The sequence below is a fragment of the Bos grunniens genome, chromosome 21 (genome assembly GCF_055505025.1).
Source record: "Bos grunniens cultivar Pamir isolate PY7600 chromosome 21, Bosgru_T2T1.0, whole genome shotgun sequence".
In the NCBI taxonomy this organism is placed as follows: domain Eukaryota; kingdom Metazoa; phylum Chordata; class Mammalia; order Artiodactyla; family Bovidae; genus Bos; species Bos grunniens.
In genome coordinates, this window is record NC_141185.1 from 44674102 (window position 1) to 44746190 (window position 72089).

The window sequence follows — 72089 nt, forward strand, 5'->3', positions numbered from 1 at the left end:
AAGACAGCTCACAGAATATGGCTTGGAATATTTTCTATAGCCTTTGAAGAGGAGCTAAAAGTCCTTGACTTTGCTTAACAACTAAACTATTATTTAGACTCTTTTCCTTTGCTTCTGAGTTTTCTCACTACTCTGATTAAATTTATCCTTTGGCTAAAGTTTTTCCAGAGACAAAAGGCAGGCGGAGGACATGTGGGGCAAGGACCATAGGGTCCTGCTCCATCTCATTACCAATTCAGTTTGCTGTTATTTTTGCATCAGTGTTCATGAGAGATATTGGACTGCAGTTTTTCTTCCTTGTGATGTCTTTGTCTAGTTTTGGTATTAGGTTAATGCAGGCTTCACAGAGTAAGGATGTGTTTTCTCCTCCTCTGGTTTCTGGACGTGATAGTTGAGAAATGATAACTTTTCTTCCTTAAACGTTCAGCAGTATTCATCAGAGATGCCATCTGGGCTGGTGCTTTCTATTTTGGAAATTTAATTATCGATTCAACTTTAAAAATAGACCCAGACCTGTTCACATATTCTATTTTTCCTTGTGTGTGCTTTGGCAGTTTGTGTATTTCAAGGAATTGTTGCATTTCATCTGTAGTATTCAAATTGTTCAGAAAGGTTGTGCTCGGTCATGTCCGACTCTTTTCAACCCTATGGAGTGAAGCCCACCACCACACTCTTCTGTCTGTGGGATTTCCCAGGCAAGAATACTGGAGTGAGTTATCCTTTCTTTCTCCAGGGATCTTGCAGGGATCAAACCCATGTGTCCTGTGTCTCCTGCATTGGCAGAGAAGGTTAGTATTCCCTCAGTATCCTTTCAGTGTCCCTGGAATCGGTAGTGATGGACCCCTCTTTCATTTCTGATATTGTTAATAATTTGTGTCTTCTTTCTTTTCAGCATGACTAGAGAAATGGCACCCCACTCCAGTACTCTTGCCTGGAAAATCCTCCATGGATGGCGGAGCCTGGTGGGCTGCAGTCCATGGGGTCGCTAAAAGTCGGCACGACTGAGCAACTTCACTTTCACTTTTCTCTTTCATGCATTGGAGAAGGAAATGGCAACCCACTCCAGTGTTCTTGCCTGGAGAATCCCAGGGATGGCGGAGTCTGGTGGGCTGCGGTCTATGAGGTCGCACAGAGTCGGACACGACTGAAGTGACTTAGCATAGCATAGCATAGCATAGAGATTTATCAATTTTACTGATCTTTCAAAGAGCCAGATTTTGATTTTATTATTTTTCTCTATTGATTTCCAGTTTTTAATTCCATGGATTCCTGCTCTAATTTTTGATGCTTATTTCCTTCTGCTTGCTTGATATTCAATTCCTCTTCTTTCTAGAGTCTTAGGATAAAAACTCAGATGACTGATTTTAGATCTTTGTTTGGTCTTTTCTAGTGTATGCATTCAGTATGATAAACTTCCCCTGCCCCAAGTACTGCTTTTACTGTATCATGCAAATTTTTATAAGTTGCCTTTTCACTTAGGTCAAAATATGTTTCAATTTCTCTTGAAACTTCTTGTTTGATTCATGTGTTATTTAAAAGTGGATTATTTAGTCTCTAAAACTGTGATGGTTGCAGGTTACTGGTTTTCAAGGGCACTTTGAACTGAAGTGGAGGAATAGGGAGGTGTGAGTTAAATGGGCAAGTTAAATGTCACAAAATTTGCTGTTCTTATTGAAATCCAGCTCTTTCTAAAAAATAAATTAAAGAAATAAATATTCTTTAGATTGTTGCAAACTTCTAGTTAAAATTAGAGTTTTTTAAAAGTTGACTTAGGCAAGTTTTGCCTGTGTTCTTGTTACCTTAATGGAGAAATGGAGGAGAGAATTTTCAAAGTCCTTAGTTTTTCTATTATTTTCACTGATGTTCTTAATTCCTTTTGATATGCATATTTATTCCCTGTATATCTTTTTTGGCAAAGTGCCTATTTAAGTCTTTTGCCAATTTTTAAATTTAGTTGTGTATTTCCTTTTTGATGAGTTTTCTTAAACTTTATTTTGGAAAAAAAACTTAGATTTACAAAAAAGTTGCAGAAATAGCGCAGAAAGTTGCCTTATAAATCTCACCCAGTTTCTCCTTTTGTTAACATATTTCATAACCTTGATATATTTCTCAGAACATAAGAAATCAGCATTCATACATTATGACTAACCAATCTGCAGACTTTAGATTTCTTAGTGTTGAGTTTTGAGAGTTCTTTGTATATTTTGGATGGAAATCTTTTGTCAAATTGTAATTTACAAATGTTTTCTCCCAGTTTATAGCTTGTCTTTCCATCCTTTTAAACATATTACTTTTATTTTTAAAATGTCAGCAAGAAAAATGTATTTGAGTGGTACCATTTTTTATTCGTGGCATTTCTCTTTGATGAACACAAATGTTTTAAATAAAATAACCAAAAACTATTATCCCAAAATGTCATACTCAGTTTAACTTGAATCAAATGCCTTATGACAAAGTTTTGTTTTTGTTTTTCTGTTGTTTTTGACATAAATATTCCAAGTGTGTTTATCTCCTTTTCAATGTAAGGGCATAAGCCATAAAATTCATGCTGTAATTGTGCCAAGAAAATATGAAAACCCCCTTCATTCACTTACATAAATCCATGAAATACATAAACTCTGTTTCTCAACATTTTAAAATTTTATGTTTTTCTTTTATCCATGATCCATATTTTTATTTTACTTCTTCCACAGATTAAAAAAATTTTTTTGTGGTTAAAGTCACATAATATAAAACATAATATTTTAACCATATTTACCTGTGCAGTTCAGTGGCACTAAGTACACCCAATTCCTCTGCAACTCTCACCAGCATCCATTTCCTGAATTTTTCTCCTTCTTAAACTGAAACTCTGTCCCTATTAAACACTAACACCCCATCTCTCCTCCCTATCCCCATTCCCCCTGGCATCTACTAATGTACTTTTTTTTGTTTACTAATGATAATTAAATATAAGCAATTTTTATTGGAAATGTACTTATTAATGAGAAGAATTAGGTTTTCCCAATTATTGCTTATATCTCTGTGTGAATGTGATTTTTTTTAGGCAGTGAAATGGAGTCAGGCATCTATTTTGTTTCTACTCTTTTTTTTTTTTTTAATAGATGGAAACACTGAGAAAACGTCTTCATATAAAAAATTACACAGAAATAGAACTTTGTTACGTCACTGTTGCTTAATACTTAGAATGCCTTTTGACTTATTTCCCAAAATTCACAATGATTTATCAAGATGACTTTCAATTTTATTAAAAATAAAGTATTAGGAACCTCCTGGCTTGGAAATGGAATTCTTATCCACTTAGAATAATTCACTTTTTCAGTTACTGGAAAGTATACAGAAAAGACATTTATAATATTATAAATTATTAAGAATCCATGTTGTTTAATCAGAAATAGTTTAAAAATTGTTGGGAATAACAACATACTGTTTGTTAATGGCCTTCCACTTTTGCTAAAACAATCTTTTCTGATATAGTGCTTTTTTATTATCATGTGTTTGAATATAGTTTCATCAAACCTTGGAACTAGAAGTTTGTTTTATTAAATATATATAAAATGTCTGCCATATCAACTACTTAGCAAAGCTAATCCTCATTGTAAAACCAATCAGTCAGGTAGTTCTTACTGTCTGTTAAGATAACATCTGATTTTTTTTTCAGTTCAATCAAACATGCTAATAAGAATTTCAAGGACTATTAAAATACCAGCAGGGAAAAAATTATAGAACCCATCTTGCAGGACAGATAATAAAAGCAGTCAAATCAGGATTGAAATGATGCAGAACTAATGTAATTAATTTATCCATTTTATAATATTATAAAAACAAGATCATAAATCAAAATGCAGTTTCTCTTTACTGAATTTGTGATATGGCAGTGTTATATGTATGGAAAAGGACATTTATAAAATAAATCTGGCAAATGTGTATGCGTATCAAACATTGGTTTTCCACTTTGAAAAATAATTGAGTCAAATATAAAGATGAGAAATAGCTCCACCGATTTTACGAGACAGCGTGACCACACTTCTTCCTTATGTGTTAGAAGAGAGAGAAAGTTACACACCACTAAAAGCTAATTAACAACCCAATATATGTGCTGTACTGTGCTAAGTCATTTCAGTCATGTCTGATGCTTTGCGACCTTATGGACTGTAGCCTGCCAGGCTCCTCTGTCCATGGGATTTTTCAGGCAAGAATACTGGAGTGAGTAGCCATGCCCTCCTCCAGGGGATCTTCCTGACCCAGGGATTGAATCCATGTCTTATGTCTCCCGCATTCGAAAGTGGGTTCTTTACCACTAGTGCCACCTGGGAAGCCCAACCCAATATATACTACACTAAAATTAAGCGTTTCTCTTCCACAGAAGACACCATTAAGAGAGGGATATGACGGGTCACAAGGAAAAAAAAGTTTGCAACAGATTTCCAGTCTGCTCTGGTGATTCCAATGTACATTCAGGTCTGAGAGGAGGCCTGGAACAGGCAGAGCTATTGAAGGGGCTGGGTAAGGAAGGAGCTAAGGGCCTTCCTTCCGAGGCTTCACAGAGGAACTGAACTTTCCATCCAGTGGCATTTTGATGAAGGAAGAGCATCAGCAGGATGCAGGATCACGTGATAAGATGCACAAGGACATGAATGTCTGGGGTGTTCAGTAAACTGGGCATGTGAAGGAAGGAGTGATAAGAGCTGAAACTGGGCCGGGGAGAAGCAGTTGCCTGAGAAGGTTATTCAGTAAAGGGCTGAATATGGTTGGCTTTGGTTCTGTAGGAAAGGCAGGGATGGGATCACTCTCTGACTTCAGGAGCAAGTGGTGGAGCAAGTGACTTCAAGACCCTGGTGGCCAAGGGTCTAGAGTAGAGGGACTAGAGGTACCCAAACTGTCTTTATCATCTATTTCTATATAACAGATTACCCCAAACCTCCTGGATGAACCCACGTCCCTTCATTCCCTCCTGTTGCTGAGAGTCGGGGATCCAGGCAGGGCTGGGCTGGAAAGATCCGCTCCACTGGCACTGTTTACACTTCAGCTGGTGGTTGAACTTGTCTACAAGGGATCTGGCCCTTCAGCACTCCTCTGTGTGGCCCTTCTCTCTCCAGTGGGGAGGTGCTAGTTCAGAATTCTGCAGAAGACAGTGATTTCAGAAGAATGCCATCCCGAGGGAGCATTCCAAGTAGCAAAGGGCAGAAATGTGGATCCCTGAAGCCCAGTGAGGGGAGTGACTTTTGCTGCATCCATCGATTGAGACAAGTCACGATGCCAGCTCAGATTTAGGGGGCAGAGAGGCTCCTCTTGTACCCGCCCTCATGCAGAAGAGTCAAGACTGTGTTGCTTGCATGCATGAGAGGATATGGGGTGGAAGACCTTGATGCAGCTACCCTGGTAAACATCACCTACTGCAGAGACTAGTTGGGCTGTTGCAGTCTTTCAGACAAGAGATCTGGATGCTCAAGCTTAGGAGGAACAGTAGTGATGGATAAGGATGTCCCTGAGAGATCTTTCAGAGGTAGAGTCACTTTGATCTCTTACTTGAGTGGATTGAATAAAGAGGAAGGAGATTCCCCAGTTCCTGGGCTACATTAGTGCTCACAACCACTGAAAAAAGGTGAGATCCTTGGAGACATTTGGTGACTGTGAGTCTGGCGCAAGCTGAGCTTGATCCATGTCATGCTGACTCTGAGACCCTCCAGATGAAGAAGTTGAGTCAGCATTTGGAGCTCAGGAAACAGATATGGCTTAGTGATGCAAGAAGTCACTGGAGTTGAAACCATTAGTCTGTTATTGTTGTTCAGTCACTAGGTCCAACTCTTTGCGACCTCATGGACTATAGCCCTCCAGGCTCCTCTGTCCTCGACTAACTCCCGGAGTTTGCTCAAATTCATGTCCATTGAATTGGTGATGCCATCCAACCATCTTATCCTCTGCCGCTGTCTTCTCCTCCTGCCCTGTCTTTTTCAGCATGAGGGTCTTTTCCAATGAGTTGACTCTTTGCATCAGGTGGCCAAAGTACTGGAGTTTCAGTTTCAGCATGAGTCCTTCCAAGTGAATATTCAGGGTTGATGTCCTTTAGGGTTGAATGGTTTGATCTCCTTACTGTCCAAGGGACTCTCAAGAGTCTTCTCCAGCACCACAATTCAAAAGTATCAATTCTTTGGTGCTCAACCTTCTTTATGGTCTACCTCTCACATCCATACATGACTACTGGAAAAACCATAGCTTTGACTATACAAACTTTGTTGGCAAAGTGGTGCCTGATATATCTACATTTCTCTTTTTAAAATTTCCATCAGTTTTATTAATGTCAAGGGCAGCTTCATCCCTTTGAATATGTCCTTTTCTAAACACAAAATAAGTATGAAAACACATCCTGGTTGGGGGTGAAAATTACAAACCAAAGGCACAAGCCAGAGAAGAAGGTGGAGCAAATCTCCCCTTCGGCGTGAATCAGAGGCATCTGCTTCCCCTCCCTGCTCCCCAGTCTGCCCACTGTGGCTTCTTAGAAGTGGCTCTTCTGCAATTAGCCATCATTTCTACTCCCCCTTCTCCCATCCAATGAGCAGAATCAGAAGTGTGAATCAGGTCTCAACTTAGCAATTGGAAAAAACACTGTAAAAGTTATTTTTAAAAAACATTTAAAAATATCTCCTCCGAGCAGTCTTCTAGAGGAAGAAACTCGTTTAAAACATAAATACTAGAAGCATTTCCTTTTGTTTGTTGTTGTTGTTTATTCATTTTACTCATAACAAAATTAGTTTCTAAGGTCTGATTTTAAAAGATCGATTTTTATTCTCAGATGGTAGGGAGAACATATCCAGAAATGAAAGTACCTTGACCAAAAACATCTTTACAAATAGGCCACCTTTGAGAAAATAGAAGGGACTTCCCAGGTGTCTCAGTGCCAAAGAATCTGCCTGCCAATACAGGAGATGCAAGAGATGCAGGTTCGATCCCTGGGTCAGGAAGATCCCCCAGAGGAGGAAATGGCAGTCCACTCCAGTATTGTTGCCTGGAGAATCCCATGGATAGAGGAGACTGACGGACTGCTGGCCATCGTGTTGCAGAGTCATGCTCAGCTGAGCAACAATTCAGACCCTGAAGCGGAACCACACCACTACTGATGGTGGATTCAGCTGCTTTATTTTTATATCTAACAGAGGTTGAGCTGAAGAAATTCATGTGTGAGAATCATTCTGTAATTTAGCAAGATGCTAGAATTCTTCTTTTGAAATACGACCTAAAACACTGAGACTGCAGTGACATATTAAACCACAAAGACAGTGGTACGTTCTGTGTTCATAGAAACTTCTAAGACAACCCTGTTTCAGTGTCTAATTATGATCTACACAGGTCTGAGCCTCTTGGGTATCTGTGGAAAGGGAAAGGAGCCCCTGGGTGCACCCCTGGGTCCCTTCCTTCCTGTCGCCATGTTTCCTCTCACACTCAGGGCTGTTGGCCATGAAACTTTTCTCTGAAGGCACTCCAGCTGAGCTGTCAACCTCCTGGGCTTTAATGCATAGTGATTGCTGCTATTTTTGTTATTTTCTGTCTCTTTGATGTTGTTCCATTGTCCCTCCTGCCGATTGCCCTTTTCTATTCTTTAGTGTTTTAATTAATGTTGTTTAATTATACTCAGCCCCCTGAGGTTTTCAAAGGGGTGAATTCAATGGCACGGACTCAATGAGTGAATTCTTCAGTCTTCTGCTCTCTTGTGACCAAGAGCTTCCCTCCTCAGACGGGGCACACCCAATCATTTTCCAGACATTAATAATTCCAAATGAGAGGACTTCTAGGAAGAAGTCCTGACAAAAAGACTTTTATTCTGTGGTTCCAGCCTCAGGATGAGCTCATTATGTGATTACTAAAGGTAATTCAGTGAAACCTCATCAGTGACGTCCATACTGTTTGCGACCCCATGGACTGTAGCCCGCCAGGCTTCTCTGTCCATGGGATTTCACAGGCAAGAATACTGGAGTGAGTTGCCATTTTCTTCTCCAGGTGATCTTCCCACCCCAGGGATTGAATCTGTGGCTCCTGCATCTCCTGCATTGCCGACCAATTCTTTACCACTGAGCTACCTGGGAAGTCCCAGTAGAACACAGGTTAACCAAACACAGCCTAGTAGCAATGATGCCTTCCAGGGGGAGTCACATGCAGCCATATCCATTGGTGGCCCTGTGTCTCATCTTTTTCTCTTTAAAGAACACACATGTGATAGTGTCACACACTACACCTGTTCCCCTCTCTCCTCATGGTGACAAGGATATTCTTTCAGCATCCTGTGCTTCAGCTTTCCTCTCCAGAACCTGCTCCCTGACCTCCAGGAGTTACAGCCATCTCCTCGGAGACTCTAGCTTTAACAGGGCTTCACATTGAAGGTGAATCTGGCCTTTGTACCTGGACACTGAATTAAATCTTGAAGACAGAATTTTGGGTGAAGGTGGTGCTAATGGTAAAGAATCTGCCTGCCAATGCAAGAGACAGGGATTCAATCACTGGATCACTCCATCCCCTGGAGGAGGAAATGGCAACCCACTCCAATGTTCTTGCCTGGAGAACCCCATGAACAGAGGAGCCTGGCAGGTTATAGTCCATAGGGTCGCAGAGAGTAGGACATGACCGAACATCTGAACACAAAAAAAGAATACCTTTATTGCTTTGCCAGGTAAATGGGGCCACAGCGGATTCATGTCCTCAAAACCATGTGTCCCATCTTGGAGAGGACAGTGAGAAGTTTTATTGTAAAAGTTCAAAGAGGGCATGGTCTGCTCGTGGACATTTTTCTGATGGGTGGGTGGTGAGGTGAGAAGGAGTCAGCATCATCAACTTTCAGGTTCAACTGGTCTGGGGTCTACATGCTTGTGGGCAGCTTACTATGGATAAACCTTAACTTCTCCCACCTGGAGGGGGTTTCAGTATCAAGAAAACAGCTCAAAGATACTGTTGCATTTATCTCTTGATGGGGAACCAGGACCTTGCCCAAGCCTGCACTGTTGTTCCTCTTGACTGTTTTTCCCTGGTTTCCCATTCCCTCCCTTCATTAATTAGCAACTGCTTGAGTCTTGAACCAGTGGAACTCAGGGAAGGTTGTGGAGACTGAATGAAGGCTTTTTCCTGTAATCAGAGAAATGGGGGACACAGAAAGGCTTTGTGCCCCAGAGCCACACAGGTCCCTGCTTGGTATCGACTTCTCAGGGTCCCCTTGGATTTCTCCCCCATTCGTAGCCTGGTGGCCTCTACTTCTGCTTTGATTCCCACCTCAAATGTGTCATCTCTTTTCTTTAGACTGTACCCAAATCCATGCTCTGTCAACTACAGATTGGCACTTACCATCTGTCTCTACAAGGATTAAATCATATGCTGTTTTGGGTGTTGACCTGAAACACCCCCTGAAAGGAATTCTGGGTGGAGTGCAGGAATGAGGCATCTGTAATCAGGGAAATAGTGGCAGGACAGGTCTTCAGATAGTTTGATATTTTCAGGAGCCGTTTTGATAAGCCCACTTCTTGTATCTCCTCATATCTAGGAAAGCACTAAATTCCTTCATGGTGACATCTGCTCCCCATGACTAGCAGAAACTTTCTGCAAAAAAAAAAAAAAAATGTTCTTGATTGCACGTACTCCCCCTTCACCAAAATCATGTCTGTCCTGAACTTCCTCCCACCCCTGTCTTTTTGGAGCAGTTTCTCAGAGCTCTCTGAGGTGCTGTCTCCTGGGCTATAGTCCTCATTTTGCTCCAAATAAAACTTAACTCACAACTCTCATGTGGTACATTTTTTAAAAACCGACAGTTCCTCTGTCTCCTCACAGCTGTCCCTTCAATTCAGGCTTGAGTACCCCACTGCTAAACTGTTACAATCAGTGGTTCCCTTCTCAAGCCCTCTTTTTAAATATCCCCTCACTCCAAATTGTGCACCTTTCCTATAATCCAGAAGAGCAATGCTTGCTGAACAAATGAACACTACCATGAGAACTACTACTATGGAAAATCACTGATTCTGTGGAAATAACACAGACTCCCTGAGTGGGACTTCTGAACTTGCTGCAGTAAGGGAGCCAGTCACGTCCCTGGTATTAGGAAGAGATTCAAAAGCAGGAAAAGGAGTGGATATCTATACAGTGGGCAAAAGGGAAGGCTTCTGGTGTGCCTGAGTGAAGGTTGTTGCCATGGGGATGCTGGAGGCAGGCTAACCAGAGTGTGGCATCTTCTGTGATCAGTCACAGGTTTCCTGATTGGTACTAAGTTGGGAGCAGGGACAAGAATCAGGGAAGCTGTCAGTTACTGCTCAAACCTTGAGTGTCTGGGGCTGACAGACACAGTGACAGACTGTGGTGCAATTTTCTGGATTGGTTGCAACAAGTGGTAAGTTATGGTTATTTTGTTATATAGTCCGGCCATCATTTATACACTCAGTCTCTCCATTCTGAAAGGCATATTTTCCTCCTATATTTTAACATATCTGAAATTAGGTTTACAACATGGCATAATTAAATTGACATAGTATTTTTCTTTTCTTTCTGGTTCATAAAATAATGGTGCATTTAAAAGTGACAACGACTTCCTTGGTGGTCCAGAGATCAGGACTTTGCCTTCCAATGTGGGGTTGCAGAATCGATCCCTGGTCGAGCAGCTAAGATCCCATGTGCCTCACAGTGAAAAAAAAAACAAATAACAAAATATAAAACAGAAGCAATATTGAAACAAATTCAATATAGACTTTTTTTACTCATTTATTTTCTTGTAAATGACATCTTCAGTTCAGTTCAGTTCAGTTCAGTCTCTCAGTCGTGTCCGACTCTTTGTGACCCCATGAATTGCAGCACACCAGGCCTCCCTGTCCATCACCAACTCCCGGAGTTCACTCAAACTCACATCCATCGAGTCGATGATGCCATCCAGCCATCTCATCCTCTGTCGTCCCCTTTTCCTCCTGCCCCCAATCCCTCCCAGCATCAGAGTCTTTTCCAATGAGTCAACTCTTCGAATGAGGTGGCCAAAGTACTGGAGTTTTAGCTTTAGCATCATTCCTTCCAAAGAACACCCAGGACTGATCTCCTTTAGAATGGACTGGTTGGATCTCCTAGCAGTGCATATTTGCCCAAATACAATATTGTTGCGGGAAAACTCTGATAGATTTCACCCTCTCAAGAGTTTATAATATAGTAAAGAAGAAAAGATATTCAGAAAAAAAGAGATATTTCAACATGCATTCTAGGCAACCTTGTGTAGTTCACTGGGCTTCCCTGGTGGCTCAACTGGTAAAGAATCCACCTGCAATGAGAGAGACCTGAGTTTGATTCCTGGGTTGGGAAGATCCTCTGTAGAAGGAAAAGGCTACCCACTCCTGTATTCTGGCCTGGAGAATTCCATGGACTGTATAGTCCATGGGGTTGCGAAGAGTCGGACACCACTGAACGACTTTCACTTTCACCTTATGTGGTTCATTATTAAAGCATTGACTCAGATAATTGAAACTGTGAAGGTACAAGAGAATTAGGATCTGAGTCTTAAGGACCAGAAATGGCAGAATCAGGAAGAGCAGTGACTTACAGAGTGCCTACTATGAGCCAGACATTATTCTAGGTGAAATACATTAATTATCTTTGATACAATGAAATGAATTTGCACATACAGAGAAAAGGTAAGAAAGAGGAGGAAATTTTTTTTCAGGAAAAAACAGCAGAAGAGTAACAGTACCAGACATCATAAAGGTTTTTAATTCTTTCCTGTAAAGAGGAGTCCAAAGAGAGGCGGTTCAAGGATGGTGCAGGGCTCCACGATTTTATGAAGCAATACCTTGCCTCTGTTCCTGCTCTCTGATTGCTCTGCTGCCTTTAATACAAAAGCTGTTTCCTGTATGGCTACCAGATGACTACTGTAGCTGGAGAAGACTCGTGAGAATCCCTTGGACAGCAAGGAGATCAAACTAGTCAATCCTAAAGGAAATCAACCCTGAGTATTCATTGGAAGGACTGATGCTGAGGTGGCTCAGATGGTAAAGAATTCGCCTGCAATGCAGGAGGCCCAGGTGTGATCCCTGGGTTGGGAAAAATCCCCTGGAGAAGGAAATGGCAACCCACTCCAGTACTCTTGCCTGGGAAATCCCACAGACAGATGAACCTGGCAGGCTACAGTCCATAGGGTCACAAAGAGTCAGACATGACTGAGCGACAGAGCATGCACAATTCTGAAGGTGAAGCTCCAATACTTTGGCCACCTGATGCAAAGAGCTGACTCATTGGAAAAGACCCTGATGATGGGAAAGATTGAAGGCAAAAGGAGAAGGGGGAGGCAAAGGATAAGATGGTTAGATAGCATCACCAGCTCAATAGATATGAATCTGAACAAACACCAGGAGATAGTAGAGGACAGAGCAGGCTGGCATGCTGCAGTCCATGGGGTCACAAAGAGTCAGACACGACTTAGCGACTGAACAACAAAAACCCCAGACCCCAGGCTTCATGGCTATGTTCAAGATGGGAAGCTACGTGGAGGAATAAGACTATCTGCATCATCTACCCTGTTAATCAGGAAAACCAAATCTTTCTTGAGCACTTCTGGCAGATTCCAAAGTTGCATTGTCCGGAGCTAAGAGACACAGAAGCTTCCTCCCTTTAAGCATCCTAGGAAGTTGTGTGTTTGACAAATGGAGTGGGAGTAAAACCATAGGATTAGGTCCCGTCACCGTTTATCACAAGGGCTGGGAAACTATTGTTCCAAACAAAATTGGGAAGATACAGAGAGTGTCTGTTGTGCAGAGAACTAAGAGTGGCTTCCACTGTGTGCCAGGCAATGACCCACTGTGTCTTCTCTATGCATCTGTTGATGGGCAAATTGGCTATGGCAATGAACATCAGGTTGTCTCTCCTATCTCTTCCCTAACATTCAAACACCCAGGACCCTGAGCAAACTCTTTTGTAAATAATGTCATTTCTTGGGACTCTCTTATCACAGCAGTTTCCTTTCTGCTTCCTGTTTTTTCAGCACCATTCCTACTTCTCTGCCAGTTCAACTGTGAGCTGATTCATGAAACTAGAAAGAAGAGTGGCTGCTTGAAGATGGTAGAGCAGGAATCTCTACCAAACTACTGTTGTTGTTTAGTTGTTAAGTTGTGTCCAACTCTTTGCAACCCCATGGGCTGGAGCCCACCAGGCTTCTCTGTTCATAGGATTTCTTGGGCAAAAATACTGGATTGGGTTGCTATTTCCTCCTCCAGGGTATCTTCCCAACCCAGGGATCGAACCCATGTCTCCTGCATTGGCAGGTGGATTCTCTACCTCTGTGCCAACAGGGAAGCCCCTATCAAACTAGTCAGGGCCAAATTCAGCCCTCTGCCTGTTTTTGTAAATAAAGCTTAATTGACACACGGTTACACCCATTTGTTTACACAGTGTCTTTGGCAGTTTTGGCAGATGTAACAATATAATTTTTCTTTAAACTTTTTATTTTGATTAACTGATTAACAATGTTGTGACAGTTTCAGGTGAACAGGAAGGGACTCAACCATTCATATACAAGTACCCATTCTCCCCCAAGCTTCCCCTCCCATCCAGGCTGCCACATAACATTGGAAAGAGTTCCCTATGCTATACAATAGGTCATTGTTGGTTATCCATTTTAAATATAGCAGAGTGTACATGTCCATCCCAAACTTCCTAAATATCCTGTCCCTGCCTTCCCCGCCTACCTTAAGTTCATTCTCCAAGGCTGTGAGTCTCTTTCTAAACAGACATAGCTCTAGTCACAGTCACAGAAATAACCAGAGAAGATCAAATTAAGGAACTGGAGCAACCCTAAAGGCTGAACAGAAAGGGAGACAAGGCAGTGCTTACCATTTACATGGGCTTCCCAGGTGGCACTAGTGGTGAAGAATCCACCTAGCAATGCAAGAGGATTGTAACAAACAGACAGGATGACATGTTTGTTACAAAAAAGAGACCCATGACCTCAAAGCCTAAAAAATATGTACTGTCTGGTCTTTTATAGGAAAAGTTTGCTGAGCCATTGAAGGTGGAGCCAACACATCCAGCTTCAACTCCTGGCTTTGGAACTTACCAGTTGGGGTGTTGAGAGAACCACTGCAGACCTGGGTTTCTTCACCTCTGGATCCGGGATAATAAGCCCTCCACACATCGCCTGTGAGCATCATGGTGGATAATGTGCATGGAAGCCCTTTGTAAATAGCAGACTGTTGTGGAAATGGTGCATGCAGCTCAGTTGCTTAATCATGTCTGACTCTTGAACCCCATGGACTGTAGCCCGCCAGGCTCCTCTGTCCATGGGATTCTCCAGGCAAGAATATTGAAGTGGGTTGCCATTTCCTCCTTCAGGGGATCTTCTTGACACAGGGATCGAACCTGGTCTCTTATGCCTTCTGAACTGGCAGGCTGATTCTTCACCACTAGCACCGCCTGGGAAGCCCATGTAAATGGTAAGCACTGCCATGTCTCTCAGAGAAGGAAATGGCAACCCACTCCAGTGTTCTTGCCTAAAGAATCCCAGGGACGGTGGAGCCTGGTGGGCTGCCATCTATGGGGTCGCACAGAGTCGGACACGACTGAAGAGACTTAGCAGCAGCAGCAGCCATGTCTCCCTTTCTGTTCGTCCTTTAGGGTTGCTCCAGTTCCTTAATATGATCTTCTCTGGTTATTTCTGAGGCTGTGACTAGAGCTATTAAAACCTGCAATTTGCAGGCAGTGCTAATGCTATTAATAATTTTCTACTCAACCTACCTTTCTGTAGGCTGTCAGGTGACAAGGATATTTTTAAATAAGCATGAATTATGTAAAAGAATTGGTTCATGAATGAAGTCCACAATCATATATTCTATGCCAAGAGTTTAGAAATTTCCAGATGCTATATTCTCTATTCAATGGAGAAATTGCATGTGTCTGATAACTATATTTAGATTCTCCATGCCACCTTCTTTGGCCAGATATTCTCCTTGGTGATAGCAGTGGTATTATGCATGCCTTTGAGAAGAGGGGCCCTGAGGACTCTGAGGAGAGTGTGGTGACCTGGGTCATTACCCAGACCCCAGCTGTGAGGCTGCTTAGCAGCTGAGCTGGTGAGTACAAGAAACAAGGAATCTGAGATGGCAGTGGGCAGCCCCCAGGCTTCCCTGGGGTTGGCAGGGGACAAATAGTCCAGATTATGGTGTACAGAGACTGCCGTGTATGTAGCCATAGTTTGGGGCACAGCTTGTTTGCTCAGGACTGAGTAATAAAGGCAATGCCAAAGAATGCTCAAACTACCACACAATTGCACTCATCTCACATGCTAGTAAAGTAATGCTCAAAATTCTCCAAGCCAGGCTTCAGCAATATGTGAACCGTGAAATTCCAGATGTTCAAGCAGGTTTTACGAAAGGCAGAGGAACCAGAGATCAAATTGCCAACATCTGCTGGATCATCAAAAAAGCAAGAGAGTTCCAGAAAAACATCTATTTCTGCTTTATTGACTATGCCAAAGCCTTTGACTGTGTGGATCACAATAAACTGTGGAAAATTCTGAAAGAGATGGGAATACCAGACCACCTGATCTGCCTCTTGAGAAATTTGTATGCAGGTCAGGAAGCAACAGTTAGAACTGGACATGGAACAACAGACTGGTTTCAAATAGGAAAAGGAGTACGTCAAGGCTGTATATTGTCACCCTGCTTATTTAACTTATATGCAGAGTACATCATGAGAAATGCTGGGCTGGAAGAAGCACAAGCTGGAATCAAGATTGCTGGGAGAAATATCAATAACCTCAGATATGCAGATGACACCACCCTTATGGCAGAAAGTGAAGAGGAACTAAAAAGCTTCTTGATGAAAGTGAACAAGGAGAGAGATAAAGTTGGCTTAAAGCTTAACATTCAGAAAACGAAGATCATGGCATCTGGTCCCATCACTTCCAGGGAATAGACGGGGAAACAGTGGAAACAGTGGAAACAGTGTCAGACTTTATTTTTTTGGGCTCCAAAGTCACTGCAGATGGTGATTGCAGCCATGAAATTAAAAGATGCTTAATCCTTGAAAGGAAAGTTATGACCAACCTAGATAGCATATTCAAAAGCAGAGACATTACTTTGCCAACAAAGGTTCGTCTAGTCAAGGCTATGGTTTTTCCAGTGGTCATGTATGGATGTGAGAGTTGGACAGTGAAGAAAGCTGAGCACCAAAGAATTGATGCTTTTGAACTGTGGTGTTGGAGAAGACTCTTTCGAGTCCCTTGGACTGCAAGGAGATCCAACCAGTCCATCCTAAAGGAGACCAGTCCTGGGTATTCATTGGAAGGACTAATGTTGAGGCTGAAACTCCAATACTTTGGCCATCTCATGAGAAGAGTTGACTCATTGGAAAAGAGCCTGATGCTGGGAGGGATTAGGGGCAGGAGGAGAAGGGGACGACAGAGGATGAGATGGCTGGATGGCATCACCACCTCAATGCACATGAGTTTGGGTGGACTCTGGGAGTTGGTGATGGACAGGGAGGCCTGGCGTGCTGTGATTAATGGGGTTGCAAGGAGTCAGACACAAGTGAGCGACTGAACTGAACTGAGTAATTTACAGCACATATTGGTGTAGGTTGCACACTGATGGCCCTCAGGGCTGAATAAAAACTGCAGATTCACTTGGTTTGACTTTGTGAAGCACACATATTTTTTAAAATCTTTTAATTTTGTACCGGAGCATAGCTGATTAACAACGTTGTGGTAGTTTCAGGTGCACAGCAGAGCGACTCAGCCATACATATACATGCATCCATTCTCCCCCAAACTCCCCGCCCATCCAGGCTGCCACAAAACCTTGAGCAGAGTTCCCAGTACTACACAATAGGTCCTTACTGGTTATCCATTTTAAATATAGCAGTATGGACATGTCCATCCCAAACTCTCTAACTATCCCTTTCCCCCGGCAACCATAAGTTTATTCTCTTAGTTTTTGTGTCTCTTTCTGTTTTGTATGTAAGTTCATTTGTATCATTTCATTTTAGATTCCACCTATAAGGGATGTCATACAATATTTCTCCTTCTCTGACTTGAGTGCATGTATTTTCATATATTACTTAAATGCCTTCAGGTGAAGATGTTTGTTCCACCTCTCCTGTCTTCATAACTCCCTAAATATATTGTTTATAGCTGCTTGATACTCTGAAAACCTGAGGTTTACAACACTTCACTAAGCAATGGTCATCTTCATTGGTAGGTTGATTTCAACATCATGACCTCTGGTTCCAGTGAGCCCCTGGTAGCCCAGGACAGACCCCAACCCCTTCTCTTCCCATTTTTGGGGGATAGGGTTTGTTGAAGCCAGATAAGGATTCAGGGTTCCAGACAGAAGGACAGAAGTTCAAGGTCAGGCTGCCATGTCTGCCAGGGCACCAGAGCGTGTTCAGGAGTCCAAGGGAGCAAGCAGAGCCAGAGGAGAAGTAGAAGAGGAGTGGATGCTGGTACCTCTTTGCGGGGTCCTCAGCTAGATCCCGACATGCACTGGGCACTGGGTGGGGGTAGCAGCCTTGTTCCCAGATCCCACCTGCAGCTCCTGCTAGGCCTGGTTGGGATTCTCTTGGAGCATCTTGCAGCCCTCCGTTGAGGAATCTGCCAGTGTTGGGGCAGAAGGATTGCTTCCTTCTGGGGATGAATTCTCCCCTTCCTTTAAAAAAAATTTTTTTATTTATCTATTTTGGCTGTGCTGGGTCTTCGTTGCTGCATGGGCGTTTCCCTAGTTGTGGCGAGTGGGGGCTACTCTCTAGTTGTGGTGTGTGGGCTTCTCATTGTGGTGGCTTCTCTTGTTGAGGAGCACGGGCTCTAGGGTATGCGAACCTCAGCACTCAGTAGTTGCAGCTCCCAGGCTCTAGTTGCTGCCCAGCATGTGGAATCTTCCCAGATCAGGGATCGAACCATGTCCCCTGTATTGGCAGGAAGATTCTTCACCCTGAGCCAATAGGGAAGCTCCATCCCTTTCTCAGTCTTCATCTCCCTGCCCTAGTTTTTCATTTTGCAAGAAATAACAATTGAGTATCTGTGTGTGTGTGTGTACAGGGGACGATCAGATGATGCTGGGCTTGATTATTATTTGCAAATTTGCCAGATTACTGGCCTGAGAATCCTTTGCACCCCTGGAGATGGTGGACATTGGTGTTTTGTTGCTAATTTTATTAGGAAGTGACAAATGCAGGACTTTCATAACTCTTCTTTTGTGTATTGAACCTGTCTGGCAGTCAAGTGAAGTTTATGAACACCCTTCTCTGAATCAAGAGTTTAAATGCATAAAATCAAATGCATAGGATTGCAAAGGAAACTAATGAAGTAGTTATTGAAATATTATTACTGCACTAAATATAAGATATAGTGGCAGGCTTAATAAATACCGTGATTTCAAAGCAATGAGAGGCATAAATACTATTTTGATGTTCCTGCAACCACTGTACTATGACATGAAAATACCTATGATTTCTGTTAGTGACCAAGCCATAGGTAATTCTAATACCACTGTGGTTTATTACCTACATTCATAATTGAAGGAAAAACTAAATTTCTGTTGGTTAGTGAAAGTAAAAGTGTTATGATTTTACCCAACTAATACATAGATTAACAAATATGATTAAGAATTCTTGCTAGTAATTTCTGTGTAAGTGAGATAGCAGTTTTAGGTTGAGCTCTGTATATCATTTTCAGGAAATATCCCTCAGTTTTTATTTTATTGAGAGTTTTTAAGCTGGGTATTAAATTTTCTTTTCAGAATCTATACTGATGATCTTTTAATTCATTCTATTAATAGGATGATTGTGTAAATGGCTTTCTTATATTGAATTCTCCTTTCTGAGGTCTATCTCTCTAGATCCCTCCCCTGGTAATATCTGAACCTTCCTTCTCCTTCAGCCTTCAGCATTCCTGTCCCGACCCACTTGTGTTTCACTCCTAGCAGAATGTCCTTGGTGCCGGGCTGTCTCCTTTCCTTGAGATTTCTGCCTGACCAATCGCTCTAGAACTTCTGTCACCATCTTTGGACAACTCACACATTAGACCCTGAAAACGGCCACTCCTGTTGATCGTTGTCCTCATATTGGCTAGCTGAGTCCTCATCTGAGGGTTCCTTCCATTTAGAAGTGAGCACAGGTAGGGCATTTCTAGATTTCTCATTTCTTAATCCATTCATGTGCCCCTGGGCTGCATACACGGCCGTAAGACTCTTGTTGACTGCCCCCACCTGCCCTTATTCTGAAGTTCTTGGAAATGTTATCAGCTAGTTTTTTGTTTTGTTTTCTTTTTTCTGGCTGTACTGAGGCTTGTGGGATCTTAGTTCTACAACCAGGGATTGAATCCAGGCCCACAGCAGTGAAAATGCAGAGTCCTAACCACTGGACCTCATGGGGATTCCTGTTATCAGCTAGTTTTTATAAGATGTTGTCTATGGGTTTTTCTTTTGTTTTTATAGAGGGACTGGGGGGAATCTACATTTAAGCTGAATCTTGTTAACAGGAGAGATCTCCAATGACCATTTAAAATCTCTTAACAGTTCACTAGTCTACTGGCATGCAGGCTTAGCTGTCCCGAGGCATGTGGAATCTTCCTGGACCAGGGGTCGAACCTGTGTCCCCTTCATTGGCAGGAGGATTCTTAACCACTGGACCATCAGGGAAGTCCATTGTGTTAGATTGTAAATGTCTGTTTTCATCAGTACAAAATTGAAGTAAAAAGTCCAATTGATAGTATCTGATTTAAATATATGGGTCCAATGAGTTTACATTTTCTCTGTTTTGGGGGTGACATATATTTAATTCTTCTATCTCATTTTCTATAGTGTGGTATATTTATTAGTTTCTCCTTTCCTGTCTTCTCTTGGATTGGTAAAGTTTTCTTTGTTCTCCATCTCTCTCTTTCTTTCTCTCACTTCTGCTAACGTGTAAATTATACCTTGAGTTTCTTTTTCTTTAAAATTTTAACTTATATCCAAAATTGATCTTTATCTCAATGTTTAAAATATGCAACTATAACTTCTATTGTTTTTTTTTGATAATATTAACCACACATTCCTTACTGGCTTTTTTTTTTTTTTTTAAGGAAATTGCTTTATTATCTTAAATTTCTCTGAACTGAATGATCTCCGAGGTGTGTTCAGTGTCTGTCTTTTATGGCATCAGTTGTCCTCATATGACTCACAACTGTAGTGTATGGTTCATGAGGAGGAGCCATTCTTGGCCTTTTTTGTTCTTTCTCTCCTACTCGCCTTCTTTATGTCTAGAAGTTTTATACTGAACTAGGCTTCACAACTCAACACTAGGACTTATGATAGAAGTTTGGGGCTTCTGTCTCACAGGGATGCTTTAGAGTCAGTTCTGGAGCCGATGGGTAGTGTGGCCAAGTTCTGCCTGCGTAAATGTCTGATTCCTTCTGCTACCTTGCCATGCCATACCACGCTTTGTCACTTAGTTGTGTCTGACTCTTTGAGACCCCGTAGACTTTAGCCTGCCAGGCTCCTCTGTCCATGGGGTTCTACAGGCAAGAATACTGGAGCAAGTTGCCAGTTTTCCTCCAGGAGATCTTCCTGACCCAGGGATCGAACCTGCATCTCCTGCATTGCTGACGAATTCTTTACCAATGCTGCTACCTTGGGCAGCAGCTTAATGTTGAATACAGCCAGGAAGCTGGGCCAGCTTCTTTCAATATTTGTTCTTGAGTGAGGGAGCCCCACCTCATTCTATTCCAGCTCCTGATTTCACAGGCCTCACATCAGCCCACTATTGAAGCTGAATATGGGCTACTTGTATTAATGTCCTTGGAGCCCAGAAGGGCCACAGCTCTAGCCCTGCCTACGGTTATGTATTAATCTCTCATTTTCTTCCATCAAGATTCTTATCACTTTTTAAAAAGCTTTAAAAAAATTATTTATTTATTTGGCTACACCAAGTCTTATCTGCTATGTATAGGACCTTTTAGTTGTGGCATGTGGGCTCTCGTTCCCCGACCGGGCATGGAACCTGGGACCTCTGCATTGGGATCTTGGAGTTTTAGCCACCGAATCATGAGGAAAGTCCCTTATCACTTTTTTTTTTTTTTTTTAAATACACCAAGGTTTAATGGAGCTTTAGTTTGGAGCAGAGGATTGTGTTTTGTGTCTTACAATGCAAACTCACAACATCATCTGCTACAGCTGAAACTTGGAAATTTTTATACTCTTTGGTTCAGCAATTAAAAATCTAGGAATTTATCCTAAGGACACAATTGGATAATACATGTACAATGATGTTTGCTACAGTTTTTTACAATCATAGCAAAGAGCTGGAACCAACCTAAATGTCCATCAGTAAGGGATTCAATAATTTGTAGTATTTCTAAATACTATTAAGAAATATAAATATTATTTCTAAATATTATCACTAAATTATGAGATTGTAATTCCAGAGAATAATCCTCTAATTTGAGACTCTAGTTAGGTAGGTTTGAAAAGCTTTGGCCCTTATAATTTTTTATTTTAAATAAAAGAACCATAGGTGATTCTGATTTGCCTATAGGATTACGAACCACTGATAGTAGGAGAACATCTAATATCCTGGGAAGTAGATTAGTTTTTAAAATCGGAGTATACTTGCTTAACAGTGTTGAATTAGTTTCTGCTGTACAGCAAAGTGAATCAGCTATATGTATACAAATACATACATCCCCTCCCTCTTGACTCTTTCTCCCACCCCTCCATCCTACCCCTGTAGGTCATCAGAGGGGTGGGACTAAGTCAGGGTTTGCCAAACTATGGCCCAAAGTCTAAATCCATCCTGCTGCCTGCTTTTGTTGGCCTATGAGCTAGACTGTACTTTACATTTTGAAACAGTTAAAAAAACTGTGGCTCCGTGGTAAAAGCCACCTGCCAATGCAGGAGACAGGGGTTCAATCTCTGGGTTGGGAAGATCCCAACCCAGAGGGCATGACAACCCACTTCTGTATTCTTACCTGGAAAATCCTGTGGACTGAGGAGCCTGGTGGGCTACAGTCCACAGGGTCACAAAAGAATCAGACATGACTTAGAGACTAAACAGCAAAAAAGGAAAGGGAGAATAATATTTTATGATATGTGAAAATTATATGAAATTCAAATATTGAAACCCAGCTGCTGCTGCTGCTGCTGCTGCTAAGTTGCTTCAATCGTGTCCAACTCTGTGCGACCCCATAGACAGCAGCCCACCAGGCTCCCCCGTCCCAGGGATTCTCCAGGCAAGAACACTGGAGTGGGTGAAACCCAGCTGCTGCTGCTGCTGCTGCTAAGTCGCTTCAGTCGTGTACGACTCTGTGCGACCCCATAGACAGCAGCCCACCAGGTTCCCCCGTCCCAGGGATTCTCCAGGCAAGAACACTGGAGTGGGTTGCCATTTCCTTCTCCAATGCATGAAAGTGAAAAGTGAAGTAGCTCAGTCGTGTCCGACTCTTAGCGACCCCATGGACTGCAGCCTACCAGGCTCCTCCATCCATGGGATTTTCCGGGCAACAGTACTGGAGTGGGGTGCCATTGCCTTCTCCCGAAACCCAGCTACGCTCATTCAATTATAGTTTATCTACGGTTGCTTTCTTGCAGCTGTGGGATTGAGTAATTGTGATCAAGACCATGTGTCTGTGGCCTCAACTACTTACTCTCTGACCTTTACAGAAGGTTTGTGACCCTGTTCTAGACTACTTCTCTCTCTTGCCACTGACTTGACAGTAGGTGCTTAGCCATCAGTGTAGGGGTGTATGAAGGGAGAAGATCATTCTTCCTTAGTTTGTAGGTGAAAATAATCCACCCTGCTGTGAAGTCTGAATATGTTTCTCTTTATTCCACAAAATACAAAAACAGATGCACCCAAAGAAGGTTCAGAAAATGGTTACCAGGGCTCTTAGAAGAAGCGGAGCAGCATTCTGCCTTTGTTGTTTTGATTAAACCATGCAAGGAGGATTAGACAGAAAAATTATGTTTCAAACCATAGGCAGTGTTGCCTATGGGTGGGCCATCCAGCTTTCCGTACCTGGGGAAAGAGCTTTTGAAGCCATATGTAATCAGATCTGCAGGTTCCTTCAAGTTCCACTTGCAGAAACTGTCCGTGGCACTGCATAAAAGGATAACTCTGGAACAACTTGCCTCAAGTAACTCGTTCATCTCTTTTGTGTTGAAACTTTGTTCTTGTATTGGACGTTGGGCACGGTCTTTATATGAACCACCTTGGTGTCCTCCTTCACCACCATTTAAGCTCTCACTAGCTTTTCTCCCCCAGGCCACGTGGTTTCAGCCCCCTGCCTGTTTCACTTCCACCCTGGCCCTGCTTCAGCATTGCTACCCTCCCAGTATTAGGGTCCCGTAAGTCTTCCCATGTGTCCTTGAGGGGGAAACTGCAAATTAAGGATTTGCTAGAAAGTAAGATACAGGATGTTAGAGGTAAAAGCCCCACAGTGTCTCTCAGAAAGAGGGTTGCAAGACAGAAAAGACCTGATGTGCAGATCAAGATCAAGGCTTTTAAAAGGCAGAAAATAACCAGCAGTAGAATTGTAGATTTAAATGCATCTTGAAGCATGCACTAATGGGATGTCTGCGGGACCCATGGGCACCATGGTGATGAGTACTGTTATTGAAAGCCTGAAATGCAGAGTCTGGGGGCCGGGAGAGGGAAGCTGAGAGAGAGAAGGGGAGGAACAGAGATGTAAATGGATGCAGAAGGAAAAAGAAATCTTTAGGGGAGGGAGTACCTTTGGTAAGAAATAGTCAGGAGTGGAGAAGGAGAAGTTTGGAGTCTGATTCAGGCACCAACAGAGGGCTTCCTCACCTCTGATTTGTTATTTGTCATGAGGGGAAGTGACACCCAGGGATGCTGTGAGGATCACAGAAAGAAAGGCAACTAGTGGGACTTTCCTGGTGGTCCAATGGTTAAGAATCTACCTGCCAATGCAGGAGACATGGGTTCAATCCCTGGTCCAGGAAAATTCCCTGTGCTGTGGAGCAACTATGCCCATGTGCCACAACTATTGAGTCTGTACTATAGGTCCTGGGAGCTGCAACTACTGAGCCCACCTACTGAAGCCCATGTGCTCTAGAGCCTGTACTCTGCAACAATAGAAGCCATTACAATGAGAAGCCCATGCACCACAACTGGAGTAGCTCCTGCTCGCCACAACTAGAGAAAGTCCATGTGCAGCAATGAAGATTCCGCACAGCCATAAAAAGATAAGTTTTAAAAAAGAAAGGCACCTAGCGCAGCCCTAGGCATACAGCAGACCTCCTCACCCTCCCGCCCCCCGCCGCCCCCACAATGTCAACTTCATCTACCTCCCACATCACAGTTTGTGACGTATCACCTCCAGGCTGCTCACAGAGCCTGTTCAGTCTCAGGCTGAGTCCATTGACTCTGATGTCAGTCCTATGCCAGTGTGCCTTCCTGGAAGGTACCAGAAATGATATTACTTGGTGTCAATGATCTCTTCCATGTGATGGGTCAAAAGAGAGGCATTTTTTATCTCATTTGCTTCTTCTATAGGGGACTCAGATGTGCCTGCGTCCTACTAAGGTGCGATGAAGGATTACCCAAGGAGCATGCGCAAACTACATGATTATTAGTGAAAATGAGAACATTAGGGCCAATCACAGGGACCACATCTCTATTGGTGTACACACAGCCTTCTACCGCTACTCATCCATGCTTCCCAGGTTCAGAGATGCAAATGAAGTCCCCTCTCTATCTGTGGTATGCAAAGGCCATTGTTGCCTAAAGAGTATCATTGCTAGTGTTTACCACCAAGGCTTTGGATGTGGAAAATGTCCTAGATAGCATCACTCTTTCAATGGGGGACCCTCTTCTTAAAAAAAAAAAAAAGAAAGATTATCTTTACTTATTTATTTGACCACGCCAGGTCTTAGTTGCAGTATGTGAACTCTCAGCTGTAGCATGTGGGACCTAGTTCCCTGACCAGGGATGGAACTCAGACCCCCTGCACTGGGAGCATGGAGTCTTAGCCACTGGACTGCTGGAGAAGTCGTAACAGGGTCCCTTTGTGGAAGCTTCTTGTGCATGGGGTAGCCAAGCCACTTTCCTTGCACCCCACCATGTCTGGCCTTTCTCTAGGGACTGTTGTTTGTATTGTCAGAGATGAGCATCCAGGAGCCTCCAGAGACTTTTTTTGGCCCTGCAATGCATCATGCAGGCTCTTAGTTCCCCGACCAAGGATCGAACCTGGGTTCCTTGTATTGGGAGCACAGAGTCTTAGGCACTGGACCACTAGGGAAGTCCCAGGGGCTCCTCTTCTTGTGAACCATTGCCCGTATCTTCTCAGGAGGGCACCTCCCACTCCACTGTGGCCAGCTCGGGTTCACTTCCTGCCAGGAGCCTTGCCTGACATCTCAGAGCCAGCACATCCCTCCTCTGGACATTCAGAACCTGCTTAGCTTGATTCCCTCATGGCAGTTAGCACTGCGGATTGCAAGTCCCCAGTTTCATGTTCCTCTCTTCCTCTAGTGTCTGAACTCATTGAGGACATGGACCGGGTCTCATCTGTCATCTTATCCTCTAGAGCAATGAAGTGGAGCCACCTGAGTCTGAGTCAGCAGGGCTGGGGTAGGGCTGAGATGCTGTGTTTCTAGACAGCTTTCAGGTGATGCCGAAACTGCATCACTCTGCCCAGGGTGGCAGAGTCTTGATGCCTAACACAAGCCCTGGCTAACACAGAATCTCATTCAGTATTTGTCAAAAGCATACATATTCTGGGATCAAGGAAAATGTCACAAAGATTTTGAGACTGTGAGCATATTAGGAGCAGATGTGGCTGTGTGTCTATACATACATACATACATATATATATATATATATATACATATTTTAAATAAATAGACATGTTACCATGCTTTTAGCTACTTGCTAGAATGTGTGTGTGTTAGTCACTCAGTCATGTCCAACTCTTTGCAGCCCCATGGACTATAGCTCACCAGGTTCCTCTGTCCATGGGATTCTCCAGGCAAGAATACTGGAGTGGGTAGCCATTCCCTTCTCCAGGGGATCTTCCCAACCCCAGGACTGAACCCAGGTCTCCCATATTACAGACAGATTCTTTACCATGTGAGCAACCAGGGAAAGCCCTAGCTAGAATAGGAAGCTGAAAAGTAAAATTTATGTAAATAAATATATTAAATATGCACATGACTAAGCGACTGAAAAACAACAACACTATATATAAAATCATTAACCAACAAGGACCTACTGTATAGCCCAGGGAACTCTACTAAATATCTTGTTAATAACCTAAAATGGAAGAGAATGTAAAGAAGGAAGAACTATATATATATATATATATACACACATACATATATAACTGAGTCACTTTGCTGTACACCTGAAACTAACACAACATTATAAGTCAACTATATTTCAATAAAAATTTTTTAAAAAGGAAAAGAAAAGTAAAGTCTACAGACTAGTTATCTATATAAATTAAAACAAAAAAACAACAAAATCTGGCTGACATTTTTTTTCTTATTTCATTAACTGGTTGAATTGACTTTATATTATGGCCCTGGAGTTTGGAATTCATCTGGACAAAGTCTATGTATTGTATGTATGAAGGCTGATATTTTATACCTGTTCAATTTTTAAAACACAGTCCTCTCTAAAATCTATGCAGAATTTCTGCATTTCAAGAACTAAAGGAAGCAGAGATGAGCCCTGTAAAGTGACTGGAACATGAGGAGTTGCCATTTAAATCCCCTGCTCCTGTCCAGGTGAATTTAAAATGAGCAGATGGGTCCTGATTTGCAGCTGGGGTTACTGCAGTGTAGTTCACAGGGCAGGAGAATCTGAACAGAAAAGATAACCAACTGCTTCTTCCTTGGGCCCCACCTCCCTCTGAGAATAGGACATATTCAAGATCTCTGAGGCTGACCAGAAGCCCCACCTGAGGCTGCCAGCCCTACCACTGATCCTCCAGTGGGAAGTTGGCATTTCTTTCTTGGCAGATGCTTTCAGGATGGGTTAGTACCTTGGTTGGTGGATATGAACACATTGTCCTGGATGGTAAAAACCTATTGACCAAATTCAGCCCCACCCTTCTTGAAGGAGGAGGGCCTGTTTGAACACCAGCAGGGTTCAACACACTCCAATACTTTGGCCATCTGGTGCGAATAGCTGATTCATTGGAAAAGACCCTGATGCTGGGAAAGATCGAGGACAGGAGGAGAAGGGGGACAACAGAGGATGAGATGGTTGGATGGCATCATTGACTCAATGGACTCAATGAGTTTAAGCAAACTCCAGGAGATGGTGAAGGACAGGGAAGTCTGGCATGCTGTAGTCCATGGGGTCGAAAAGAGTGAGACACAACTTAGCAACTGAACAACAACAAGTCTTCAACACGCAGCATCTCAGTGTGACTTTGATACCGTAAATGTTGGGGTCAGATTCCTGGATTCATATTCTGGTTCTGTCACTATCTTTGAAGGAGTTTTTTAAACAGTCTCTTCCTCAGTTTCCACATCTGTAAATGAATCTTCCCCGTAAGTAACCATCTGATAGGACGGCTATGAGGAATGATAGAAATAATCCATATAAACCATTTGGCAGAGAGCCTGGCATAGTGCATGCAGTCTGTGTTAACTGCTTTTATTAGTTTGGATTTCGGCTGCTTGAATGGACAGCTCAGATATGTCCAGCTGCTGCCTGCCAGGAGCTGAATTAATCAGGATGCTCTCGGCAAGAAGCAGAACACTTGACCCACAGCCGCTTATGCAATAAAGACATCTATCATCTCATGTCTTGAGAAGCTGAACTTAGCACAGGCTCTGGGGTTGGCTGATTCAGGGTCCCGGGATGGTCATCAAGGACACACTGTCTCTGTCTCTCCTTTGCCCACCCTAGTGAGTGGGTGGCTGGATCTTCGGCTGCTTCCCCCTGTGGGTAGTGTCCGTATGTCTATTCTCTCTGTCTGCATCTCTACTGCTGCCCTGCAAATAGTTTCATCTGTACCATCTTCCTAGATTCCACATATATGCGTTAATACACGATATTTGTTTTTCTCTTCCTGACTTACTCTGTGTAATAGGCTCTAGGTTCATCCACCTCATTAGAATTGATTCAAATGTGTTCCTTCTTATAACTAATATTCCATTCTATATATGTATATACCACATCTTCTTTATCCATTCCTCTGTCAATCGACATCTTGGTTGCTTCCATGTCCTAGCTATTGTAAATACTGTGGCAGTGAACATTGGGGTACATGTGTCTTTTTCTATTACGATTTCCTTAGGGTATATGGTGGAGTGGGAAATGGCAACCCACTCCAGTATTCTTGCCTGGAGAATCCTATGGATGGAGGAGCCTGGTGGGCTACAGTCCATGGGGTTGCAAGGAGTTGGACATGACTGGGCGACTTCACTTTCACTTTAGCGTATATGGAGGGCAGAGTTCTTATGTCACAGAGGCAAAGGCAGGAAGGCCGAGTCCTGTCCTTGACCTTGGGGAGAGGACTCAAGTCCCAACTCCATGACTAGGGGACGGTGCTGGGGATGTGCAAGCTGATGGGAATGGAAATGCTGTGCAGGCTGTGAGCAGCTGTGCACACCTGATGGATGGCTGTTATGAATACACAGCAGCATCCTTCTGTTGTTCTCTGTTTATAGTCTGACTCTTATGTGGGAGCTGACAGATATAGAGAAGACAGCCTGAATGTGTAGTAAAGACATTTCTCATTCACCTCTGTCTGAAAGTATCCTCCCCAAGACAGACACCCAGCTCCACTGATTAAGCAACAAGAGTAACAATAATTATGACACTTATGGCCCCTGAATATTTTATGTCTTCAAAGTGCTCTATGATTTCATTTGATGTCTGGAAGCAGGTGATGGTCTGAAGCTCAGAATCCTTCTGTGTAGACTGTCTGACACCTCCTTGTGATGTATTTGCCCCCTGTTGCTGGGCAAGGGGTGGAGGGGCTGAGCTGGTCTCTTCCTTTCCCCGGCTTCCTCATACACAGCTTCCCATTTCCCTTTTATGGCTGCTGTTTTGTTTGAAAATAACTTCTTCAAGCTCTCAGCCCAGACGATCTGTCTCTGACATTGTCTCCTCAACTGATTTCCCTAATGTCAATAACATGTCAAATTCTTCCAGGGCTAGAAAGATAAGAATCAGGGCTATATTTAATGTGAGAAGGGACGCTGAGTATAAAACTCCTGCTTTTGCTAAAAATCAGAGTTTAGCAAAAGATGTTTGACAAGAGGGGAAGGGAGAAATGTAGCATCAAGTCCTTCAAAAATTCTCCTTTCCTAGAAAGCACTTGGAGCTGCTCTCTTTAGAGCTTCAAGTCTCCTGGGAGACAACTTAATGACTGCTCCATCGGTGTGCCCCTCTGCCGCCCCACCCTGTGTAATACCTTACCAAACATGCTGCTTCCTTTCTCCAACCCACCTGCCTTCATTTCACTGCAAAATCCAGGGCATAGACTCTGGTGGCTTCTGACAGGCGTCTTCCTTCCACACCTGTTGATACCAAAATGCCAAATGGATCAGCATGTCGGGTGATGGAGTAGGTCTAAGTGCTGCTGTCTCAGGAAGCTGGGGTATTTTGAAGAGCAGACGTCTGACATTGAAACCCCAGTCTTTTACTAGTGGGCTGTATGACTCTGGGTAACTTATACAACCTCTCTGAGCCTCTGTGTAAAATTCTGATTATTATTCACTCTCTCTTCTGGGTCATCAATTCCTGGATGCTTGGAAGGGTCAGGAGAGCAGTCATCAACAAGCTGTGCAGACTGGCCTAGACCAGAGCCCTCATAGAGGGCATGGGGGAAGCCAAGCCCAGCTGCTTTCTGCCTCCAGGCTTCTTCTGTTTATGAACCTGCTTAGTGATCTGGGAGGCACTATGGCAGTGAGTCCCCCTGTTTATTACCCACAATGAACCTGCTGGGCCCCAGGTTTCTAGATGAGTCTCACTGGGCTGGCACTTGTTCATAAGAATACAACTTATTCTTTCCTTGGTTCTCTAGTTCCTCCCTAGTGCCCTTGCTGAGAATCCCACAGGGCTGCCAACTCAGGTTTGTGGAATCCACACCCCAGTTTCCTATCTCTGTAATGGGGCAGGGTTCCTATAGAGGGTAGGGGTAGGGGGGAGATAGGGTTGGGGATTGTGTTCCAAACAATGTCATTCAGGGCCTTCCCTGTTTTTCATGAGTGGTGACTACTACCATGTTCCATTTTGAACAGAATGCCAGGTGTTTACATCTTTTTAGCTCTTGAAGAAGCCAAGTAAAGTTCAGAGTGGGTCTGGGACTTCCCCTGGTGGCCCAGTGGCTGAAACTCTGTACTTCTACTCCAGGGTTCCATCCCTGATCGGGGAACTAAGATCCCGCTTGTAGGGGCCAGACAACCAGAGATGCTGTAGGGCTGTGACAGTGCTGGCTCGTTGGGCAGCCGGGAGCACTGCCTTGAAAACACCAATGTAAAGTGAATTCTGAACATGAAAGAGTTTGATGACACAGAGCACTGAATTTCTTTGTTTGGAGTACAAGTTATCACCCTTTCTGGAGCATGCTTCAATTCATTTCAGTTCAGTTGTGTCTGACTCTTTGCGACCCCTGGACTGCGGCATGCCAGGCTTCCCTGTCCATCACCAACTCCAGAAGCTTGCTTGTAAACCGAGCACGTTTACAAGTTCTGTATGCAAACGATCTGATGGTGAAGAGCAGACAGTGCTGGGATGTGAAAACCGGTCCTCCACACACTGCTCCAAATAAACAGCTGCCTTCTCTTCCCCACAAAATGCTCTGCCCATAATTAAACCTACATCTCCTGCCCCAGCAACACAAATGGCATCCATGCTTCTTATGGACCTTTCTACTTGGAATACTTCCTTCTTGTGGATTTTACCTTGAGTATGAAGCAGAAGTCACCAGGTGTCTATGTGCTGCCTTCCTATCAATCTGCGGTTTGGAGTCATGTTTGTAGGGCATGGACTCTATCAAGGTGGTGTATTTAAGTTTACATCCCTGATAACTACCCAGATGGTGACTGTCCACATTTGGTGTTTGATATTCCCATCTTTCACCTGCTAGTTGATCTCATCTCATGTAAACTGGGGGCTTCCCAGGTGACTCAGTGGTAAAGAACCTGCCTATCAATGCAGGAGACGTGGGTTCGATCCCTGGGTTGGGAAGATCCCCTGGAGAAGGAAATGGCTACCCATTCCAGTATTCTTGGCTGAAGAATCCCATGGACAGAGGAGCCTAGAGGGCTACAGTCCATGGGGTTGCAAAGAGCTGGACATGAATGAGTGACTGAGCACACACTGAGAACACAAAAAGGTGAACTGGATGTGAAGAAAGTATTTGCAAAGAGGCTGCTGCTGCTGCTAAGTCGCTTCAGTGGTGTCCAACTCTGTGTGACACCATAGATGGCAGCCCACCAGGCTCCTCCGTCCCTGTGATTCTCCAGGCAAGAACACTGGAGTGGGTTGCCATTTCCTTCTCCATTGCAAAGTGGAGGCGGAATAATAATTGTATTTGGCAAGTATTGATGTGTGCAAGGTGAGTTTTCTACAAGATTGATCCAACAAGTCCCCTAAACCCAGAGACTGCAATACTGGGTGTAAAATCTATTTAGCTTTTGAAAAGTAAAGTGGTTGGCAGTGTTAAGGTGTGCATTGCTCATTTGTTTGGCCAACCTAAAATAGAAGACCCCTACATAATTAGCTTTTCTCTATGGAATCCTTCTGTACATGCTGAAGCTAGAGAGAAGATGCTGACTCAGACAAAGCCTGAAGAACAGCATAATAAAAGTGTCCATCTTGGCCTGTAATGGGTAAATCCTAGCTAAGGACAGCCTTTCAGTAAAGAAGAGAAAACAGTAACAGCTTAAGCTGGTGACTCTGGTGCACCATGAACTTTCCTGCTGGACTCAGGCTAGTAGAGTTGACTGATGGACTGTTGGCAGAGCAAACCGTTGTGAAGAGTGGCTGATGTCAGTGTGGTCCGTGTGTGCCTAGGTTCTAACAGCAAGTTCTGGAAATCCTCTTTTTATGCACTGCATTACCTCTGGTAAAAGAATCTTTCCGGTGGTTATCTAGTTTAGTATTTTTGATTACTGGGGACTTGAAACTTATGTATTTTTTCTGAATATAATGCTAAAGGTAAGTTGCATTCATTTAAACTAGTGAAGTAGGTAGAACTCAGTGCTATCTATGAATTTTAAGGCTTCCCTGTGGCTCATATGGTAAAGAATCTGCCTGCAATGGGGAAGACCCGGATTCTATCCCTGGGTCTGGAAATTCCCCTGGAGAAGTGAATGGCAACCCTTTTCAGTCATCTACATCGAACCTGGACTGGCGATTCATTTCTTATATGATATTATACATGTTTCAATGCCATTCTCCCAAATCATCCCTGCCCCGCAACAGAGTCCAAAAGACTGTGTCTCTTTTGCTGTCTCACATAGAGGGTTATCGTTACCATCTTTCTAAATTCCATATATGCGTTAGTATACTATATTGGTGTTTTTCTTTCTGGCTTACTTCGCTCCGTATAATCGGCTCCAGTTTCATCCACCTCATTAGAACTGATTCAAATGTATTCTTTCTAATGGCTGAGTAATACTCCATTGTGTATATGTACCACAGCTTTCTTATCCATTCGTCTGCTGATGGACATCTAGTTTTTTAATTTTAAAATTAATTAGTTTATTTTAATTGCAGGCTAATTACTTTACAATATTGTGGTGGTTTTTGCCATACATTGACATGAATCAGCCATGGATGTACATGTGTCCCCCATCCTGAATCCCCCTCCCACCTCCCTCCCCATCCCATCCCTCAGGGTTGTCCCAGTGCACTGGCTTTGAGTGCCCTGTTTCATGCATCAAACTTGGACTGGTCATCTATTTCACATATGGTAATATACATGTTTCAATGGTATTTTCTCAAATCATCCCTCCCTGGCCTTCTCCCACAGAGTCCAAAATTCTGTTCTTTATGTCTGTGTCTCTTTTGCTATCTCACGTATAGAGTCATCATTACCATCTTTCTAAATTCCATGTATATGTGTTAATATACTATATGGATGTTTTTCTTTCTGACTTCTTTCACTCTGTATAATAGGCTCCAGTTCCATCCACCTCATTACAACTGTTTCAAATGTGTTCTTTTTAATAGCCGAGTAATATTCCATTGTGTATATGTACCACAGCTTTCTTATCCATTCGTCTGCTGATGGACATCTAGGCTGCTTCCATGTCCTAGCTATTGGAAACAGTGCTGCAATGAACACAGGGGGAAAACATGTCACTTTCAATTCTGGTTTCCTTGGTGTGTATGCCCAGCTAGGTCATATGGCAGTTCTATTTCCAGTTTTTTAAGGAATCTCTGGAGCTTTCCTGGTGGCTCAGACGGTAAAGTGTCTGCCCAAAATGAGGGAGACCCAGGTTCAATCCCTGGGTTGGAAAGATCCCATGGAGAAGGAAATGGCAACCCACGCCAGTACTCTTGCCTAGAAAATTCCATGGATGGAGGAGCCTGGTGGGCTATAGTCCATGGGGTCACAAAGCATTGGACACGACTGAATGACTTCACTTCACTTCACTTCACTTAAGGAATCTCCACACTGTTCTCCATAGTGGCTGTACTAGTTCGCATTCCCACCAACAGTGTAAGAGGGTTCCTTTTTCTCCACACCCTCTCCAGCGTTTATAGTTTGTAGACTTTTTGATAGCAGCCATTCCGACCAACGTGAGATGGTACCTCATTGTGGTTTTGATTTGCATTTCTCTGATAATGAGAGATATTGAGCATCTTTTAATGTGTTTGTTAGTCATCTGTATGTCTTCCTTGGAGAAATGTCTGTTTAGTTCTTTGGCCCATTTTTTGAATGGGTCATTTATTTTTCTGGTATTGAGCTGCATGAGCTGCTTGTACATTTTGGAAATTAATTCTTTGTCAGTTGCTTTGTTTGCTGTTATTTTCTCCCATTCTGAAGGCTGTCTTTTCACCTTGCTTATAGTTTCCTTCATTGTGCAAAAGCTTTTAAGTTTAATTAGGTCCCATTTGTTTATTTTTGCTTTTATTTCCATTATGCTGGGAGCTGGGTCATAGAGGATCTTGCTGTAATTTATGTTAGAGAGTGTTTTGCCTGTGTTTTCCTCTAGGAGTTTTATAGTTTCTAGTCTTATATTTAGATCTTTAATCCATTTTGAGTTTATTTTTGTGCATGATGTTAGAAAGTGTTCTAGTTTCATTCTTTTACAAGTGGTTGACCAATTTTCCCAGCACCACTTGTTAAAGAGATTATATTTTCTCCATTGTATATTTTTGCCTCTTTTCTCAAAGATAAGCTATCCACAAGGTGCATGAATTTATCTCTGGGCTTTCTATTTTGTTCCACTGATCTACATTTCTGTCTTTGTGTCAGTACCATACTGTCTTGATGACTATAACTTTGTAATATAGTCTGAAGTCAGGCAGGTTGATTCCTCCAGTTCCAGTTTTCTTTCTCAAGTTTGCTTTGGCTATGTGAGGTTTTTTGTATTCCATACAAACGTGAAATTATTTGTTCTAGTTCTGTGAAAAATACCAGGTAGCTTGATAGGGATTGCATTGAATGCAGATTGCTTTGGGTAGTATACTCATTTTCACTATATTGAGTCTTCTGATCCATGAATATGGTATATTTCTCCATCTATTTGTGTCATCTTTGATTTTTTTAATCAGCATTTTACAGTTTTCTATGTATAGGTCTTTTGTTTCTTTAGGTAAATTTATTCCTAAGTATTTTATTCTTTTTGTTGCAATGGTGAATGGGATTGTTTCCTTAATTTCTCTGTTTTCTCATTGTTAGTGTATAGGAATGCAAGGGATTTCTGTGTATTAATTTTATATCCTGCAACTTTACTATATTCATTGATTAGCTCTAGTAATTTTCTGGTGGAGTCTTTAGGGTTTTCTATGTAGAGAATCATGTCAGCTGCAAACAGTGAGAGTTTTTACTTCATTTCGAATCTGGATTCCTTTTATTTCTTTCTCTTCTTTGATTGCTGTGGCCAAAACTTCCAAAACTATGTTGAATAGTAGTGGTGAGAGTGGGAACCCTTGTCTTGTTCTTGACTTTAGGGGAGATGCTTTAAGTTTTTCACCATTGAGGATAATGTTTGCTGTGGGTTTATCATATATGGCTTTTATTATGTTGAGGTATGTTCCTTCTATGCCTACTTCCTGGAGAGTTTTTATCATAAATGGGTGTTGAATTTTGTCAAAGGCTTTCTCTGAATTTATTGAGATAATCATATGGTTTTTATCTTTCAATTTGTTAATGTGGTGTATCACATTGATTGATTTGCAAATATTGAAGAATCCTTGCATCCCTGGGATAAAGTCCACTTGGTCATGATGTATGATCTTTTTAATATGTTGTTGGATTCTGTTTGCTAGAATTTTGTTGAGGATTTTTGCATCTATGTTCATCAGTGATATTGACCTGTAGTTTTCTTTCTTTCTTTTTTTTTTTTTTGGTGGCTTCTTTGTCTGGTTTTGGTATTAGGGTGATGGTGGTCTCATAGAATGAGTTTGGGAGTTTACCTTCCTCTGCAATTTTCTGGAAGAGTTTGAGTAGGATAGGTGTTAGCTCTTGTTTAAATTTTTGATGGAATTCACCTGTGAAGCCATCTGGTCTTGGGCTTTTGTTTGTTGGAAGATTTTTTTATTACAGTTTCAATTTCCATGCTTGTGATGGGTCTGTTAAGATTTTTTATTTCTTCCTGGTTCAGTTTTGGAAGGTTATACTTTTCTAAGAATTCATCCATTTCTTCCAAGTTGTCCATTTTATTGGCATATGGTTGCTGATAGTAGTCTCTTATGATTCTTTGTATTTCTGTGTTGTCTGTTGTGATTTCTCCATTTTCATTTCTAATTTTGTTGATTTTATCCTTCTCCCTATTTTTCCTGATGAGTCTGGCTAATGTTTCTCTATTTTATTTATCTTCTCAAAGAACCAGCTTTTAGTTTTGTTGATTTTTGCTATAGTCTCCTTTGTTTCTTTTTCACTTATTTCTGCTCTAATTTTTATGATTTCTTTCCTTCTACTAACCCTAGAGTTCTTAATTTCTTCTTTTTCTAGTTGATTTAGGTGTAAATTTAAGTTATTTATTTGATTTTTCTCTTGTTTCTTGAGGTAAACTTGTATTGCTATGAACCTTCCCTTTAGCACTGCTTTTACTGAATCCCATAGGTTTTGGGTTGTCATGTTTTCATTCTCATTTGTTTCTATGCATATTTTGATTTCCTTTTTTATTTCTTCTGTGATTCGTTGGTTATTCAGAAGCATGTTGTTTAGCTTCCATATGTTTGTATTTTTAATAGTTTTTTTCCTGTAGTTGACATCTAATCTACATTGTGATCAGAATAGATGCTTGAAATGATTTCAATTTTTAAAAAAATTTACCAAGGATAGATTTATGGCCTAAGATGTGGTCTATCCTGGAGAATGTTCTGTTCCATGTACACTTGACAAAAAGGTGAAATTCATTGCTTTGGGCTGAAATGTCCTATAGATATCAATTAGGTCTAACTGTTCCATTGTATCATTTAAAGTTTGTGTTTCCTTGCTAATTTTCTGTTTTGTTGATCTATCCATAGGTGTGAGTGGGGTATTAAAGTTTCCCACTATTATTGTGTTACTGTTAATTTTCTCTTTCATATTTGTTAGCATTTGCCTTACATATTCCTGGTGGGCTGCTGTCTATGGGGTCACACAGAGTTGGACACGACTGAAGTGACTTAGCAGTAGCAGCAGCAGCCTTACGTATTGAGGTGCTTCTATGTTGGGTTTATATATATTTATAATTGTTATATCTTCTTCTTGGATTGATCCTTTGAACATTATGTAGTGTCCTTCTTTGTCTCTTTTCATGCTCTTTATTTCAAAGTCTATTTTATCTGATATGAGTATTGCTACTCCTGCTTTCTTTTGGTCTCCATTTGCATGAAATATCTTTTTCCAGGCCTTCACTTTCAGTCTGTATGTGTCCCTTGGTTTGAGGTGGGTCTCTTGTAGACAGCATATATAGGGGTCTTGTTTTTGTATCCATTCAGCCAGTCTTTGTCTTTTGGTTGGGGCATTCAACCCATTTACATTTAAGGTAGGTATTGATAAGTATGATCCCGTTGCCATTTACTTTGCTGTTTTGGGTTTGAGTTTATAAACCTTTTCTGTGTTTCCTGTCTAGAGAAGATCCTTTAACATTTGTTGAAAAGTTGGTTTGGTGGAGCTGAACTCTCTCAGCTTTTGCTTGTCTGTAAAGCTTTTGATTTCTCCTTCATATTTGGATGAGATCCTTGCTGGATATAGTAATCTGGATTGTAGGTTTTTCTCTTTCATCACTTTAAGTATGTCCTGCCATTCCCTTCTGGCCTGAAGAGTTTCTGTTGAAAGATCAGCTGTTATGCTTATGGGGATCCCCTTGTGTGTTATTTGTTGCTTTTCCCTTGCTGCTTTTCATATTTGCCCTTTGCATTTGATCTTAGTTTGATTAATATGTGTCTTGGGGTGTTTTGGCTTGGGTTTATCCTGTTTGGGGTTCTCTGGGTTTCTTAGAATTGGGTAGCTATTTCCTTCCCCATTTTAGGGAAGTTTTCAACTATTATCTCCTCAAGTATTTTCTCATGGTCTTTCTTTTTGTCTTCTTCTTCTGGAACTCCTATGATTCAAATATTGGGGCATTTAACATTGTCCCAGATTTCTCTGAGGTTGTCCTCATTTCCTTTAATTCTTTTTTCTTTTTTCCTCTCTGCTTCATTTATTTCCACCATTCTATCTTCTACCTCACTTATCCTACCTTCTGCCTCAGTTATTCTAATGTTGGTTCCCTCCACAGTGCTTTTGATCTCAGTTATCACATTATTCATTATTGAGTGACTCTTCTTTATTTCTTCTGGGTCCTTGTTAAACATTTCTTGCATCTTCTCAGTCCTTGTCTCTGGCCTATTTATCTGTAACTCCATTTTGTTTTCAAGATTTTGGATCATCTGTACTATCATTATTCTGAATTCTTTTTCAAGTAGACTCCCTATCTCTTCCTCTTTTGTTTGGTTTGGTGGGCATTTATCATGTTCCTTTATCTGCTGAATATTTCTCTGCCTTTTCATTTTGTTTAGATTGCTGTGTTTGGGGTGTCCTTTCTGTAGGCTGGAAGTTCATGGTTCTCTTTATTGTGGAGCCTGCTCCCTGTGGGTGGGGTTGGACTAGTGACTTGTCAAGGTTTCCTAGTTAGGGGAGCCTGTGTCTGTGTTCTGGTGGATGGAGTTGGATCTCTTCTCTCTGGAGTGCAATGAAGTGTCCAGTAGTGAGTTTTGGGGTGTCTATGGGTTTGGCATGGCTTTGGGAAGCCTGTCTTTTAATGCTTAGGGCTGTGTTCCTGCTTTGCTGTAGAATTAGTGTGGTATGTCTTGCTCTGGAACTTGTTGGTTCTTGGGTGGAGCTTGGTTTCAGTGTAGGTATGGAGGCTTTTGTGTGAGCTCTTGTCGATTAATATTCCCTGGAATCAGAAGTTCTCTGATATTCTCTAGGTTTGGAGTTAAGCCTCCTGCCTCTGGCTTTCAGTCTTATTCTTACAGTAGCCTCAAAGACTTCTCCATCCATACAGCACAGATGGTAAAACATCTAGGTTAATGGTGAAAATTCTCCATAGTGAGGGACACCCAGAGAGGTTCACAGAGTTACATAGAGAAGAGAAGAAGCAGAAGGGAGATAGAGGTGATCAGGAGGAGAAGAGTGGGAGTCAAAAGGGGAAAGAGTAATATAGCCAGTAATCAATTCCCTAAGTGCTCTCCACAGTTTGGAACACCCAGAGAGAGTTACAGAGTTACATAGAGAAGAGAAGAGGGAGGAGGGAGAGAGAGGTGACCAGGAGGAGAAGAGGGGGAGTCAAAAAGGGAGAGATCAATCTAGCCAGTAATCAGTTTCCTAAGTGTACTCCACAGCCTGGAACACCCAGAGAGATTCACAGAGTTAAGTAGAGAAGAGAAGGGGGAGGGAGGAGCTAGAGTTGACCTGGAGGAGAAAAGGGAGAGTCAAAAGGGGAGAGAGAAATTAAGCCAGTAATCTTTGCTTTTTGGTATTTGTTATAAATTTTGTACTTTTAAGAACCTAATCTTCAGTATCCAAAATGGATATTAGAGGTTAGACTCTCAAAAAAAATATTAAAAATATTTTAAAAATCACAAAAATTATAGATATATATATATGAAATTTACTTTAAAATAAAGTCTTCTTTTGCAAGATAATAGTAGGTTATAAAAATGAAAATTAAAAGAGTAATAAAGAAGTTAAATTAAAAAATTAAAGAGTGATAATAGTAAAAATATATCTAGGAATTTCCCTGGAGCTGTTGTGGGCAGTGTGGGGTCATTTCAGTTTCAGATAGTTCCTTGTTCCAGCTTGTACTTGTTCTCAAGGTCTATAGGCCCCTTCCATGCTTATTCAGTGCTAACTACAGGGTTTTAATCTGTTGCACCAGTCACTTCCAGAGTGATTCCCCCTTCTTTGTTTATTTTGGCTTCCTGTTTGCAAGCCTCTTCATTGTCTAATTTCTGCCCTGACACAAGGGTCAGACTCACCTGTTCAGTTGTGTTGTGGGGAGGAAGGAACACCTCAAACAAATATCGCTGGTGTGTGTGGGGAGTACTCACATGTATGGATTGGGTTTGCCCCAGCTCAAGGCAGGATGTGCTTCCTGGGTCTACACTGCTCAGTCTCCAGGGTGCTCTGCGGGGGCATTGTCCAAAGAGGACCCTGCATTTCGTGCACCTCCCAGATCTAAGCCGCTCAGGTTCATGGGTACTCTGCAATGGCACAGACTCGGTTGGGCATGGGTTTTGTGTCCTTCCCAGGTCTGAGCAGCTCAGACAACCAGGTGTTTGGCAAGTGCACTGTCCCACGTGGGCCGTGTATCTTAATCACCTCCCCAGTCTGAGCCACTCGGTTTCCCGGGCGCACCGCAAAAGCACCGTCTCAGGTGTGCCATGTGTCTCCTCTGGGGAGCTGATCTCTGAGTGCGACCCTCCTGGCAGATGTCAACCATCCAGGATCCCAGGAAGACGTGGTTAGCAACTGGGAGCCTGCTCACATTTTGGTGGAGGATGCCGGTCTCTGTGACTGAGATTGCAGCAGCCCCTTGCCTTCCGGCTCTGGCTGTCGCACACCTGCCTCTATGCCTCTGGCGGTGGGAGCAGCCTATTTGGTATTCGCTCAATCCTTTGTTGTGTGAGCAGGCCGGTCTGCACGTTAGAGCCTTTCGCGGGAAAGTTCTCTCTCTCTCTCTTTTTTTTTCTCTCTGGCGATCCCACAGTTTAGACTGCTGTCTCATATTTGCTCCCTCGGATTGTCCTCAGGGCATTCAGTCCAGGTCCTTACCCTAAGCACTGATTATGCAGCCCACGCCTCCCTGTCCAGCCCCTGCTCGCTGGTGGCCAACAAAAGCATCTGGGCTACTTCTCCGCTGGCAGCTGCAGTTAGGCGTGTATTCTGTGTTTTTTCTTTTTTTCCTTATCCTGATTGTGTTGCCCTCTGAGATTCCGAAATTCCCCACAGACCCGCCTGTGAGAGGGTTTCCTACAGTTTGGAAACTTCTCCTCCTTCACGATTCCCTCTAAATGATGGGTCTCTGTCCCTAACTCTTTTGTCTCTCTTTTTGTCTTTTAGATTTTGTCCTACCTCCTTTTGAAGAGAATGGGCTGCCTTTCTGGGTGCCTGGGGTCTTCTGCCAGCATTCAGAAGTTGTTTTGTAGAAGTTGAGATTTTTTGATGAATTTGTTGGGGAGAAATTGGTCTCCCTGTCCTATTCCTCTGCCATCTTAGGACCACCCCAACACATGAATTTTACATCAGTGGTTTCAGTTATATGTATGTAAAGATACACAGAAAGAGTGCTTTCCATAGTTTATTAGCACTTTTAAGTGGAAGAATGTTTAGGGATTGCCCAGGCAGTCCGGTGGTTAGGACTCCAAATTTCCAATGCATCAGTTACGGGTTTGATCCCTAGTCAGGAAACTAAGATCCCACAGGCTGCACAACATGGCTCAAAAAGAAAAAAAAAAGAAAAACACAAATTGTTAATTTAAAAAGTGGGAGAATATTTGAACCTCAGTCTTCACTGCTGTCATGGAAGTCCATATTAGGTAAGGGAGGGAAAACCAGAACATTTGTTCATAGTCTTGCTCCTGTCCTTTGGCCCAGATGAACTAAGCTACCAGCCCCTGAACACCTCCATCAGTCTGCGTGGGACTAGTGCATGATGTTGAATGTCCAGCCACAATTTGGTCCTCTCACCTGTGTGTTCTGGTTTTCTCTGGCATGTGATAACATTTAAGATTGTGTCCTTGACTCAAAGCAGAAGTTAAATTTTATGCTAGGGGGACACCACAGAGTTTTGATTTGCATTGTTGTTACACAGAAATGAATTTGTCTACTGTTTCCCTCATCATGCCAAGGAAGTGAACCAGGTATATGTATATGTATATCCCCTCCCTCCTGAGCCTCCCTCCCACCCTCCACCCTGTTGCCATCCCACCCTTCTAGGTCATCACAGAGCAACGAGCTGACATCCTATGGCTGCACATTTAAGTTTTCAAAGCAGTGTTGAAATATTGCATTGTTTTTATTTTTTAAAAACTCAGTTAAAAAAGAGTAAGGCATTTTAATGACCCTGATGCTGGGAAAGATTGAGGTCAGGAGAAGCGGGTGACAGAGGATGAGATGGTTGGATAGCATCACCGACTCAATGGACATGAGTTTGAGCAAACTCTGGGAGGTAGTGGAAGACAGGGAAGCCTGGCGTGCTGCAGTCCATGGGGTCACACAGAGTCAGACACGACTTAGCGACTGAACAAAGTGTTCTTTAAAAGAGGCTTCTAAGTGTGTTCCTAATTTTGTATATGGGCTAAGGCTTTGTAACCAATGAAAAAGTTGTTATCAAGTATGATAAAACTTTGAAGAACTTAAAAAAAGATCTAGTTTTAACTGCTGCTTCGTTTGAAGCAAATTCCATGTGTGACAATGATTTACTGAATGCATGCTCAACACCAGACACCTACCTAGATATGTGAGCGTATCAGCCATTCTCTGGCATGTCCACAGTAGGTCAATTAGATAGTAATAAACATTTGAAAAGTCATATGTATTGGTCACACATGGACACCCATACTCTCAGGCTTATGTGTTCTCTCTTTTCATTTCGCTCTTGATTTTCTTCTCTTTTTTCCCTGGCTCAAGGTGCTGATTGCAACCAAATACAGGGCCTTGACAGGAAAGCATATCATCCATTTGCTCTCAAGTGCCTTGATTGAATACAGGTAGCAGGAGCCAAGGGTACGTGCAACTAGCTTGGGCTTGAGTAATGTGGATCACTTGTTTGCTGGCTGCTGCTGCTGCTGCTAAGTCGCTTCAGTAGTGTCCGACTCTGTGTGACCCCATAGACGGCAACCCACCAGGCTTCCCCGTCCCTGGGATTCTCCAGGCAAGAACACTGGAGTGGGTTGCCATTTCCTTCTCCAATGCATGAAAGTGAAAAGTGAAAGTGAAGTCGCTCAGTCGTTGTCCGACTCTAGCCACCCCATGGACTGCAGCCTACCAGGCTCCTCTGTCCATGGGATTTTCTAGGCAAAAGTACTGGAGTGGGGTGCCATTGCCTTCTCTGTGTTTGCTGGCAGTCAATGCCAGTTTTTCAAAACCTGCACCTTATCTCTTTCAGTTGTATTTTCTGTGTGCTCTTTAAAAATTCCTCTGTACTAAGGTAACTTATTTTCTGATTAAAAATGAATGATGGTAAGTAAGTGGACAGGGAGAGGTCGAGACAGATAGGATGATGCTAATGGGATTTATGAGTTCTTTCACTTTTTCTTGGTCAGCAAGCCCTTTAGCTGGTGTCAACTACTTTACAAACACTTGCTTATTATTTATTCTTCTCAATATCTCCAGCTGAGAAATAGCCTTGTTTCATTTTGAAGATGAAGAAATATGTGAAAAGTTGGCAAACATCACTGGCCAGGCAGGCTGATGCAGAATTTGATGAATCTCCATAGAGACTCGGGGGCTTGTGAGTCCTATTTGTGAACTCCAGATTGGTGTTCCAGGTAATGGGGTGTTAGGTAGGTATATATATATTTTTAACTTTGGAGTAGCATATTTTGAAGATGCTCTTTATTGGATAAAACTAGTTTTTGGTGTTTGATCATTAGCCAGACACCAAATCACTTAATTAAAGCAAGGATTTAGGGATTTCCCCGGTGGTCCAGTAGTTAAGAATCTGCCTGCTAATGAAGGGGACATGGGTTTCATCCCTGGTCCAGGATGATCCCACATGCCTTGGGGCAAATAAGCCCATGTGACACAACTACTGAATCTCGTGCACCCTAGAGCCCATGCTCTGCAACAAAAGAAGCCACTGCAGTGAGAAGCCTGAGCACCACAGCTAGAGAGTAGCCTCCACTCACTGCAACTAGAGAAAGCCTGAGGACAGCAACGAAGACCCAGTGCAGCCAAAAATAAATAGATAAAATTATTTTAAAATTTTTTTAAAGAATGAGAGGGATATGGCTTAAAGGAAATCTACCTGATAGGTTTGAGTATGTTAACACAACTGATGTGGTTCCATACAAATTTTAGAATTATTTGTTATAAATTCTGTGAAATATGCCATGGAAATTTTACATGGATTGCTTTGAATTTGTGCAAGGATCTTTTAACAATACTAATTCTTCCAATTCATGAGAATGAAATACCTTTCCATATATGTGTGTCTTCTTCAACTTTTTTCATCAGTGTCTTATAGTTTTCAATGTACAGATCTTTCACCTCCTTGATTAAATTTATTCCTAGATATTTTATTCTCTGTTGAAATTGTAAATGGGATTGTTTTCTTAATTTGTCTCTCTGATAGTTCACTATTAGTATATAGAAATGCAACAGATTTCTGTATATTCATTTTGTATCCTGAAGCTTAGCTTTATTGAATTCATCGATTTGTTCTAAGGGGTTTGTGTGTGTGTGTGTGTGTGTGTGTGAGTGTGTGTGGCGTCTTTAGGGTTTTCTCTGTATTCCATCCTGGAGAACACTGAGATTCAAAGCAGGGGATGAGGGAGAAGAGCAGCAGAAGAGGGAAAGGAAGAAAAGTCGTTTCAGCGGGAGGTAGCGGTGACTCAGGAACCCAGGATCCTTCTTCTGTTTTGTGGCTCTGTTGAACATCAAAGCTCCTCCCATGCCACCCATGGAAAGGGAGCGATGATGAAGCTCTGAGCATGTGAAACACCTTGCTTCCACCCAGCTGGCTAGAACTCAGCCACATGCCCCACCAATGTGTAAAAGAGGCTGGCAGTTGTGGCCTCTGAACCCCTAGAAAGATAAGAAAGTGGGGTAGGAAAGTCTGTGGCATGCCCTTACTCCAAGAACCATCTCAATGGACTCGGTTACATCAGTGGAGACTATGAAACTTCTGTTCCCTTCGACAGATGATGTCATCTGGTGACATCATCTGATGCTGGTCATGCTGAGGTCTCAGACCTCAGGATCCCTTATCTAAGCAGCCCGTGGGCCTCTAGGATCTCTGACATGGCTGTGTTCTTGGCCCATTCCAGCAGTGGGTGAGAGCTTCAAAACTCCTTTCAGTAAAAAGTATCATTGTATTCTTCAAGAGGGAGCTAAAAACTAATTTCCCCCACTTTAGAGAAACAAAGACAAGACACGATTACTCTATGAGCTACTCTTCAACACTCAGCCAAGAACAGCAACTCAGAAAAGTCCCTGAATCCTGCCATGCCTCAGAGTCATAAAACTGGGAAAAACAGAACTGAGCGGCATGCTCTAGCCAGGCAGGTATAGTGAAATAGGAAAGCAAGCCAGGTGTGCAATGTTGGAGGTGGTACCTACGTGAGCAATTCATAAGATCATGGCAATTAATTTTTTAAAAAGTCTGGGAGGCCAAACACAGCAATAGCTGCAAAACACACACCTACCAGTGGGGGACCTCTGCTTTACAAAACCTTTGCCTGTCTCTCTTACCAAGTTCCTTGAATCTCAGGCTATTTTAGACTCCCTGAAAGACAACCGTTTTCTAAGGTAGAGCAGTAGTTTCTCAGCAGGCAGTCTCCTGTGAACACCACTTCAGACAAGTTCATCTTGAGCCCGAGAAGATCATCAGCTAAACATCTGGTCCTGGCAGCCCCAACAGCTGCACATGCTTTCCATTCAAACATTGTCCATATGGGCATGATTTGCCTCCAAATTGACCCTCAGGGTCTGGATGAGAAAAGAGGCTGCCAAGTGGTGTGGAAGGAGTTCACAGAGGAAACTCCCATCTGTTCATGGACCATAGGTTTCTGCAGACATAGCTCTGAGTGACCAGCTCTGACGATGGAGCAGACGGACTGGCTTAACTCCTGAGGTTCACGGTGGATGTTCACAAACCCAGCCAACACTGCACATGATCACCACATTAATGTGAGCCTGAGGACTGGGGGACCTGCAAGAGGAACCTGGATGGCAGATGGTTTATTAGGGGTGTGTATGTGTTAGTCGCTCAGTGGTGTCTGACTCTTTGCGACCCTATTATAGCCTGCCAAGCTCCTCTGTCCATGGGGTTTCCCAAACAAGAATACTGGAGTGGGTTGCCATTTCTCCTCCAGGGGATCTTCCTGATCCAGAGATAGAACCCAGGTCTCCCGCGTTACAGGCAGATTCTTTACCACCTGAGCCAAAAGGGAAGCCAATTATAGATATTGTTTAAGGTTAAACAAAGAGAGAGGACAGTAAATATATAGTTTCTCATATATTTGATGGGGCTTCCCCAGGGCCTCATGGGGTAAAGAATCTGCCTGCAATGCAGGAAATGCAGGAGACTCGGGTTCAATCCCTGGGTTGGGAAGATCCCCTGGAGGAGGAAGTGGCAACTCACTCCAGTATTCTTGCTTGGGAAATCCCATGAACAGAGGAGCCTACTAGACTACAGTCCATGGGGTTTCAAAGAGTCCGATAGGACTGAGCAACCGAACACTCACACACACTTAAAAAAGAGAGAGACAGAGTTAGGTCCAGTCCTCTCAAGGTGGAGCTGCGATTCCTGATCCTAATGTGCTCCAGCCTCTAGGGGGAGCTCAAGATGACACATGGGTAGGGCTTGGAAAGAAAAACTGAGGATTCAAAGGCAAGGTTGCATGACTGGAGCATTCTCTTAGGAGCAGAGTGTTCAGGGAAAGAGGTTTGTTTAAATTCTATTTCTTTTTAGATTGTTTCCCTCTCATTCACCAGTGCCCAGTGTCCTTGCTCTCTCATTTGCTATTGGAGACAAAAGGGGAGCAAATGTTGTATGTTATGCCCTCATAGGGTCAAGGTCAAGAAGCAGCAGTTAGAACCACACATGGAACAACAGACTGGTTCAAATTGGAAAGAAGTATGTCAAGGCTGTATATTGTCACTCTGCTTATTTAACTTATATGCAGAGTACACCATTGAAAATGCCAGGCTGGAAAGCACAAGCTGGAATCAAGATTGTCGGGAGAAATATCAGAAATAATCTCAAATATGTAGATGACAACACCCTTATGACAGAAAGCAAAGAGGAACTAAAGAGTCTCTTGATGAAAGTGAAAGAGAAGAGTGAAAAAACTGGCTTAAAACTCAACATTCAAAAAACAAAGATCATGGCACGCAGTCCCATCACTTCATGGCAAATAGATAGGGAAACAATGGAAACAGTGATAGACTTTATTTTCTCGGGCTTCAAAATCACTGCAGATGGTGACCGCAGCCGTGAAATTAAAAGCTCCTTGGAAGAAAAGCTATGATCAACCTAGACAGCATGTTAAAAAGCAGAGACATTACTTTGCTGACAAAGGTCTGTCTAGTCAAAGCTATGTTTTTTTCCAGTAGTCATGTATGGATGTGAGAGTTGGACCATAAAGAAAACTGAGCACTGAAGAATTGATGCTTTTGAACTGTGGTGTTGGAGGAGACTATTGAGAATCCCTTGGACTGCAAGGAGAGCAAACCAGTCAATTCTAAAGGAGATCAGTCCTGAATATTCATTGGAAGGACCGATGCTGAAGCTCCAATACTCTGGCCACCTGATGTGAAGAGCTGAGTCATTGGAAAAGACCCTGATGCTGGGAAAGATTGAAGGCAGGGGATGACAGAGGATGAGATGGTTTATGGCATCACCGACTCGAAGGACATGAGTTTGAGCAAGCTCTGGGAGTTGGTGATAGACAGGGAAGCCTGGCGTGCTGTAGTCCATGGGGTCGCAAAGGGTCGCAAAGAGTCGTACACGACTGAGTGACTGAACTGAATTGAACTGATGCCCTAGTAGAGATGCCTGCATCTCCACCAGAGCAGGGCAGACAGATGCTGGTAAAAATGACAACTCTGATGACAGAGTCTTCCTGCGTGTAGCAAGTCTGCAGCCCAAGGAATTTTAAAAGCAGCTATTTTCAACAGTGGCCTGTAAATGCACATCTTAAATAGCAGATGTCGCATATGATCCAACACTGAATCTATTAAAACAGGAAAGCTTACTTCTTTTATTAAAGTTTATTTATTTATTGGGGAATTGTTGCTTTACAACATTATGTTGTAATGTACAATGTTGTACATTATGTTTCTTCTGTACAACAATATGAATCGGCTATATGTATACATATATCCTGGAGGAGGAAATGGGAACCCACTCCAGTATTCTTGCCTGGAGAATTCCATGGACAGAGGAACCTGGTGGTCTAAAGTCCATGGGGTCACAGAGTCAGACAGAACTGAGTAACTTAGTTCACACGCATATATATATCCCCTCTCTTGAGTCTCCCTCCCACTGTCCATCCCACCCCTCTAGGTCATCACAGAGCACTGAGCTGAGCTCCCTGTGCTATACAGCAGCTTCCCCTAGCTATCTATTTTACACTCAGTGGTATATATATGTCAATGCTACTCTCTCAATTTGTCCCACACTCCCTTCCTCCCTGTATCCACAAGTCCATTCTTCATGTCCGTGTCTCTATTCTTGCCTTGCAAATAGGTTCATCTGTACCATTTCTCTAGATTCCATATATACATGAGTTAATGTACAATATTAAATCTCTTTATGACTTAATTTACTCTGTGTGGCAGACTCTAGGTCCATTCACATCTCTGCAAATGACCCAACTTCATTCCTTTTTATGTTTGAGCCTTTACTAATGCTGCTTTGGCTTGAAAAAAAAGAAAGAAAGCTTTGTGTGGTAGCCGCAGTGCAGACATTCCAGTCCCATATCAGTAACATCTGCTGATTCTGCCTTCTGAACAAAGTAATCAGTCCCCACTGGAGGCTATGGTGCAGAAAAGGAAGCATGCTGGTTGGGAGGCTCTGTTCCCTGACCTCAGCGATGTGACCTGAGATGCCATAGAATGCACTTCACCCCTTGCTGGAAGCATTGAGAAGTTCTCCAAGGGGACCCTTGCACTGCCATTCTGTAGCCTTAATGCTGCTGCTGTTTAATTGCTCATTCGTGTCCGACTCATTGTGACCCCATAGACTGTAGCCCTCCAGGCTCCTCTGTCCATGGGATTTCCCAGGTGAGAATACTGGAGTGGGTTGCCATTTCCTCCTCCAGGGGATCTTCCCAACCCAAGGATCAAACCTGCATCTCCTGCATTGGCAGGCAGATTCTTTACCACTGAGCCACCCAGGACTGCTCCTAATGACTGAATCTCTCAGGATTCAGAGCTTGAATCTATGAGTCAGAGCTTCCTAGGTGATGTGCCCACCCATTTGGACAACATTCCTGGATCTGGGAGCACCTGTCAGAAGCAGTACCCATCCTGGTGTCTGGAAGATGATTTATAGCATGTACTCGAGCAGCCTGGTTTTGACATTTTATTAATCATAATGTCAGATAATCTAAAATGATAATGTATTTGTGATAGGGCTCAACATTTCCAATTTTCTAAATAAACATTTTAGAGGTTGACTCGAGGTTTCATTTTTTAAAATAATGCTATTCTTTGGGGAATTTCTTCTGTTTTATTTCCTTTTTTTAACCCAAATTGCAATTTAAATCTGTGCACATATAAGGAATTCCAAGCAGATACCATTCCACAGAGTCAGTAACTACTCTTCTTGTTTTGGATCTGGGAGGAGAAATGAATTATTTCAAATGGCATATCTGTATGTAATCAACGAGTGTGAATTTTGATTGTTTTTCACATTTTTAAGAGGTTTCCTGCATGCTTTGCATTGCAGTCTTTTCGCTAATACTGTCACCTTTAACTTCATCTTCAAAACATGCCTGTGTAATAGATATTATCTTTGAAGAGATCAGTACGTTTCAGAAAGAGGCAGCTTTCCTTTTCTCTGTCTCCTACTAGCATTTATATACTCCTTCACCCATTGCTTTGATTGGCCACCATCTCTGGGTGTCTGTCTTCTATGTTTCCAGGCTTGAGTTAAACATGGTGCTTGCCTTTGAGGACTTCCTCTTCTGATGGAGAAGTCAGAGGGTCAATCAAGAATGTCAACTCAATATGTTAAGATAATTGAGAACGATTTTTTAAAATTCTAAACCGTTATTTCATACACATCCATTGAGCACTTATATAAGTGCAATTCCATAAGGGACACTAGAGACATGAAAGTGAATAAGACATGGACACTTCTGTTAAGTATCCCAGTCTAGCTAGTGAGGGGCATAGAAAGGCAATACATCTTCTGCTGTGTGCAAGAAACATTCCTGGCTGTCCATAATGCAACTTAATTCTGTTTTGGCTCACGTCATGGGAGAACCAAGGAAACTTGACCTCAGTCAAGGGTAGTGTCAAGAGTCTTGCATGTTGGTAGGTGCTGGGGTGAAGAGTTTTGATGGTGGGTCCACACCCAAGTAGTGCTAGTGGTAAAGAACCCACCTACTAATGCAGAAGACTTAAGAGACACAGGTTCGATCCTTGGGTTGGGAAGATCCCCTGGAGGAGGACATGGCAACCCATTCCCATATTCTTGTCTGGAGAATCCCATGGACAGAAGAGCCTGGCGGTCTATGGTTCATAGGGTCACAGAGAGTCGGACATAACTGATGTGACTTAGCACTTATGCAGGCAAGAGCAGAGTCATCTTTTATTTCTGTCCAAATGGTCCCTTGCTAAGCTGTTTCCATGTCATACTTGGGGGACTGGGGACATTTCCACTCCTTCTGTCCACAGGTGTGTGCTTGTGGAGGTGTGGGGAAGTTGCCAGGGATGTCTTTAGGAGGCTAGATAAGGTTTCATCTACTTTACTGTTGTTATTCAGTCGCTAAGTCAAGTCCAACTCTTTGCAACCCCATGAACTGCAGCATGCCAGGCTCCTCTGTCTTCCACTATCTCCCTGGAGTTTGCTCAGATTCATGTTAATTGAGTCAGTGTTGCTATCTAACCATCTCACCCTCTGTTGCCCTCTTTTCCTTTTGCCTTCAATCTTTCCCAGCATCAGGGTCTTTTCCAATGAGTCAGCTCTTCATCTACTTAGATGCACTTTATACCCATTCTGTTTCTGGGAACTGGCTGCCTCCTCAAATGGTACTTATTAAAAATGGTAAGGAAGACTTTACTCAAGGTAGGATTACTGCAATTTTTTAAAGAGTTTATTTATTTTATTTAGGCTACATTGGGTCTTCACTTTGGTACTCAGATTTTGTTGCCCTGTGGCATGTGGGATCTTAGTTCCCTGACCAGGGATTGAACCCTTATTCCCTGAATTGGAAGGCAGGGTCTTAACCACTGGACCATGAAGGAAACCCTGCTACAACAGCTCTTGCAGGGGAGGAAGACTGCGCTCATCTATGAATATAATAAGGGCAAGTGGAGATTTATAACCAAAGAGCAGGTAAGGGCTGTAGATGGAAAATTACTAAGACGAAGTAGCAGAATTAAGGAGGACCCTGTCTAAACCAATTTGACAGGATATTTGCTGAGGGCAGGCCAGGGCAATAAGCTCTCAAGGGTGAAAAGTAAGGAATTTGATCAGATAGGATCAAGGATGGGGGATTTTCTTTAAACTAAGCTGGCAAGATTCTTGCTAAAATTGGAATAAGCAGGCCAGGAACTGAGCTCAAGGTTAGAATGAGGACTCAGAGGAGCCTGACTCAAGTTTGGTGAAGCAGAAAGTCTTTGTCACCTCCTGACTCCTCTCTGGTAGAATCTTTTTTCTCCTCTTCCTCTTTTTGGAAATTATTTTTATTTTTTATTATAGTTGCTTTACAACACTGTGTTGGTTTCTGCTGTTCAGCAGATTGAATAAACTATATGTATACATATATCCTGTCCGTCCTGAGGCTCCCTCCCTGCCCCCCCTCCCCCCCGCCAGGTCATCTCAGAGCATGAAGCTGAGCTCCCTGTGCTATACAGAAGCTTCCATCTAGCTACCTATTTTACACATGGTAATGTATATGTCAATGCTTTTGGTTGTTGTTCAATCGCTCAGTCATGTCCAACTTTTTGCAACTCCCATGGAGTGCAGCTTCCCTGGTGGCTCAGAGGGTAAAGCGTTGGCCTACAATGAGGGAGACCTGGGTACGATCCCTGGGTTGGGAAGATCCCCTGGAGAAGGCAATGGCAACCCACTCCAGTACTCTTGCCTGGAAAATCCCATGGACTGAGAAGCCTGATAGGCTACAGTCCATGGGGTCGCCAAGAGTCGGACATGACTGAGCGACTTCACTTCACATGGAGTGCAGCACACCGGGTTTCCCTGACCTTCTTTATCTCCCAGAGTTTGCTCAAACTCATGTCCATTGAGTCAGTGATGCCATCCAATCATCTCATCCTCTGTCACCCCCTTCTCCTCCTGCCCTCACTCTTTCCCAGCATCAGGGTCTTTTCCAATGAGTCAGCTCTTCATATCAGGTGGCCAAAGTATCAGGGCTTCAGCTTCAGCATCAGTCCTTCGAATGAATAGTCAGGGTTGATTTCCTTTAGAATCAACTGGTTTGATCTTCTTGCAGTCCAAGGGGCTCTCAAGAGTCTTCTCCAGTACCACAGTTCAAAAGCATCAATTCTTCAGTGCTTAGCCTTCTTTATGGTCCAATTCCCACATCCACACATACATGTTGAGCACCTTTGCACATGCCTCTTGGCCCTTTTTTATGTCTTCTTTGGAGAGACAGCCTTTTAGATATTCTTTCCATTTTTTGATTGGATTGTTTTTCTGATATTGAGCTGTTTGTATATTTTGGAGGTTAATCCTTTGTCCATTGCTTCATTTGCAAATATCATCTCCCATTCTGAGTGTTATCTTTTCATCTTACTTATGGGTTCCTTTGCTGTACAAAAGCTTTTAAGTTAATTGAGAGATTAACATTGACCTGTATAGTCAAAGCTATGATTTTTCCAGTGGTCATGTACAGACATGACTTAGCAACTGAAGAGAACAAAATACAGAGTACAATGCCCGTTGGCTGGCACACAGTCAGTGCTTAATAAGTGCTGAATCTTTACCCCTTTCGTTTCCTTGGAGAAAAGCAACCACATCAGCTAAAGGCAGGGACTGGAATAGATCTTACTCCTCTGTGTTCTTGGTCTGGTCATGGACACTTGAACAGGATCCCCTGATGTGGGACAATGACCAAGCCTGACCCTGTATCCCTACCCCAGGTCCAGGCTGCCCAGGGCATCTTTTATGGCCTTGGTATACTTTCTTTTCCCTCAGATTCCAAAAATGGCCATTCCAGACAGGCCTTCTCTCAGCCAGCCGCCTCCGCGGCTGGCCACGTTGAAGCCTGCATTTGTCAAATGACAGATTTAATGAAAAACGAAGCACAGACTCAGATGCATTAAAGAAGTAACCGAGCTTTTGGGGCTGAATCACACTACAAAACAGTTCTGTGCAGCCAGGCTCAGTGAGATTGATCTCTTTAAGTCCTGCGTCTAGCTCTGATATTTCATCTCAGGAAGTCAATATTGTGGTGTGGCCATCTAAACAGTACCCTCGTCTGCCCATATATAAATTGTTGGATGGCAGTCTGGAAAATTTCTCCCATGTAGTCATTTCCTTGTTAATCATAAGCCAGTTTCTTTGTTGTTTTCTTTCTTTCCTTTCCTATTTTTTGACTGTACCTCATGGAATGTGGGATCTTAGTTTCCTGACCTGGGATGGAAACCATGCCCTCTGCAGTGGAAGGGCAGTATCTTATCCACTGGACTGCCAGGGAAGGACCCTTTTTGCCTTAATGCAAGAAAGACTTGGTTTTTTGAGCCAGCCCACCTGTCAACATGACATACATAGATCTGAACATGAGATCAAACTTAGGCTCCAAGAAATGGCTAGACGGGAGGGAAACTGAAATAAAGGAAAAGTCAGGTCTTAGTGCATTGCTCATCTATTCTGGTGAAGATGGTTTGAGAGACAGAATTCAATAAAGACTTTTAAAAAATGATCCACATGAAAAAAACGTCTACACAAAACAAAAAACCAGGCAATACAGAATAAACGTGTTGATGATGGCTTCTTTGCCTTTAAAGTAGGTGAGCTCAGAGGACTGTGGTGAGGATTCACTGAAATAATGCACCAGAGTAGTTATGAGCCCAGTGCATGACTCAGGAGCACCCAGTAAATGCTGGCTACTGTTACTGTTATCCCTCTTCTTTTTGATGAAAAAAAGAGCTATGAACACATAGCTGAGGAGAGAGAGTGTTTTCCAGGAAGTCAGGGAAAGCTTAACCTCTATGGGTAGGGGGATCAGAGCCAGCGTGGAATCTAGAAAAATGGTATAGATTATCTTATTTGCAAAGCAGAAATAGAGGCACAGACGTAGAGAACAAACCAAGACGGGAAGAGAGGATGGGATGAGTTGGGAGATTGGGACTGACACATTTACACTATTGATTAAAAAAAAAAAAGGATTACTAATAAGAACCTCCTGTGTAGCACAGGTGACCTGAATGGGAAGGGTTTCCCAGGTGGTGCTAGTAGTAAAGAACCTGCCTGCCAATGCAGGAGATGTAAGAGAGGTGGATTTGAGCTCTAGATCAGGAAGAACCCCTGGAGGAGGAAATGGCAAGCCACTCTAATATTCTTGTCTGGAGAACCCCATGTACAGAGGAGACTGGCAGGCTACAGCTCATAAGGTTGCACAAAGTTGACATGACTGAAGTGACTGAGCATGCGTGCACATAGCTGATTCACTTGCTATACAGCAGAAACTAACACAACATTGTAAAGCAACTAAACTCCAATAAAGTTTTTTTTTTAAGTTCAAGATATGGGGACCCCACATCAAGGTAGTATAAAAGGAGATGGAAAAGAGAAGTTAAATTTATGAGATATTGAGAAAGCAGATCAATTAAAAAATGATTACTGATTAAACCCTGGAGGTGAATGAAAGGAATGGTCGAGTCTGTTTCTTAAGGTGCTTGGAGGGTTGGTGGTCTCTTGACCCAAGAAAGGCATTGAAGGAGGAGGTGGAAGTGGAGGAGGGGGAGGTGATTTGAGCTTGGATGGAGGGGTTATAGTTACTCAAAGTGGGGTAAAGATTGGACAAGCTGCTTGGTCACTAGAGAAGGTAGAAGACAGACAAACAATTGGGGTGTTCAGAGAAGATATCCCAGGTGAGGACACTGAGACAGTGATGCAGAGAGGCAAGAAAGGAAGACAGGAAGGCCGGTGTGATCAAGTAGTGATCAAGCAGTGAGGTAAGGACTGACAGAAGAGAGATGCCATTAATTGTCTGGGGTGATGCTTTTCAGATAGGTCTCACTTCTGGATAGTTATGGACAAGTACTAGTGACTCATCCAACTTCACTTTTCTGAAATTCCTTATTAATCAATAAAAGTTTTTTGGCCGCAAGAGTTTCTTGTCCACTTTGTGGCCTGGTCAAGTGGTGTTTAAAAAAGGGTTGAACAAGGGGATTCTTCCACTTATAGCCTGACAGTTTGCCTTCCTTCAAGCTGGTTATTACAATTTCAGAAGGTCCTTCATCCATCCAGGAACTCTTTGGTATCACTTTAGGTGGATGGTTTCCATAATCATCTCTGTGCTCACGTCAGCAAGTGAACTTTCCTGGCTCCTTCTCCTCACTCCATCCATGTCTGGGGGTCCAGAGGGTGACAGGTGGGGTGAGACCTACCCATTCCTGACTATAAAGTTGACCATCTTGTCCACACTATTCTCGGCCTTGTGAGAATGAGAGAAAATGGTCTCCATCTGGACATCATGTAAGAGGACTGTGCAGCCTGGTTTTAAGTCCTGGCCACCCCACCTTTGGCATGTGAGATGTTCAGAAAGTTATTTAAATGCTCCGAGCCTCCATGACTTCACCTACAAAGTGGAAATTAACTTATAGGGCTATTGGGGGAATTAAATGAGGTGAGATATTAAAAGTCGAGGAGAGCAAACAACAGCTTGTAATTGTTGAACATTTGGGTGGTTTCTATTGCCATTACAACTGGTCTAGAAACAGTTAACTTTTGAATGAGGCAGTTAGCTCATTCAGAGTCTCTTCCTCAGGCTCTGTACTTTGACTCATTAAGATCTTTACTTTAAAACAGAGAAGGGGAAGAAAATTCACAGAAATTTGCATGGGGCTGTGATGATAAACACTGTGAAGGATGATAAGCCTTAGATTGGGAAACTGAACATGTAGCCTGGGATCCTGTTTCCTGCTCAAGGAAGAAAACCTTCCCAGTCTCCGATGTAGTGCTCCCACCTAAGGGCCAGATCAGACATACCCCCTTCCATCCCTCCATCTCTCCTGACTGCCTCCCTTCCTCTTTACCTCCTCCCACTGGAGGTCCATGCTAGAGAATCTAAGCACATCATTGCCCAGCCTGCACTTTCTGTTGAGGAACTGGGTTTGGGAAGGGCTATTTCTTTGTGAGACTGAACAATTAGTTGTAGACTGACCATTCTTCTCTTGTTAATTGTTCCATCTTGTCTTTTGCCCAATCAACTTCTTCTTTAGAGTGTTTGCTTTTTGTTTGTAATAGTTTTTTGTAGTTGTTTTAGAGGAAATAGTTTCTGACCTACTTTTCAGGAATTTTCCATTTGCATTTTTAAAAAACAGTTCTTTTCTTTTTTAAAAATCTTCTGGTTGTGCAGCATGGCCTGTGGGATCTTAGCTCCCCACCCAAGGATGGAATCCGTGCCCCCTGCATTGTCAGTACAGAATCCTAACCTGGACCACCAGGGAAGTCCCTCCCTGTTTGCTTTTAAGTGGGCAGTATACACTTATCTAAAAAATTAAAAATGTACCAAAGGGATCAGAGTTAAAAGAAAGGGTCCCTCCTTCCTCTGCCCCCAGTCACTCACTGCCCCTCTCTAGAGGCAACTACCAACACTGACATCTTCTATATCTTTCCTGGGATATTGCATGAATATCCAGATTAGATGTACATATACAAATATGTATGTCTGTGTGCATATATGTTAATAGTATATATATTCATTGGAAAAATTGAATATTCATTGGAAGGACTGAAGCTGAAGCTGCAACACTTTGGCTACCTGATGCGAAGAGCTGACTCATTGGAAAAGACCCTGATGCTGGAAAAGATTGAGGGCAAAAGGAGAAGGGGGCAGCAGAGGATGAGGTGGTTGGATGGCATCACTGTCTTAATAGACTTGAGTTTGAGCAAACTCTATGAGATAGTAAAGGACAGAAAAGCCTGGCGTGCTGCAGTCCAGGGTGTTACAGAGTCAGACACAACTTAGGGACTGAACGACAGCAATATCTATGTTCCAGATACATGCTGCTCAATAACTATTGCAGGAGATGGATATTTCAATATAAGAATAAGGCAGTATGAATAGTAATTTACTATGAATATAAAGTAATTTTTTAAAAATGCTATAAAGCAGTGTAACAACTAGAACCACATCAACATAAGTCAGGTGGGGAAGAGGGAGAAAGAAGAAGAGAAAAGGGAGAGCCGAGAAGGACAGGCTCCGGAGGAAAAGCGGAGTTCCTCATGGATGCTGGATTCAGTATCTGAGCTAAATTTACAGACCAGGACACAGGACATGAAAAGGCATAGAGGCATTTCCAAGCCCATCATGCCTGTGTCTTGCCTTTCACTTCCGAGCAACTCCCCATGCTGTTTACCTCCCTGTAGAACGTCCCCTCAACTTCTTTTAAAGTCCAGCTCAAGGGACTTCCGTGGTGGTCCAGTGGTTAAGACACTGTGCTTCCAATGCAGAGGGCACAGGTTCAATTGCTGGTCAGGGAACTAAGAGCCTGCATACCTTGTGGCACAGCCAAGAAAATAAAAAAATAAAGCCTAGCTCAAGCCCCACTTTTCCCAGGAAACATGTCTCAAATTCTCTAACTCAGGTGCTCTTTCCTTGTACTTTTTTTTGTAATTAATTTTTATTGGAGATGCTTTACAGCATTTTGGTAGTTTCCTCTGTATAAGAAAATGAATCAGCCATATCTATAATACATCCCCTCCCTTTAGGACTTCCTTCCCATTTAGGTCACCAAGGAGCATTGAGTAGAGTTGCCTGTACTGCACTGTAAAGAAAGAAGAAAGTGAAGTCGCTCAGTCGTGTCTGACTCTTTGTGACCCCATGGGCTGTAGCCTACCAGGCTCCTCTGTCCATGAGATTTTCCAGACAAGAGTACTGGAGTGGGTTACCATTTCCTTCTCCAGGGGATCTTTCCGACCCAGGGATCGAACCCAAGTCTCCCTCATTACAGGCAGATGCTTTACCATCTGAGCCACCAGGGAAGCCCATACAGTACTGTAGGTTCTCATTAGTTATCTATTTTATACATAGTAGTATATACATATATGTCTATCCCAATCTCCCAATTCCTTCCCCTACTTGCCCCTTGGTGTCCATACATTTGTTCTCTATGTCCTTGTACTTTTATTTAGAACCATGTCCCCGAGCTCTATGCCAGCAGCCCTCAGACTCCTTGAGAGAAGACACCTTGGAATTCTTTGTATATCCCCTCCTGCTTCTCCCAGGGTCTGCGTGGTGCTGGATACACGGTAGGTGCATTTTGTTAAATGAAATGATCACTCAACCAATGAAATAATTAATACTTGGTCCCATAACCATGGCTCTGAGGGTCCATCTCCCACTGAAATCCCTGTTGGCCTTTGAAGATGAGCAAAAATGGGAGCTATTTGCCTCCTCTGAGCTCTCAATACATGCTCCTTTTCCACAATTCTCTTCAGGAATCCGAGGGAGTGGGAGAGACCCGGCTGGTGATGACAAAATGGCTCGGAGACAAGAAGGAACGCGGTGTAGAAACCTGACAAACACAGCCCTCATTGCTGAAATGTCAGAGCAACTGAAGTCAAGCCCATTAATCTTGTTTTATTGCAAGATTCGAAATCGCCATGCTATGGCAGCCACAAAATTGATGGATGGGTTTTCCTGCGTTCCCCCAGCGCCTTGGCTGCCTGGGAAACCAGATCTCAGATGAACAGCAAGAGGAAATTAAAGCTGCCTTTTGAGGTTTTTGGGTAACTGCAGGAGAGAAAGATGGGGCATTCAGGGTCTCCAGCAGCCAAGATGCTTACGTCTCGTTTTCACTGCACCTTTTTGTAAGCAAATCAAAGGAACAGCAGTGCTGAAACCATCACAGTAAATCTTCAGCAACTTCTGTTCCAATGAAGGGGCGAGAGTGGTCACAACCTAGCTGCCCTGTTGCTTGAGGCCACCAGGCTGTGATCTTGTTTGACTTCTTGCTAATGAAGTAGGTGAAAGATGGCAATGCCTGGCTGTTTTAATTTGCAGTGTTTTTGATCACTGGGGAGACCAGATCTTTTTCCATATGTCAGTTTTCTAGCTGGATTTCCTCTCTTGTAAATAACCACTTTTACTCATGCCCCTAGTATAATTTATAATTCAGTTCAGCAGTTCCGATTTACTGTGGCCCTACGTGCTCAGCGCATTTAGTGTTAAGATACACAGATACGGCTTGGCGGGTAAAGAATCCCCTTGCAATGCAGGAGACAAAGCAGACGAGGGTTCGATCTCTGGGTTGGGAAGATCCCCTGGGGAAGGAAATGGCAATCCACTCTAGTTTTCTTGCCTGGAGAATCCCATGGGACAGAGGAGCCTGGTGGGCTGCAGTCCATGGGATCCCAAAAGTCACACACAACTCAGCACATACAGATATAGGCGTATTCCATTTCCTGATACAGTGCAGAGATTGGGGAGAGAGAGAGTCAAAACCAAAATATCACTTCATTGAGATATAACTGATATGGATACTTCTAGAATATTTTCCCTGGTTCTGCTGTGAAAAAAATTTCTCTGTTTTTAGAGAGCATAGAGGTATTTCTACTTTTTTATGTTGTACATTATATATCTCAGAATTGCCCAGTTGTTATCTTTGCTCATTCTCTTTTCTTTCCTTCTCTTTTTCTTTTCTTTACTAATTTGTAGAGGCTTTTTAAGTATTTTGGAAGTTAATTCTTTGTCTTTAGAAGGGTCACACATATATTTTCTAATTTTTTTATTTAACTTCCTTGCATTTTTACTATACCAAAAACGGTCATTTTCAGAACATTCTCTAATATCATATAAAATAAACTCAAAATGGATTAAAGACCTAAAGGTAAGACCAAAACCAAAACCTAAATGTAAGGCTCCTAGAAGAAAACGTAGGCAGAACACCCTTTGACATAAATCACAGGACTGTTTTTGTGGCTCTGTCTCCTAAAGTAAAGGAAATAAAAGCAAAAATAAACAAATGGAACCTAATCAAACTTATAAGCCTTTGCATAGAAAAGGAAACCATCAGCAAAACAAAAATTCAACCTATGAAATGAGAGAAAATATTTGCAAGTGATGTGACAGATAAAGGGTTAATATTCAAAATATGTAAATAGTTCATAAAACTCAATAGCAAAAAACCAAACAACTTTGTTAAAAATGGGCAGAAGACCTGCATAGACATTTCCCCAAAGAAGACATTAAGATGGCCAGCAGGTGTGTGAAAAGATGTCCAACATCACTACTCAGTTCAGTTCAGTTGCTCAGTTGTGTCCGACTCTTTGTGACCCCATGAATCGCAGCACGCCAGGCCTCCCTGTCCATCACCAACTCCCGGAGTTCATTCAAACTCACGTCCATTGAGTCAGTGATGCCATCCAGCCATCTCATCCTCTGTCGTCCCCTTCTCCTCCTGCCCCCAATCCCTCCCAGCATCAGAGTCTTTTCCAATGAGTTAACTCTTCGCATGAGGTGGCCAAAGTACTGGAGTTTCAGTTTTAGCATCATTCCTTCCAAAGAAATCCCAGGGCTGATCTCCTTCAGAATGGAGTGGTTGGATCTCCTTGCAGTCCAAGGGACTCTCAAGAGTCTTCTCCAACACCACAGTTCAAAAGCATCAATTCTTCGGTGGTCAGCTTTCTTCACAGTCCAACTCTCACATCCATACATGACCATAGGAAAAACCATAGCCTTGACTAGACGGACCTTTGTTGGCAAAGTAATGTCTCTGCTTTTCAATATGCTATCTAGGTTAGGGAAATGCAAACCAAAACCACAATGAGCTATCACCTCACACTTGTCAGAATGGTTATTATAAAAAAGACCAGAAATAACAAATGTTAGTGAGGATGTGGAGAAAAGGATGATAAATTTATTATCTTACAACTGCATGTAATAGTGTCATAACTTAAAATTTTTCTTTTACTGTCAGTTACTAGATTCTCATTCTCATCTTTAATGATCTATTTTGTATTTCTTATATTGTTAAGAGGTTGACCAGGGACTTTGTTTGATTGTCCTGTTTGCCTTTCAAAGTCATAGCTTTTAGTATCAATAACACTGCTATTACTGCTACCATTCTTACATACACGGTAACTACCACTTCAACCACTTAACATTCATTCAGCCTATATCAGTATTCCACCAGACATTGTGCTTTAAGCTTTATCAGACATTATTGAAATTAATTTTTACAACAACCCTATAAAAATGGCACTGTTACCCATATTTTACAGATGAGAAACATGGGAAAGTGGGTCACAGAGAAATTAACAAAATGTTCCAAGATTACAGAGCTGTGTATGTTGGAGGGAAGATAAGTAAGCCAGGTTCACTTGACTTCAGTGTTGGAATGCTTTATACCCTACAGTTAACTGCTTTTCTTGTTTTTTTTTTTTTCTTCTCATTCCACTTCTTTCTTTCAAATTTTTCTGGTATTGTTTTATTTCTTTTATTTTTCTCTTGTTGTGATTTTCTGTTCCAAAAGTGCTAAGTTCATTCTCACTTTTCTTCTCCCATTTTTCACTATCTCTTTCCTGGTTTCAACTTTCTCTCCATCCGAGCAATGTGTAAATCATTTTTCTTAGTTTCTAGATATCTGAGTATTTTTTCCTTTTTAATATCTATTTGAATTTTTTAACTTACTGCATTGTGATCTTAAAGTATTCTCTCTAAAACTTCTGCTCTTGTGTTTATAGATATGATTTAGTATGTGATTTTTTTTTTGCTTATAGACCAGGTATATATACTTCAAAAGAAAAAGTAATCCATATTTGTGGATTATGAAATTTAGTTTAAGTCTGTTAGATGGACTGCATTTATTGTGTCTCATTTTTTTCTACATCCTTATTTAATCTCTGTCTACTTGGATCTGTAATAGACTGATAATGCTAAATTACTTTCTTCTTTTCAACAAAAACAAAAAAGCCTATCTTTGTTTCATTTCTTGTGTATTTTTATAGCTTTTTGCTTTATGTGCTTGCCAGTCTTAGGTAAAACTTCTACTTAACACTGTGCTGTCCAGAATTAATCTGGCTATTCCTTGGTTTGAATTTGACAGGTGTATTCTGGTCCATGAATTCATTTTTAACTTCTAGAATCTTTCTGCTGAAAAAACATCTTATGGGCAACTTAACAGAAACCTTTAAACAAATACAACCTTTAGAGAATTCCCTGGAAAAGGCAATGGCACCCCACTCCAGTACTCTTGCCTGGAAAATCCCATGGACGGGGGAGCCTGGTAGACCGCAGTCCACGGGGTCGCTAGGAGTCGGACACGACTGTATAACTTTCAAGTAGACAACCTGAGCGACTTCACTTTCACTTTTCACTTTCATGCATTGGAGAAGGAAATGGCAAGCCACTCCAGTGTTCTTGCCTGGAGAATCCCAGGGACGGGGGAGCCTGGTGGGCTGCCATCTCTGAGATCGCACAGAATCGGACACAACTGAAGTGACTTAGCAGCAGCAGAGAATTCCCTGGCAGTCCTGTGGTTAGGACCCTGCACTCTGCCGTGGCCTGGGTTCAGTTGCTGATCAGGGGACTAAGGTCCCACAAGCCAAGTAGCAGGGCCAAAAAGAGGTGGGGGAAAAACACTTAAATAGCTTGATAGGCCACTTACTTTTTTTTTTGCCATGCCACAACACATGTAGAATCTTAGTTCCCCAACTAGGGATTGAACCCATGCCCCCTACATTGGAAGGATGGCTAATCACTGGACCACCAGGGAAGTCTCTACTTACATTCATTTTTATAAACACCACACTGTGTTTACCATCTGTCATCCCACTTTATGTCTACTTGTCCTCCTTTTGAGTTTTGATGTGTGTTTTGATGAATAATTGTTTTATACTTCATTTTCTGTCTTATAGAATTTTAAAAAGTAACTCTCTGATTCTTAAAAACTCATTTACAATCAATGAATGAGACATTCCGTGAACCTTCTTAAAGCTACAATCATCTTTTTTAATCTTTCTAAACAAGCACAACTTTTAACTCCCCTTCAGAGCTGATGAAAGATTTTTACAGGTTTGGCTTCTTTCTCTTTGTCCTTTCTCAGCCCTTTCTTCACTGGTAAAAATCTGGGTTTTGATGCTACTTTATTTTACTTCACCTTCCCTCCGCCTCCCCCAGTTTTAGTTATCTGTAGCTTATTTGTGGACTACAAATTTATTCAAGTTAAATTAATTTTCAACAGTCAGTTCTATTTTCTCCAGTTCTGTTATTACTATATTCTAGACATCCTTACTGCCATTAATGATTTTTTAAAAAAATGAACAGCTGGGCATATAGACTTTCCCAATCATTTTTCCATACCCTGTGAAGGTTACTCATAGGTCTTTACTTCTGATGTGAAGGTCCTCACAGCACATGGGACTGCTGGGGTGGTAGCCAGGCTTAAATGTATCAAGTGTCCAGGGAAGAGGGAAGCTGGGCTTGATCTGAAGGCAAGAGCCGGGATGGTACAGCCCCTCTGGTGTCTCTGGACCCCAGGCTGCCTTCCTTTAATTGATTCTCCCCTGTTCAGGTTGAGTCAGTTCCTGAGCTTCCAAGGCCATTCGCCATGACCCGGCATGCCTGTCACCTGGAAGCATTGGTGAGGCATGGAGACAGATACATGGCCCGTGCAAAATGATTTTGCTTAGGAAGGGAAAGACTGTGAATTTTCAAACCTTCGCAAACATGGGATAATTAGGTGGTACAATAGTTAATGAATTTAATGCAGATAATTGCAACTTAATGCCTATAGACAAAACCATTTAAATTGCTGATACACATCAGTAGCTTCTGATTCCTTGGGAATGCTTGTGACATGAAGAGGTCTGCTCTCGGCTTTAATAAGAGAGAGATTTTGTGTCTCAGAGCACAAGGGGGTCTTTGAGGCATCAACTTGCCAACAGTGAACACACACATTCATCTTACAACTGGGCCCACCTAACACACAGATAAACCCTCAATATTCATTAAAAGGAGTGGTGCTGAACCTGAAGCCCCATACTTTGGCCACCTGATGCAAATGGCCATCTCATTGGAAAAGACCCTAATGTTGGGAAAGACTGAGGGCAGGAGACGAGGGTGGCAAAGGATGAGATGGTAGGATGGCATCGCCAACTCAATGGACATGAACTTGGGCAAACTCCTGGAGACAGTGAGGAATAGGAAGGCCTGGTATGTGTGCTGCAGTCCATGTGGTACAAAAAGTCAGACATGACTTAGCAACTGAACAACAACAACCACCACCACAAACAAGGCTGTTGGTGGATAGTGAGCAAGGGCCCATCCACTGGAATGAGGGCTTCACAAATGGATACAGTAGACATATGTCCTGATGCAAAAGATACGCTTTAACTTCAGGAACCAGCTTTGAAATATAGCCTGCTAGCTTATAAAGCTGCAGCTGGTCTTAAGGGACTAGAAGCCCGGGTGTTAGACCCTGGATTAGAACAATGATGTAAACTACTCATAGACTCTGAGAGAGGGGAAGAGAGATGGGAACCCCCTGGAGTCCACGCTTCTGGAGCCAGGGCAAACTCTGTGGAAATGCAGGCAGCTCAGGGCAGGGGTTGGAGGGGTGGTCCCAGGACCAAGTCACCGTTTAAGCTGGGATGACATAGCACCTGGGATCCTTGCCTCTTAGTCATTGGCCAATTGTGGATGGAGAGATAATAAAGACTTCCTCAGTGATAAGTGCAGAGAAATAGAGGAAAACAACAGAATGGGAAAGACTAGAGATACCCAGGGAACATTTCATGCAAAGTTGGGCTCAATAAAGGACAGAAATGGTATGGACGTAACAAAAGCAGGAGATATTAAAAAGAGGTGGCAGGAATACACAGAAAATCTGTACAACAAAAGATCTTCACGACCCAGATAATCATGATGGTGTGATCACTCACCTAGAGCCAGACATCCTGGAGTGTGAAGTCAAGTGGGCCTTAGGAAGCATCACTATGAACAAAGCTAGTTCATGTGATGGAGGTGATGGAATTCCAGTGGAGCTATTTCAAATCCTAAAAGATGATGCTGTGAAAGTGTTGCACTCAATAGGCCAGCAAATTTGGAAAACTCAGCAGTGGTCACAGGACTGGAAAAGGTCAGTTTTCATTCCAATCCCAAAGAAAAGCAATGTCAAAGAATGTTCAAACTACCGCTCAATTGCACTCATCTCACATGCTAGTAAAGTAATGCTCAAAATTCTCCAAGCCAGGCTTCAGCAATACATGAACCGTGAACTTCCAGATGTTCAAGCTGGTTTTAGAAAAGGCAGCAGAACCAGAGATCAAATTGCCAACATCTACTGGATCATCAAAAAAGCAAGAGAGTACCAGAAAAATATTTACTTCTGCTTTATTGACTATGCCAAAGCCTTTGACTGTGTGGATCACCACAAACTGTGGAAAAATCTTCAGGAGATGGGAATACCAGACCATCTGACCTGCCTCTTGAGATATCTGTATGCAGGTCAGGAAGCAACAGTTAGAACTGGACATGGAACAACAGACTGGTTCCAAATCAGGAAAGGAGTATGTCAAGGCTGTATATTGTCACCTTGTTTATTTAACTTATATGCAGAGTACATCATGAGAAATGCTGGGCTGGATGAATCACAAGCTGGAATCAAGATTGCCGGGAGAAATACCAATAACCTCAGATATGTTTTAGATAACACCACCCTTATGGCAGAAAGTGAAGAAGAACTAAAGAGCCTCTTGATGAAAGTGAAAGAGGAGAGTGAAAACATTGGCTTAAAACTCAACATTCAAAAACTAAGATCATGGCATCTGGTCCCATCACTTCATGGCAAATAGATGGGGAAACAGTGGAAACAGTGGCTGACTTTATTTTTGGGGGCTCCAAAATCACTGCAGATGGTAACTGCAGCCATGAAATTAAAAGACGCTTACTCCTTGGAAGGAAAGTTATGATCAACCTAGATAGCATATTCAAAAGCAGAGACATTACTTTGCCAACAAAGGTCTGTCTAGTCAAGGCTATGGTTTTTCCAGTAGTCATGTATGGATGTGAGAGTTGGACTATAAAGAAAGCTGAGAGCAGAAGAATTGATGCTTCTGAACTGTGGTGTTGGAGAGGACTCTTGAGAGTCCCTTGGACAACAAGGAGATCCAACCAGCCCATCCTAAAGGAGATCAGTCCGGAGTATCCATTGGAAGTACTGATGTTGAAGCCGAAACTCCAATACTTTGGCCACCTGCTGTGAAGAACTGACTCATTTGAAAAGACCCTGATGCTGGGAAAGATTGAAGGCAGGAGGAGAAGGGAAAGGCAGAGGATGAGATGGTTGGATGGTATCACCAACTCAATGAAGATGAGTTTGAGTAAACTCTGGGAGTTGGTGATGGACAGGGAGGCCTGGTGTGCTGTGGTCCATGGAGTCACAAAGAGTCGGACATGACTGAGTGACTGAACTGAACTGAACTGAATTGTGGATCATCTGCTGGAGGCACAGAGCAGACCAGTCGATAGGATGTGTGTGTACAGGGAAATTTCTTTATTTTCTTGAAAAAGAAAAAGATGATTTGGCCACAGTGGGCCTGTGTTTTTAGGGGCCAACAATCAGCAGGAGATGAGGGCCATTTTTCTCTTTATTTTTTAAAAAAGTATTTATTTATTTGACTGCAGGGTCCTAGATGCAGCTTGCAGGATTTTTTAGTTGTGGCTTTTGAACTCTTAGTTGAGGCATGCAGGATCAAGTTCCCTGACCAAGGATCAAACCTGGGCCTCCTGGAGCAAGGAGTCTGAGCCAGTAGACCACCAGAGAATGCCTTCTTTCTCCTTTTTAGAAGGGCAGGTGGCCTCCTGCTCTGAACATCCCACCACTCTAAAATGGTCTTCATTCATTTTAACCATCTTCCTGGTCCAGAAGGCATTCATGTTTGTGTCCCAGCCAGGTGCTATGCTAGTCAATAAGATGCAGAGATGAATAACGTGGTACATCTTCATGATGTACATCTTCTTGAACACAAACGCCTTTCCTCAGTCACTCAACAAACTCCAAGTGTCTATTCTGTGTTGGTCTCTGTGTTGGTGCTAGGAATGAAAAAATGGAACACCTCATTGGTGTTCTTAAGAGTATACAACCTCTAGGGGAGAGAGATGTTGACAGATGATTGACATACAAAATGGTTGCTGTGGTAACACAAAAGCCACAGGCATGAATGATTAAACCTTCCTGTTCTGACCATACTGGCCAAAAGACTGGTTAACAGTGTTCCCAGGCAGGCCTGGGATTGAGCAACTAGGGGATCAAGTTTTTAGAACTGACCAGAAGTAAGAGATTTTTTTCCTTCCAAGGGCTATAAATTCTCCCTCATGGGTCGAGATGGGTATTAATACAGAGGAAGTATTAAGTATTAGTCGCTCAGTCGTGTGTGACTTTTTGTGACCCCATGGACTGTAGCCCTCCAGGCTCCTCTGTCCATGGGATTCTCTAGGCAAAACTACTGGAGTGGGTTGCCATTTCCTCCTCCAGGGGACCTTCCCAACTGTACATAAAGGGGACTTCATTAATGTGCATTAGAGGATACCCCAGGTTAACTGTCATAGAAAACCGTCTCTTGAGCCTTTAAATTCTATACCAATTCTACACCTCTGGTTGGCCAATTGTTTGTTTCCTTATTTAGGTTTTAAGGTGAATGACCTGGGGCTATTCGTTTCCATCAACCTGATTGCAAATCTAAAGGTGCAGTTGAAATGTCTATTTTTCTTGCCATCCTCAGAAGAGATTGCACAGATCTACTCTATGATTCTCATTCTTTTCAGCTTACAATGCAAATAGCTTATTATTTTTTGCAACCTATGTCTTATAATAAAGCAGTGCTGAAACATTAAATAGAAGAATGTTCAGTTGCCATATAGGCTACGAAAATGATATGCTGGTGGTGATTTTTAAGCTTGATTCTAAATAGATTATGAAGAATGGCCCTTGGAAGACGTGGTTCAAATTTTGCTATTTAAGGTATCCTGAAATCATAGGCTCATTCTCCCTAAAATTTCAAAAAGCATAGAGCTTAGGCTCTTAAGGGTATAGCAGTGATAAAAAGCTTTCATAGTCATGTCTAAAAAGCAACACTTCATAGTTTTCTGTCTCCAATGGTTCTCTAATATACTTGTAGAAGGAAGGCAACAGAAAACCAAGAATAAAAATAGCTGAGCTCTCCACAATTGGGCTTCCTGCTTACTTTCCCTGTTCAAAGAAAAGAGGAGACACCATCTTGCAATAGAGGCTTCATAGACAACTGGGCTTCTCCAGTGACAGTCGGCATTTGATGCCCCATATCTCTTGGTTCTTCTGTTGCCAATGGTCGGCCTGGTGATGGTGGTGAAATGGGAACAATTAATCTGTAGATGAGGGGGGGCTTCCTTTAACAGTTGAAGGGTACCGTCTGCCACAATTCCAAAGACTTGTAGTGTTTTTAATGTGGGAATTTCTCCAAGTTCAAGTAAAGTTTCAGGTATTATGTCGTAGCATCGACTGAGTGATAGGTGTTGGAGATAGTTGAGTCGGTAAAATTCTGGAAAGCAGTAATTTTTCAGCATGACACCATCGCTTAAGTCTAGGTGGACAAGATTGGGACATCTTCCAACTAAGGTAGAGACATCTGATCTCTGCAGATTCTTTCGGTACTCGCTGAGATTCAGCTGGGTGATGGTCTCTGATACATGTGCAACAGCTACCTGTACATGCTTTTCAGTGAAATCATAGAGGTTCAATTCATCCAATCTGGAAGAACTGCTCAGCGAAGTCTTCAGGGCAGATTCAGAGAATCCAGAACACCCAGAAATGTTTAGTTGCAGTAAATGTGTGTTCTGAGCAAGATTATCAACAATGGGATCTGAAAGTCGGAGGCCTTCCAGGCTGAGATTCTGCAACTTGGAGCAGTGAGACAGAAGACCTTGCAGGGTAGACACATCGATCACAGAGTTCGACAGGTCCAGGTGCTGTAGACGAAAAGGGCTGAAACGTTCAACTAACGGTTGGTCCATAAATGATTGTGGACAACGGAAGGCAACCACCCTTCGGGACAAAAATACAGAGGAACACAGCTGCAAAAAATTGTCCAGTTATAGAGAATACATACTACTCCAGGGCTTTTAAAAGAAAGGCCTAGAATTCAGTTTGTATTCGGAGCAAAGCATGAATACAGATTGAGACTAAAATGGAAAATTTTAGGGCAAGAGTCTGGTGCAGATGAGATGGCATAGGAGTGGAACACTGCAGGGCACATAAGCAAACCCCAGCCCAATATACCTGTAGAAAAACATGATCCAATTTGAAATGGCTCATCACTGATAACATCTTCTGCTCCTTGGTTTCAATATATATATATATAAACACCCCACAAAGATAGGATCCAAGTAAACAAGTCTATAGATCTGGTCTAGATCGGTGTGTCATCGCCATGGTTGTCTTGTGCACTTAAAGACCTTACTTTCAGTTCTTTTTAATCTCATATTATTAAAGGAGATATCAAGTGTAATTAGCATCCCCTCAAAAGCATGTCAGCTTTCTCATCCTTGAAGAAAGGTCGTTTAATTAGTTTGAGCACACTGAGAATCAAGTTGTAGAAACACAAGCAAGCAAAACCACAAAAAAGATCTTAACAGTGCAAAACCTCAGTCTGACAACAAACTTATCCTTTGAAATTCACAATTAAGAACTCAAACTTATAGAGATCATTTTGTTTTTTGGTTTCTCTCTCTCTGTTTTTATTGGAGTATAGTTGCTTTACAATGTTGTGTTAGTTTCTGCTGTGCAGCAAAGTGAATCAGCCATACGTATACATATGTCCCCTCTGTTTTGGATTTCCAAGAGAGAACTGTGACTCAGAATTTTGCTTTAGTTCATGGAGTTAATAAGTCAAGAAATCCTGCAAGGTCTTTCTAGTTCCAAAGTCCAGGAGATCCACATTGCCCTCAGCAGCCTCCCTCAAGGTCAAAACTTGGAGACCTTCTGTGCAGCAAAGTGAAGCAGCTATATGTATACATACATCCCCTCTATTTTGGATTTCCTTCCCATTCAGGTCACGACAGAGCATGGAGTAGAGTTCCCTGAGCTATACAGTAGGTTCTCATTAGTTATATATTTTTTTACATAGTAGTGTACATGTCAATCCGAACCTCCTAATTCATCCCAGCTCTCTCTTCCCACTTAGTGTCCATCTGTTTGTTCTCCACGTCTGAGTCTCTATTTCTGCTTTGCAGGAAAGATCGTCTATACCATTTTTTCTAGATTTCACATTGCAGTTTATTTGCCTTGTTTTGTTTTACAAAAGAAATGCATGCTTATGGTAAAATTAAAATCATTTATAAGATTATCAAAACTAAAAAAAAAAAAAAGCCCTGGAGACTTTAACTAGACATGTGAGCTGCACACATTGCTTAAATCTGTGGGGCCAGCTCCCCCAAATGTGAACTGGAATAATAATCTCTGTTTCGCTACCCTAAAGTGGAGGTTATGAAAAAGAAAAATGGGGCAGTAGCTGAATATCCATCTGAAAAACTTGTAAGCCCACATTCTAAATATACAGATGTACTTTCACTTCATGGCCAAAGAGAATCACACTTCTCTCCACTCTTAAGCATCGCCAAGGCTTCTCAATGTTTTTATCTTCTTGTTTCGTCAGCAGGAAAATATTTCCTTAAACCTCCCTTTCTATCTGGCAAATTTCTCTGTCCCTTAAACCCACATTCTCAGGCACCAACTCCTTCAGGAAACCTTTCCTGACTGCCTCTTCCATCTCCCTCGCAGCCCAGGCCTCTGTCAAAACTCTTGCTGCATGGCACTGTCTCTGTATTTTTGCACATCACCAGACCCAGAGGTCCTCCGGTGAGGAGCCGTGGTCTAGTGTCTTCTGTACCCCTGGCCAGGAGTGGGATGTATGTTTCAATGCTCTGAGGAGGCCTGTTGAACCTAAGAACGTGGCATGAAACTATCGAGTCTGAGTTTCCTAGATGGACTTCCAGACCCAAACCCAAGAAGCAACTCTCCCTCTCAGGAAGAAACAGGCTGTCCTGAGTGAACCAGAGTAAAGAGCAAAGACAACAACTCCGCTCTGCCCTCCTTTCTCCAGCTGCTTCCACCTCACTCATCCAGGTAGGTGGGACACCCTCCTGGGGGTCTTCCTAGGGTGCAGGACTTTCATTTTTAAAACTAGGACAACCTACAGAGGTGGGGTGGGGGTGGGAGGGAGGCTCGAGAGGGAGGGGATCTATGTATACATATACCTGATTATCAGGTGGTGCTAGTGGTAAAGAACCTGTCTGCCAAAGCAAGAGATGAAAGAGATGCAATTTCAATCCTTGGGTCAGAAAGATCCCTTGGAGGAGGAAATGGCAACCCACTTCTGTATTTGTGCCTGAAAAATTCCATGGACAGAGAAGCCTGGTGGGTTACAGTCCATGGTGCTGCAAAGAGTTGGACATGACTGAGTGACTGAGCACACACACACACACACAACTGATTTACACATTGCTGTATAGCAGAAACCAGCACAACATTGTAAAGCAATTATCCTCCAATAAAAAAAAGATAAAAAAAGAAAACCAGGACAGTCCCAAGTCAACCATCCCCAGATTTCAGTTCCCAAACTTTCAGATTGTTCATTCTAACCCCAAGCATAGAGATGACCCTGCTGTGGGCAAGCGGTACTCCAACATGGAACTTGTCTGCCATGTCAGCCAGCAAACAGAGAAGCCTCCGTCTCACCATTGCCAGGTGGCCGGGACACCAGCAATGGTGCTCCAGCTGTCAGTGTCAGAGAACAGAGAACCCAAGCCTGTTCCCAGAATCTTCTTAGCCAGACCCTCAGATGTCTGCTGTGTGGACAGAAGGTCTTTGGGGGAATACTCAGCAGCTTTCATGGCTTCTGCCTGCTAGATGCCACTATCATCTGTTTCTCCAGACATCTCCATTTCCAAGTGTCTCCTGGTGGGTGCCTGTGTTCCCAGTCACTCAGTCATGTCTCACTCTCTGCAACTCCCTGGACTGTAGCCCACCAGGCTCCTCTGTCCATGGGATTTCCAGGCAAGAATACTGGAGTGCATTGCCATTTCCTCCTCCAGGGGATCTTCCTGACCCATGGTTTCAACCCAAATCTCCTGCATTGGCAGGTGGATTTTTTTACCACTGTGACACCTGGGAAGCCCCAGGGAAGAGCAAAAACACCCCTGGTTGAGAATCACTGTCTTAGATGGATCGTGACCACCTTCCACTTTTCAAATGCTTTGCAAGTTCTGGGTGTATCACTTGCCAGCTTTGAAGAGTGGGGTGGGGCATGGTCAGCCACTTGGAAAACATCCACCATAAAAGTTCATGACTGGGGCTTTCTGGCTTCTGTGCTGCCCTGAGATAACTAAGGGCTGGTGTGGTGGGCACTGTAGCAGCAGTTTACTTGCTGAGA

The 72089-nt window shown here is 42.7% G+C and overlaps 2 pseudogenes; one reads left to right on the plus strand and one right to left on the minus strand.

Annotated features, from left to right (window-relative positions):
- The first annotated feature begins 30568 nt into the window (after positions 1-30568).
- Positions 30569-31835, plus strand: LOC147349550 (AKT-interacting protein pseudogene; annotated as a pseudogene).
- A 35887-nt stretch (positions 31836-67722) lies between these two features.
- On the minus strand, positions 67723-68691 carry LOC147349551 (S-phase kinase-associated protein 2 pseudogene; annotated as a pseudogene).
- Positions 68692-72089: the final 3398 nt, after the last annotated feature.